General features: G+C 45.2%; 1 protein-coding gene across 1 annotated transcript; it reads right to left on the reverse strand.

Moving 5' to 3' along the window:
- Positions 1 to 15,841: 15,841 nt before the first annotated feature.
- Positions 15,842 to 29,937, reverse strand: LOC138246560 (probable G-protein coupled receptor 33). The gene is made up of 2 exons (XM_069201237.1): positions 29,704 to 29,937; positions 15,842 to 25,529 (listed from the first exon to the last, which is right to left on the reverse strand). Exon 2 carries the CDS (start codon positions 25,523 to 25,525, stop codon positions 24,071 to 24,073), a length of 1,455 nt encoding a protein of 484 aa, XP_069057338.1. The 5' UTR covers positions 25,526 to 25,529; positions 29,704 to 29,937; the 3' UTR covers positions 15,842 to 24,070.
- Positions 29,938 to 72,089: the final 42,152 nt, after the last annotated feature.

Below are 72,089 nucleotides of genomic sequence, written 5' to 3' on the forward strand. Positions count from 1 at the left end.
ACCACGAACACCAACGCCGGTGAGTACAGCCACCTAGTACACAGGTGGGGGAGGAAAAAGAGAGTGACACACACACACAACAGACACACCCCAACACCATACACATAATCAGCTGCATTACTAAAACATTTTTACCCCGTACCTCGGATGAATAATGCAAGGACAAAACGATTTTGAAAAAGTGAATGTAATTAGAGCAACACATCAAGATAAATAAGTGAGGCAAGCTAATAGATATATACATAAGTACACAAAAAGGGACACAGCCCAGTCCAAAATGTGGAGCACATGTGAGTCTCCTGTGTGAGAGCTAATTTGTGTTTTTTAACATTTTTATGGTGTGCTTTTAATGTTTTAAAATACCTCTTCCCTTTACTTACTTGGGGCATTTTATCGGTGCCTCTAGCCAGGTTACTTGCTGTAGGGACGGGTTTGTCAGACCCTGCCATTTTTTCATTAGGTAGCTGTGTAGATTCACGTTCCAGGTCAGCGTTCTAGCTGCTGCTTTTCACGTGCGCTCTTTCGTCAGCATTGGCACCCTTATTTTCGGGGGGGGGATGCGGCCGCGCAGCGAGGAGCGCATGTGAGTCTCCTGTGTGAGAGCTAATTTTCATTTATTAACCTTTTTATGGTGTGCTTTTAATGTTTTAAAATAGCCCTTCCCTTTACTTACTTGGGGCATTTTATTGGTTCCTCTGGCCAGGTTACTTGCTGTAGGGACGGGTCTGTCAGAGCCCGCCCTTTTTTCATTAGGTAGCCGTGTGGATTCACGGTCCAGGTCAGCGTTCTAGCCGCTGCCTGTCACGTGGGCTCTTTCATCAGCATTGGCACTCTTATCATTGGGGTGGATGCGGCTATGCCTAAGACAAGCCCATCTACGCCAGTCCGCAGCTGGCCGGGGACTGGGGATGCTGGTCTTCCTCAGGCGAGTCCTAGTCGCATCTGCTATTCATCCCATACCATCCACTCCTTAGATGTAACCTTGTCGTTTAAACATCCGATTCATTTGGCCACATTTAACCGTACAGAGAAGGTTTGCGAATGTTGTGGGTGGGCACCTCGGACTACTTTGGCCCACAGGCCAATGCAAGGAGTAAGTAAAGGAGCTCACTTGAATAGGGCTAATGCTAGAAACCCCTTGATTTGTGCTTTGTTGAAATCAAAGGTCCCTGCCTAAACACAAGGTGGAAATTGCTGATCTGATTGATTCTTACAAGCTGGATTGTTTATTTATTACCGAATCCTGGGCCAAGGCCGACTCTAACCCTGATTTTATTGAAGCGACACCTTTGGGAGATTCCTTTTTCAGACTGGATAGACCCTCGGGCCGAGCGGGTGGGCTTGTGATTATTTGCAGGTCTCACTTCACTTGTCAGTGGGAACCGGCAAATCCTTCATGGAAGTCCTGTGAGGGTTTGTTCTTTAAGATTCGGCAAAACAATTGTATTCTACTTGAGGGACTCTTGATCTATAGACCCCCGGGCCCGTATGCTACCTTTTTGCTGGACCGGCCTAATTTAATTGAGCCATTGGCTACTGCAACAAACTGAGATTAGTCTTAAAGACTTATGAAGATGCGTGTTTTGAGGCCAAATCAGACTATTTTACTGCTAGGATTAAAGACGCATCTAATATCCCAAGAGAATTATTTGAGGTAGTTCGGTCTCTGACCACCCTCCTTCCCCCACTGCGGTGGACAACTCTCTGGAATTTTGCGACAAAATTGACTCCATCTTTGAAACTAAAATTCCACAAATTTACTCTAACTTTCCACAATCTGCGGAGATGCTTGTTCCTCCCGATGTCCTGAACTCCACTTGTGACACTGATACTCCACGGCTTACGAATTTTCAGCCATTATTGCCTGATAGGATCACAGAACTTTTAATGGGAATCAAATCAGGCTCTCCGACTGACCCTTGTCTGTCTTATATCCTCCAGATGGTTCCTGAATTAGTTGTACCAGTACTTGTGCCGGTTTTTCAGGAGGTACTTTCCTCTGGAGTCTTCCACCCTTCCTGGAGAGAAGCCACTGTCATCCCTCTGAAAAACGAAACCGGACCTAGCCGCATCTAAGTTGAGCAACTTGCGACCCATTTTCTTACTTCCTACATTGGCAAAAATCTTTGAGAAACATCTCAACCATGAGCTTTCTGCTTTCCTTCATCATACTGGCAGTTTAGATCAGTCTCAACATGGATTCCTGAAGGCCCATAGCACTGAATCAGCGCTTATAACGACCTCTGACACTATTCGTAGTTTGTTTGATGAGGGACAAGGTGCAGTCCTGGTCCTATTGGATCTTTCAGCGGCATTTGATACCATCTTGCCACAAATCTTGGTCTCTCGACTTTATCAAGCTGGGATCAGAGATTCTGCCCTTAAGATCTTGGAGTCCTTTCTAGGTGACAGACCGATTACGGTGAGTTGGGCCAACTTTGCGGCACCTGCCTTTTGTCTGCCATGTGGGGTCCCTCAGGGCTCGGCTCTCAGTCCTACTCTGTTCAATGTTTATGTTGCTAATTTGGCCAAACTGATCTGTTCTTATGGTTTTATGCCCTCCTCCTTTGCGGATGACACTCAACTGATTATTCCAGTATCCAGTAACAACTGGGAGGTAGTAGCGGATCAGTTTTGTAACGGTATGCATGAGATCAGTCGCTGGATGGGCCAGAATAGGCTAAAGCTTAAAAATAACCAAACAGAAATTGTGCTGTTTGGCTTCAGCAATGAGGTGTGGATCTCCCACTGGTGGCCTTCGGAGTGTGGGAAGCTTCCCTCCCCTATTGCTGCTGCCAAAAACCTGGGTGTTATTTTAGATAATTGTTTATGTTTTAGGCCTCAAGTTAATGCTATGGTAAATCCAGCTATTGGATTTTTAAAATATTGAGGAAAATCCTGCCATACTTGCAGCAGCGGGAGAGAGTAACGGTCATTCTGGCTTTGGTTATGTCCAGATTGGATTACTGCAATTCTTTGCTGCTGGACCTGGATAAATTGTCACTGAGTAAACTTCAGTTGATTCAAAACAATGCAGCCCGACTGATTTTAGATCTCCCTCGCTCAGCTTCGGCCAGCAATAGTCTTAAACGCCTTCACTGGCTTCAGGTCGTGAAGCGGATTATATTTAAAACCCTATGCTTAACGTTCAAGGCCGCACATGGAGGTGGAGCAGATTATCTAGCTGCTCAACTACGATGGTACTGCCCTGGTCGTGAACTCAGATCTAAAAATGCTTATCTGCGTCATGTTTGTCGCACATGTAGAGCAAGGTGGGGAGACAAATCTTTCACTGTGGCAGCGGCTAAGTACTCGAACTTGCTTCCCTGGGATATCAGGAAGGAGGAGAACTTCCTTACTTTTAGGAGACTGGTGAAAACTTGGTTATTTCCTTGTTAACCGGTCTCGCTTTGCTTCTGACTCTCTCGTTGGCCTCTCACTGTACTTCTTCCAGCGCTTCGATTCTAAGGCCGGAATGCGCTTTAGAAATACCTATACATACATACATACATATATACATACATACATACAATGTACGTAGTCTACATAACCACAGGCCAAAGTCCAAGGCCACACATGGCACCTTCCTCAACACGGAGAGAACACTGCAGGGGCATTAGTTGGGAAATAGGCATGCACCTCAGGGGGACGGGGGACGGAGGACAGGGGGGGAACCTCAGCCAGCAGATGTAACAAGACCACTGGTTCTGGAGGGGGCAACAAGTCCTGTGCTTGGTCCTGGGGAGTGCAAGGCCACAGTCTCTTGAGTGGGTGACTTGCCCACTTGCTCTGGAGGGGGCAACATGCCCTTTGCTTGGCCCTGGGGACTGCAAGGCCACAGCCTCTGGAGTGGGTGACTTGCCCACTTGCTCTGGAGGGGCAACATGCCTTGTGCTTGGTCCTGGGGGTTTCAAGGCCACAGTCTCTCAGGTGGGTGTCTTACCCACTGGTTCTGGAGGGGGCATTGTGCCCTGTGCTCTTGATCCTGAGGAGTCTGGGGTAGGCGGGTGTCTTGCCCACTGGTTATGGAGGGGGCATCATGCCCTGTGCTCTTGATCCTAGGTAGTGCAAGGATGTGTGTCATACCCACTGGATTTGCAGCGGGCAGGACTCAGAGCAGCCCATGGAGGCAGGATTACATACTGTCCGCCAGCGGTGATGGCTGCTCACTGAAGGTGGTGGTGCTGCTGGCGGGGGAGGCTCCTGCCCATCCCCTGCAACCGCAGACGGCTGCTCACTGGAGGGGGTGGTGCTGCTGCCCGGGGGGCTCCTGCCCATCCCCTGCAACCATGGATGGCTGCTCCCTGGAGGTGGTGGTGCTGCTGCTGGGGGGGAGGCTCCTGCCCATCCCCTGCAACCTCGGATGGCTGCTCACTGGACGTGGTAGTGCTGCTGCTGGGGGGGAGGATCCTGTCCATCCCCTGCAACCTCGGTTAGCTGCTCACTGGAGGTGGTGGTGCTGCTTCTGGTGGGGGGGAGGCTCCTGCCCATCCCCTGCAACCTGAGATGGCTGCACAACCAAGGTTGGGGTTGGAGACTCTGTCACCGTTCCTGCCCCAAGCCCCTTGCTCTTCCTGTCTGCTGGTGTAGGCTCCTTGCTCTTCCTGGCAGCTGGGGCAGGCTCCTTTGTCTTCCTGGCAGCTGGGGCAGGCTCCTATCCCTTCTTAGCAGCAGCTGGAGCAGGTTCCTTTGTCTCCATGGCAGCAGCTGGGGCAGGCTCCTTTGTCTTCCTGGCAGCAACTTGGGAAGGCTCCCTGCTCTTTCCTGCAGCTGGGGCAGACTCCTTTCCCTTGAGGCTGCCTGTTGCAGGCTCCTTCACCCTCAGGACATGTGCCCTGGTTCCTTTTCCACCACAAGTGAGTGTGGTGATGACTGGGCCCTTGGACTGGGTGGCTGAGGTGCTTGGCTGGGTTCTTCCCACCCTGGTCAGAAGTGCAGGATGGGGAGAGGAGGGGTGGGGAAGAGGTCAATGGAACAGTTTTTAGGGACATTGGGGCGGGAAGAGGGAGAAGGTTTGGGAGTGGAGGAAGAGTGAGTGGTTGTTGGAGGTGTCTGTCTACTGATGTTGGGTGCAGGTGCATGGGCTGGATGCTGTTGTGAGGTGGATGGCTGTTGGGTGTCTGAGTGCTTGCGTTTGTGCACCTTAGGAGGTGGGGACAGACACAGTGGTAGAGGACACAGGGAACGTGTGTATGGCTGTTGTGCAAGTTTCTGCCAGTGAGGTGTGTGTTCTGTTTGGTGTGGTGATGATGCTGGTAGTGGATGATGATGTAGTGCATGCAGTTGTGAGTGTAGATGAAACTGGGTGGGAGGTGGAGGAGTAGGGGGACACAGTGGAAATTGTGGATGTTGGTATGTCTGCATCTGGATGGTGTTTGTGTGAGTGCCTGTGGGATGAAGTGAGGTGCTTGTGTTTGCCTGTCCCACTCTTGTGTGTTGTCTTGTCTGAATACTCGTCTGCCTGTGTGCTTGGGATAGGTTGGGGTTGAGGAGAATGCCACCACCAGGGAGCTGCCATCAGACGAGGTATCTGTGTCAGAACTGTCCCCTCCAGTCTCTGCCGTGGTGCTCCCTCGCCCTCCATCCACTGGTTACACTTATGGCCCACCATACCCTTTCACATCACCATTTACACACACATGGCCCAGCACACAACACATATGCTACCCAGAGGACATCAACCCACCCCCCTTACACGAGGCCTTCACATACACCACACCATGAATTCATACCACATGCATTGTGCCCACAGTGTATTCACCTGTTGGTCTGGAGGCCCATACTGCAGTCCGTACTGGGGTAGGACCCCATCCACCAGTCTCTCCAACTCTGCATGCAGTGTAGGTCCTCTCCTGTTGAAGATCAGGTAGCAAGTGAGGGATGAGATAGAAAATGGCGATCACATCTGCAGCGGTGCATACCGTTACCACCAGCGTAAATCACCATTGGCCACTGTAACCCAAAGGGCCCAATGTTAACCAATGAGGAGTTGCACTGCGGTTCCCGACTGCCTTCCGTCAGCGGAATTACCTCACTTCCACCTGTCTCTCCACACAGGACAGGCGTACGCCATTTCAAGGGGGGGCAGGCCCTGAATATTTGCTGCATCACTGGTGAAATTTGGACATACTGGACAATTCACACTTACCCATTACAAGTTAACAGCATGCAAAGTTTTGTTTTAGCCCCATTGTTAAGTTTGTGACTGGCTCCTCACTCTTTTGCCCCAAAGATTGCAACCGCTGCGGATGAATCAGAGATGGAGACATTCTCCCGTGTACTGACCCCTGGTGGACGTGGCAACTATGGAGGTCAGGCACATCATTCTCACCTATAGCCTGTTGTTCCTGTGGCAGGGTCTCCTGTCCACTAGAGGCAGCAGAGGTGGAGGGCTTTTCATCGGTGTGGCTTGCGTCAGGGGCCCGTTCGTGTGCCACTGCCTTCCTCATGGGGTTGGCCATGTCTGCCAGCACCCCTGCAATGGTGACCAGGGTGGTGTGGATGTCCCTCAGGTCCTCACTTATCCCCAGGTACTGTCCCACCTGCAACAGCTGGGCCTCCTGCAACTTGTACAGTATCTGGCCCATCGTCTCCCGGGAATGGTGGTATGCTCCCAGGATGTTGGTGAGTGCCTCCTGGAGAGTGGGTTCCCTGGGCCTGTTCTCTCCCTTTCGCACAGCAGTACTCCCAGCTTCCCTGTTGTCCTGTGCCTCTAACCCCTGAACCGTGTGCCCACTGCCACTGACCCCAGGTCCCTGATCATCCTGTGTTTGTGGGGTTGCCTGGGGTCCCTGTAGTGGTGGACACACTGGTAAGTGACGTGTCTTGGGGACAGTGGTATGGGCCCGCTGGGTGGGTACTGTGGTGGTGTTTCCTGAGGGGGGAGGCTCTGTGGTGGTATGGGACTGTTCCTGGGTAACCAACTGTCCGGAGGTCCCTGATGGGCCAGGTTTGTCATCCAGATCCAGGCATCCAGAGCTGCTGTCATCACTGTGGGCCTCTTCTGGGGGGGGCTGGATGTTGCTGGCACCTCCTCACCGGTGACGTTGGATCGGGGACCTGTGGGGATGTAAATGCAGTGTTATTGTTTCTGCGTGTGACATCTTGTGCATGGGTGTGTTGCCCTCTATGGTTGTTATTGCCCTGGCACCTTAGCCTTGTGTGAGTAGTTATTTGGTGGGCTTGGTGATTGTCTTTAGTGTGCATGCTTTAGTGATGGGTGTCCATGCAGGTCTGTGATGGGGGTCCGTGGATTGGTGTTTATGCAGGGCTTGGTATTGGGATGGGTGGGTTGTGATGGTGGGGTGTGTGTGAGGTGGTGGAGTGTTGGGAGTGAGGGTATGGGTGGGGGTTTGTGATGGCATGCAGGTAGGGGGGTGTTAGTAATAAAGATTTGACTTACCAGAGTCCAGTCCTCCTGCTACTCAGCTAGGCCCTCAGGATGCATGATTGCCAAGACTTGCTCCTCCCATGTTGTTAGTTGGTGGGGAGGAGGAGGGGACCCACCGCCAGTCCTCTGTACAGCTATCTGGTCTCTTCCTACCACAGAATAAACCTTCCCCGGTAGGTCGTTCCACCTCTTCCTAATGTCATCCCTTGTTCTAGGGTGCTGCCCCAAAGCGTTGACACTGTCCACGATTCTCCGCCATAACTCCATCTTCCTAGCGATGGATGTCTGCTGCACCAGGTGATCCGAATAGCTGTGGATCTACCCGGATGATTTCCTCCACCAGTGTGAGTGGTGTGTGTCAGGGTGCATGGGTGATGGTGTTATGTGGCTCTGGTTCTGTGGGTGCTCTTGGTGTCTCTCTCTCTCAGTTGTCAATTATTTGTATTGGTAAAGGGTTGTGGGTAATGTGGGTGTGTGTCTTATAGTGGTGTGGGTGTGTGGGTGTAGTGTGTGTATGTGTGTCAGGTGTGTGTAGTTTGAATTGCCTAATGTGGTGTTGTTTTGTTTGAGTGTGTGTATTTTGAGCCCTGCGGTATGTACCACCAATGGTTTACCGCGGTTTTATGTCCGCCGTGGTGATTCGTGGGTCATAATGCTGTGGGCATAGTTCTTTTGTCGTAACGGTGTAGGTTTTGGTACCGACAGTAAATCACTAACCTTTGGGCTGGTGGATTTGTGTGTGTGCCTGTATAGTGACGGATTGCTATGTGTGGGTCATAATATGGGTAGCGGTAATCCCCCGCGACAGCGGTATGTTGACGGCGGTCGGCATGACGGTGAGCAGGACTTACCACCAATGTCATAATGAGGGCCTTAATGTTTTCTAGCGCATAGAAACTAAAAGTTTCATTCTGGTCATCTGTTCGCACCTCAACCGGGGCAAAGTCAAAGTTTCAGGCCAAATGTAACAGAGCCCTGCTCGACTACAGCAAGCAGGAAGCCTCGTCAAAAGTTTACTTTCTGACTTAGTTGTTTTCTGAAGAATTTCTTCAGCGGGACGAAGTCACCAACCCGATCCGTACTCCCTGGAGCCGTCTTCGGATACATGTCACAGGAGTCCTCGTGAAGATTTCTATGTTCGGACTTAGGCGATTTCTCAGGACAAAAGTCTTCTTCCAGGCCAAAGCTGACTCCTGATCTGACATCCCTGGAGCCCTCTTCGGAAACACTGCACGGGAAGTACTGGTCAACTTTTTGGCTTCAGACGTAGTCACTTTTTTTTAGCTTTTCTCTCCGACGTCAGACGACCCTCAACAGCAAGCCGATTTCGAGTTGACATTGTCAGATTGCCTTTCCAGGAGCCCCCGGTGAAATCCTGGAAGTCTGGGGCTCTGGAACTATTCAGCGGGGCAAACCTGCAAGTCAGGCCAGGTCGCGGTTGACATAAACTGGCTTAATTCCCGATGGCGGGTCAGTCCCTTTATGGAGCTTTTTACTAAAAGCTTTCTAAACTTCTCCAAATTTTGGGATTTTCTTCCAGAAGGTCTTTGAAGATCCTTTAGGAGTCCACAGCTCACCCCAAGGTTCCAGAAGCTCTGAGTTGCTCCTTGAGGGATAGGACTCCAACTCCCAGAATGAACCTGGCTCAAACTCCAAAATAACAACCGGACAGTGGTCAGCTGGTCAGTTTCTTCGGGATTTGATGCAGGGGACTCTGGTTTGATTGTTTTCACCTGTAGCAAGCAGGGAGGCCCTTCTTGAACCAGTTGAAGCCAGGCAAAGTCCTTCTTGTGGTGAAGCCCAAGTGTGCAGCTGGTGCAGTCCCTCAGAGTGCAGTGTCCAGGTGCAGGTCAGGGGTCCAGAAGGGCAGTCCTTCTTCTTCTGATGTTCTTCCTTGTAGGGATCTGAGGTGTGGGTGAAGTGGTGCCATATTTATCCTTGCTCTCTGGATGAAAAGCAGGGGGGGCAATCACAGGCAAGCCACTTCCCCCTTGGATGACCACTTCCTGGGAAGTGTTGCAAAAATCAATCTCAGGGAGCAACATTCTTCAAAAATCCAACCTGGCTGAAACTGACTTTTGGAGGTTAGATCTGGCTAACACACTGGTGTGGCTAAAAGACCTAAACACACCCCTCTCATGCTCTTTCCCAATCTAATCAAGAGGACACCTAATTGTCTGGATTTGCAGGAAATGGGAGGGATCTTGATCTGCTCCAAATATCCTTCCCTACCTTTGAAGACCAGTTGGCTGCTCTCCCCCATCCCGTTTCACCATCTGCTGAGACAGATCTCCACCCGAGGCACATACTTTGTGTTTAGCCCAGGCCACTTCACACCTCATCAAGGCAGCCAGGATGCCAGAGGCTAACCAATCAGAGAAGGCCAATGCAGAGCTGAAGTTGGCAACTTTCATGTAGAGTTTTAAAACTCTTTACTTGAACTAGTTATATTAAATCCAACAATGACTAGTTGTGGGATTTATTATAATAATTAATTTGATACTAAACTCTGTCTCTTATCGGGACTTTGTTAATTGAAATAAAGTCTCCCCATTTTAGCCTATGGAGGCCATTCACTACAATGAGGGAAACACCCATTTGGCTATTTTATCTCACCAGGGCTTTAAAACAATTTGTATAAGGTCCCTGCTTATAGTTACATGGTACCTAACACTAAGCGCACGTAGGACACACCTTAGTGGTGACTTATATGTCAAAATAAGGTAGTTTAAGACTTTGGAAATACTTTTAATTCCAAAGTTGAATTTGCATATAACTTTAATTTAAAAGCAGCCAGCAAGGCAGGCCTGCCTTTAAAATGACACTGGGCACCTCAGCAGTACCTATGCTGGGGTCCCTAAACCTACATGCCCTAACATATACTAGGGACTTATAGGTAGGTTGATACTGTCAATTATAATTAGCCTAATATGCATTTCCACTTTACACAGAGCACTGCCCCTGGGGCTGGTAAGCAGTACCCAGGGCACAACCCAGAGTTAGTAAACTCCAGTATTTGTCCAAAAGGTTTGGAGGTGACAAGGGCAAAAAGGAGGACTTTCCTACAGACACAGAAATGGTTGCGGCAAGGTCCATGATTTTGCAGAATCATCTTGTGTTAGACATCCTTTTAGCAAAGGAAGGCGGAGTCTCAGTGCTTAATTTGTGCTTGTTGTTTCCGGTGGTGAGCACCGGCACTTATATTTGAGGGCCGGGGCTTTTTCTTATGCCTCAAGCATTTGCTGCGAGCAAAAGACACATATAGGAAAGACGGATGAAGGGAAAAATGAAAAAGCGTCACAAAGGGAGAAAGTAAAAAGCTGCAAGAGTGAGCTGAAGGGGCATGGCTTCAGGATTACGCCGCCTCAGTATTTTATGTTCACACATTTAATTACAGCAGCCTCATGTTTAAGAGGAGGGCTTTGGGCACTGGCACCTTTGTATTTATAAATTAAGCACTGCGGAGTCTACCGAGTTTTAAAGTCATAGCACTGCTGCACTTACACTCCTGGTACCAGCAGGGATAAAAGGAGATACTGGCCAGGCTGAAAAATAACTTAAATGACCTAAAAGAGACAAATGTTTGGGAGAAAATAGGAGAAGGATTCTCAAAGATAGGATCTTGGTTTGGAAACTTGGGAAATGGTTTTGTGAAAATGATTCTGAAACCTTTAGTGATTGTGAGAGCGTACAAAGAGTCCGCCTCCCCCCTAACGATCCGAAGCCACCGACATCATCTGCGGCGTATCCCAGGGCTCTTCCCTCAGTCCGACGCTGTTCAATATTTACATGGCCCCCCACGCACAAGTGGCCCGCCAACACAACCTCAACATCATCTCCTACGCCGATGACACCCAACTCATCCTCTCCCTAACCAAGGACCCGCACACCACCAAAACCAACCTCCACGAGGGAATGAAGGCCGTCGCCGACTGGATGAGAAGCAGCCGTCTGAAACTGAACTCGGACAAGACGGAGGTCCTCATCCTCGGGCCCACCCCTTCCGCCTGGGACGACTCATGGTGGCCAAACTCGCTGGGAACCCAACCGACACCGACCAACCACACACGCAACCTTGGATTCGTCCTCGACTCCTCCCTTTCCATGTCTAAGCAGGTCAACGATATCTCCTCCTCCTGCTACAACACCCTCCGCATGCTCTGCAGGATCTACAAGTGGATCCCGACTGAAACAAGAAGAACAGTGACACAGGCCCTCGTTAGCAGCAGGCTAGACTATGGTAACGCACTCTACGCAGGCATCCCGGCCAAGCACCAAAACGCACCAAGCACCAAAACGCCTCCGCCCAACTAATCCTCAACGTGCCCCTCCGCAGCCACATCACCCCCCACCTGAGAGACCTTCACTGGCTCCCCGTCGACAAGAGGATCACCTTCAAGCTTCTCACCCATGCACACAAAGCACTCCACAACGCCGGACCAGCCTACCTGAACAACAGATTGAGCTTCTACACCCCCGGCCGACAGCACCGCTCCGCAAACCTCGCCGTCGTTCCCCGCATCCAACGTAAGACCTCCGGTGGCAGATTCTTCTCCTACCTCGCCACCAAGACCTGGAACACCCTCCCAACCAGCCTACGTCAAACCCAAGACCTGCTCACCTTCAGAAGACGCCTCAAGACCTGGCTCTTCAAGCAATAGCAGCACAAATTAACCTACTTTAGAGGCCTAACTTAGAAAATAACATAAGTTGTAAAATGTGCATGTTTGATTTATGGTGGACCATGTGGCCGTAATTCGTATTAAGCACAACGTTTCAACATAAGAAGGTTTGCATCATATTGAATGAAGCACTAAAATGAATCAACGGTAAGAGTGTTATTGAAGTATTAAATGAATATGAGTTAATCTTACTTATATTGAATTAAATGACTTTTATTAATCCGAGTTACATGTGTGCAGAAAAATAAATGCACGTTTAATTCAGTTCTAACATGTTATAAATATTATGTTTGCAATTAAATATTTTAGTTTCCACATTTTTATTGAATTGTAAGGTGCGCAATAGGTTTGTTAAGGTATTAATGTGTAGCAAGGTTTCTTAGCTTGACTAGGCCTGAAAGATTAATTTTGCAGGAGTAATGGAAAATCACTTGTTTATTCTGTCCCCTCTGACCTGAATTATTTCCCTAAGGTGTTAATGTGATGTTGAATGTCCTATTGTACAGTACTGAAGCAAGAAACATGTTTTAGAATTAACAATATTGCATTATTTGTTCTACTTGTCGAACAAGACAGGAAATTCATGATTCTTAATTCAAACAGGTTTAGTTTTGTGAGCAAAAACTCTTAAATAACAAATAACTAGAGAATTTAATATTTTGTCTGAACTGTGTGAAATAATTCAAATGACAATGCATTTTATCTGAGAAAATTTAGAAGAGTTGCATATTTGATGGTGCCATCAACAGTCATTGAACATTGAATCTGACATTTGGAGTGCGCCCACCTGAAGGACCAAATGAGAGGATTGTGGTTATTTTAATTAGTGAGAGACTTTGAAACTTACAGTTAGTCTTCTCCTGCCTCGGAGATGTCCAGAACTCTGTCAGAGCCCGTCTAATTTAGTGTGTTGTTATCCTTTGTTTCTTTAAGTCCCCAGATGAGTTTTCTCATCTTAGTCTTAATTGTCCTATTTATTATGTGGTTCAGTATTAATAAACCCAACTAATCCTGAACTGCTGATCTGTCCTATTTGCAGCCCTTGTTCTGCACTGTCCTGATGTTGCTGTCAACTGAAGTCAGAAGAAAGTGACCATCCATTTAATGTTAAAACAAACAAAACAGTAAGATTGCTACTTCTATTGTTTCAGGACACACTGCGCTGATGCATGGCAATTACTCCATCAGCGGTTACTGTTTCTATGCAAGTTAAATCGTCCGGAGATATGGAGGAAAATGTGGGTGCGTATCTGCAATGCGCAGATACTAGGACCATTCTTTGCAGTGAGTGTAATCATGGCACTCAGCTATGTTATTTTTTGGGAAGAATTGTAAATATTTCTAGAGTTTTTTTTTTAAATACGTTAGGAGTATTTATAAATAATGAAGGAAGGGCAGGGGGGAGTTATAAAATGTCTGTTTTAAATGACGTAATTTCAGTGCTAAATTTGTAAATTAAGAGGTGCAGGTGCTCAAAGCCCTTCTCTTAAACACGAGGCTGCTGTAATTAAATCTGCCAACACTGAAATTCTGAAGCCATCTGGGACCTCTTCAATCCATTTACAGCCACCCCTGCCCCTTCAGCTCATCCTGCAACTTTCTACTTTCTCCCTTTATGACGCTTTTTAGTTTTTCCTTCTTCCGTCTTTCACATATGTGTCTTTTGCTCGCAGCAAATTCTTGAGGCATAAGAATAAGCCCCGGCCCTCACAAATAAGTGCTGGTGCTCAGCACCGGAAACAACAAGCACAAATTGAGCACTGCATAATTTTATGTAGTATTTATGTAACACATCTATCACCAAAGGGTATTTTGGTGCTTAGAATCTTAAAAAAGATGTTTATCAAAAAGACCTGTTGCTGCATGAAGATGCTGCCAACCACCTATGTAAGGAAATAGCCTTGGACATATTTACTTACATTTCAGCCAATGCAGGGCAGCAAACAAAGTTGCTACACTGTGTTTGGTGTAAGGAGGGAGCGGAAATGTGCCATATCTGCTAAGATATTGACCCATTCCGAGGTTGTGTATTCCCCCATGAACTGCTTTGTGTTACTTTGTATTTACCAAGCCAAGCAAAGCCACACAAGGTGGCTTTGCTTGGCTTATTAAATCTCTAAATTGATTTTGTGTCCGGCTGCACCACAAAAGTGGCACTACCCTGATGCAAAATCTTAGTAAATCTGCCTCTAGTCTTTGAAACACTGATAGCAGTGGTCTCAATGCAAGGTGACTGCCACATCATAATCAAATCACAGCGACCGAAAATGCTCTCCCAACCAGGGTGATACACCGAAATGTGGGAGCATGTGCCAAAGAAGCTTTCTCTGATCTTAAGGAATTGCCTGGCTCATATCTACTAAGTTTCTGACAGAGATGATTATTATTGTAATGTAAAATGCTTTAATGAAATGTTTCTATTGCTAAAACTGGCATGAGTCAAAGTAAAATGAACTTGAAACGTAGTATTTTGAAATAGGAAAATACACCAGATTCGATTTGCAGTTTTATTCAAGTTAAAAGTACATATAATATAAACGAGGTTGAATATATATATTTGTATCAAGAAGACAATTGTACTTTGAAAAACAGTCTTGAAGTCAGTGCCACAGCCAGCCATGGAACGGCTTTGCAACTCAAGCAGTTGTTAACAACTTTTGCACTTCTCGGAGAAGAATGAATGAGTGCTCCTGCTATAATAGGCACCTTTATCTTTAACAATATGTGGCATTTTGATGCGAGGTGTGTTAAAATACAAAACTATTGTCTTAGGCTTAAAAATACAGTTCACACAGACAGCTAAAATAATCAATTTTTTCCATGAACACATTCCTCTATGGTGGTGCTATCCGGTAGAGGTAATGCATTGTGCTTTGAAAACGCAGGTACGATTAATTTCCATGTAGGCCAGATGTTTACTAGTGAATCAGTCATATACATTCTCACTGAAACATGCACCCTACAGGCCCAAGTTTTTTGGTCTCACCTAAGACAGCATGGCAAGACATAGGGGGTCATTACGACTGCGGAGGATGGAAAAGCCCGTCCACCAAAGTCCGGACAGGTAAGTTGCCCCCAGTGCGGCTGCCTCTCTGCTGGCCCCCTTATGAATTTCCCACTGGGTCACCGGGCAGAAACAAAGTTTACACCTGTTGGCCCAACAGGAAATGGCCTACAGCATTGACGCTGGCTCGTAATAGAGGCGGCAGCGTTGCTGTAGTGCGTAGGGTGCACCAGCACCTGTCGCACATTTCACTGTCTGCAACTTTGCAGCGGGGCTGGCCAAGGGGGCCCTTGCACTGCCCATGCCCCTTGCAACCCTTCTCCGCCAGCCAGTTCATGGCAGTGCTACCGCCATGAAACCACTGGTGGAGAAGGGACTCGTAATCCCCAGTTGTCTTAAGACCACCAGGGTCCTCATGAGGGCAATAGTCTCAGCGAAATGTGGGCTTAGAACATATTCATTCCTTATTTTATTTGCCTGTAGACACTCTCATTTGCTTGCCTCTTTTTCAACAGCTTCCATGAGCTTTACTTCCTCTTCTGGTGTTTGTCCATCTCCTGGAGCCTGGGCCCATTACTTGTGTCCGATCTCTGCTTGCCTTTCAGGTGCTACTTTTTTTTTTTTTGGTTAGGCACTTTACAAGAGTGCATGTGTTTTCCAGCTGTCTCCTTTATGTACTTCATGTTCTTCCTTCCCACGCATGTGATTCTCCCCTTGCCCCCCTCCGTTGCGACTCTTGCTTTCTCCCCACCACCACCACCTTCCATTGCCATTCCCGCTTCCCCACCTGCCTCTGTTGTCCATGTGCTTCCCCATCATCACCTGTGCACCTTCCATTTTCTATTTACTTTTCCATCCTAACCTGTCCACTCTCTGCTGTCTGTGTTCTCCTGCATACTAACACACCCATCGTCTGATTTTTGTGTGCTTCTCTGCCCACCCTCACTGTCCATGTGCTTACCATCCCCACCCTCCTACATCTATGTGCTTTTCCAAGGCTTTCCCCTATCTTCATTCTTTTTACTCCCACTGTCCTGCCCTGCCTCTGTGTTGCCTGCTATCCCCCACAACCCGGTTTCCCATAAATGTGCATTGGCGCTATATGAAAAAAATTGGATTATGCCTATATAAAAAAAGTGCCAATGCAGCCTCTATGTGAAGTTTTATACTGCCATTTCCACCTCATAAAATAAAACTTTTGCTGGCCCTAAGCCTTCCTTTTTAATACATATACGTCAGCCCTAGGGTAGGCTCTAAAGATCTCATTGGGCAGGGTGCAGTGTATTTAAACAGTTGGACATGTACTTTTAACTTTTACATGTCCTGGTAGAGAAAAACTCTTAAGTTCATTTTTCACCACAGCAAGACCTACCACTCCCATTGGATAATATTGGGTTAACATATTACATTTATTAAGTGATAACATTCATTTGGGAGCAGGTGGGAATGTCAAGTTTGGTGTCTAAAGACTTGTAATTTAACCCCCTGCTTTAATGGCAAAGTCAAATTTTAAGTCACTATTCTGAAATTGTCACTTGTAGAACGTTGTCATTTTCTTCTCTCAACCATTTGGTTCCTTTATCCTGGGCCATAAGACTATGTGTAGCTGGCAGTTGGTCTTTCTATATTGGTCTCAGACAGTGAGACAAAGAGGAATAGGTGTTGACAGAATGGAGCATTTCTGACTTGGTGAGGAGAAACTGTCACCTACTACAGGTGCACAGCACAAAGACTCTGCCCAGCATACTCACAAACGGTTTTGACACTAGTCTTTTGTGTCCCTAGGCTGGCTGAGGCCACGGAAGGGAGGCAAGACATTTCAAACACCTCTGAGGGTGGATACCTCCAGAACCTTCTCCTACTTCAAAGTTGACACCAGGTGTAAATAGGAGACCCTCAGGCCCAACTCTTCAGTACACTTCAGGACCTGTGGAAGACTCAGAAAGATTGCTGTGCTGCTCTGCAAAAAGAATTGCTACTCTTCTGCAATGCTGCTCTGCTGTCTAAGTAAAAAGGACTGGACCTGCATCTTGAACCCAGGACCACAAGAGTGATTCCAAGGGCTAGTTGGCTGGCTTCCTGATCAGATCCTCATGGACAGGAAAGGCACCAAGATCCTTGAACCTACCACCTAGATTCTGTCTACTGTGAGTCTTGCCCCCAAGTGGTGCCAACCCATTCCTGGACACTTGGAAATGTGCCTGAATGGGGTCTACCAGCCCAACTGTGGCCCTGTGGGCTGACCTGACACAGCATGACACATCTTCCTGCAGCTCCACTTCAGAACTGTGGCTTCGTGTTGTATCACCAAAGCAGGACCTCACCTTGCAGCCTCCTTTAACGCCCGCTGCATGACACATACTTGACTCAGGCCTTCGCCTCACAAGCCCTTCATTGACAACATCCTCAACAAAGAGGCTTGTCATCGCATCACAGCCCCTCAGCTTCCTTGCAACCACCATGGTGCAACGCATCCTTAACACAGGATCTTGCAATGCTTCACAAACCAGGATTGAAAGTACTTTCTTGAGCATGCCTAATTTGGTCTCTGTATCCAGCACATGCTCCATTGCAGTCAGCCTGAACTTGTGACATTGTCATTGTCCCATGCAACTGGATAGCCAGTTGCTGCTTTGAGCTTTGTGCATCTAGGCACTATTTTTACATATGTTTTTAAAAGTGCATAGATTTGGTTCTATTAATTGGATTTTTGCTGTTTTGATCTCAAATAATTGATTCAATTTTACTTTATTTTTCTAAATTGCTGTGGTATTATTCTTGTATTGTGTTTTCTCTTTATTACTGTTTGAAGTGTTGCATAAATATTTTACACATTACTTCTAAATCAAGCATGACTGCTTTTGTGCCACGATACCAGAGGGTTGAACATAGGTTAATTTGGGGTTGCTTGTGACTTCACCCTGACAGAAACTGTGGTTGCTTCTTAAGCAAGGTTTCACCCCACTCACCAAGTAAACCAGTTTCCTATAGTAATGCAGGGTGTTTTGAATTGATCCCGGGCTACACTATGGCGTGATTTCAGAGATGGTGTAGCATGGTGAAACATCCACACAGGCAGATACATCTTGACAGCATAATTTAGGAGTCCTTGGTGAAATATCCATGAATATTCAATAAATGCTCTCACTCTGCATAATCCTTAGAAGTTGTGGTTCGCGCTGATTGAAAGGGGTGGGCCAGGGCAGCACACACGTGCCAGGGCGAATTAAATTAAATTAAAAAAATTAAAAATTAAAAACAAAACACTTACCTTCGCTCCCACGCCACTCCTCTGCCTCCTCCTGTCTCGCTACATGCAGGAACAGGCTCCCAGCTGCTTAGAGCAGCGTTAGGATTGGCTGGGAGTGGCCAGACTGGGAGCCTATGCAGGCTCTCTCCAGCCCAGCAACTATGTTGCTGGGTTGGAGAGAGCCCTGTGTGCATGTGTCTGGCTGGCCTGTGACGGCTGGCCAAACACACATGCGCTATGAGGGGGAGTGCTGAGCACTCCTCCTCACACTTGTCACCCCCGTGGCCCCACCCCTTTTTCCCAAAAAACAATAATAAACATAGTTTATGATCATTTTTGGGGAAAGCGGTTTGCAGCTGCTTCTGCTGGCGGCGGGCGACGCTCCTCCGCCCCTATGGAGGGGCCGCCCCTGATACCTAGTGGCCTATAAATATATGCCAAGGTGCACTTGCATGCCAGTGATGAAGGGTTTAAAACATATTATTCATAAACAGTTTTATGCACTTTTTCACCAAATTTAAGTACTCAGAGGGTTAGGGTAATGTTTCTAGCCAGTTATAATGATCTTATGTACAGCTGCGGAGATAAAAATTAAATTGAATCACATTAATTCCTCCTTGCTGTGCATTTGGGCCCTCATATTTTTAATTCCAAACTTTGATAGATACCCTTTTCTCCAGAATGAAAAATGTATTTGAAAAGCAAAAAAGCATCCTTTCCACATTGTCTAAAACAAGAATGGTTAGATTGGAACAAATGTTGCTAATTTCTTGAACGTTTCGTGTAAATTATCGTTTACAGAATTTGTTTACCAAATTGTTTGTTCCTTTTAGGCTATGAATTAAAGGAACCTTAAATTCCTGGTTTCTCTCTAGGAAACACGTTCCAATAGTTTCTTGTAATTTCGATTATATATTCCTATTATGACCTTGCTTAGCGGAGCAGGAGAGAGTATACATTTACGGTGTGTGTTGAGATCAGATTTAATGTACAGATTTTATATAGAGGTGATCCTGGTTTCTTCACCAATGACTCACCTCGCAAGTAAGAAAGACGTTGAATTGTTCTTGCATAATTAACATGGGGAAATTTAGAACACATCTAATTTACAGTGAAGTAAAAAGTCTTTCTCCTACTCTAAGATCCACTTACGTTTATAAACTCTGCTCTATTCTCGGGGCTTTATTTTCCTTTAAGTTCATAGGCAATATGTTATCGTCATGTAATGGAGTAATTCAATAACATTTCATGATCCTTATATTTTTCAAGGTATCAAAATACATATGGGAAAAGTTTATGAACCTCGATTTCTTAACGTGGAACCAGTGAAATTGACTCAAGACGTTAACCAATCACATCAAAGCATGACTAAAAATTATAAAGATTAGTAAAATCATGGATTTATTTTTAGCACATTTTGAAGCCATTGTTTCATGTTTTTCACTCTGTTGAAGTGGGCTTTAAATGTGCAGCTCTATCTCCTATGATCCATGCCCCAAATATGTGCATTCTTTTTAATCCTGGCCACCTCTGACGTAGTCAAGGCTAATGGTGAAGTTTTAGGCATCTCAGTCTGTGAAATGACAACTGCGGAAATCAGTGTTTTGAAAAATTTGCAGCTGGACATTTATTGCCATAATTACCACTGCTTGTGTCAAGGCTGCCCTGCCTGCACTCATTCATAGTCTGACATCTATAACTATGATTTTCTGCAGAATGTTTTGTTGGTCTGTGCAGGGCTCCATTCTGCATCTTTAGGACTTGGTCATCCGAACTCAGGAGTCCATGTCATTGTTTCGATGTTTTTTCTTACATTTTTGATAATTTTGCTGAACCTACAACAAATAGATCGGAAAGAACTAGACCCGACAGAGACCCAAACTCTCTCTCTCGCTATTCCACTGCATAGCATATAGTGAGGCTGACACGTCATTATTGTACCTCAGTACTGTCAGTCATATCCCAGGAAATGTTATGATGTATTGCAACAACATGAAAGAACTGTGCTGATAAATGCTTTGTTGACTGCAGAGATGTCTTTAATTGCAGGACTTGGAATAATATCATCCTCCCCATACTCCGTTCTGAGACCAAACAGATAAAGTTCGAAAGTCACCAAATCTGCTTACTTAGTTCTGGCTCAGTACTAGGGCAGCGAATCGATGTATTCTCTGTGTATAGATCCACGAAACTGTTTGAATTCCTTGGGCCCTGATTATATAGGGAAATCTAGATGTGGGGATCTTCTTACCTGTAGATTTGTGCCTACACCTGGTCAGAAGTCACCTCATGCATGGTATTCACAATTTCCAGCTAGGCATATCCTTCCAGCAATAAGGCTGCGAGTTTCTCACCAACTACATGGAGAGTGCAGATTGTTATGACTCTTAAGTTACTACGAGTAACAAGTAACTCTATGACTGACTCCTAGGTACTAAAGTTCTCTGCATGCATAGTCAATAACTCTGAATTTTAAAGAACTGGTAAATAGTATTCCTATGAGGTGAATCACATGAATCCTTCAAGCACATTCATATCCTACCAAACACCTCCTAGGTTAGGCTCTATTCTTCTTGTACTTTCTGGATGCCACACCATTTCTACATCTTACAGTGCATGGAAAGGAGCCCACCACAATCAAGAGGGACATGAACTTCATGAAATAGGAGAAAGACTGTTTAGTGTACTTTGATTTTAATCAATGGAGGGAAACACCTAGTATGTCTCCCTCGCTAGTGGAGTGGAGATTTCATCTATGTGGCAGGAGCTTAAAGCTTTGCAATTACATTTGAGCTGGAGTTACTTACCCTGGGAAACATGAAAAAATGATGCAGGGTGAGAGGTGTCAGGTAAAAAATAAGTTTACTAAGATGCAGGTTGCTAAGGGTCTTCCTGGAGGGGAACCTGAATTCTGTCTCTGTCTCACAGCTCTCGATGAGCATATCCTCTCCTCGATGCACCTTGACCTAATATATCCTGACTGATTCAGATAATCTCAAGGAAAGGCCAGGTATGAACAAAACATCATCTATATATTTCTACTGTAACATAAATCCTTCCTCATGTTATGCTCCACACACACTCCATACATCTCCCCCTCACAGAGAGGCGAGACTGGAAATCAAAATCAACTTTGGCAATAATGTTCATTCCCATCATAACCGCCTCTCTTTCTCTTTTACCTGTCCATGATGTCTCTCTCTGTAAGAAATTGAGATATTAATTGAGGGGATGAGTACCCACTTCAAATAATAACCACAACCCTTGCCAGGGTGCTCTACAAGTGTCACTAAATAAACCTGAGCTCAACCCCCTAGTAGCTATGGCAAAGAGAAGATCGGCTTAACTTAGAAGTAATGGGTAAAGTATTTATGCAGTAATAAAACAGTAATAAAGTCAAACAAAACACAAGAAGAATAAAGTAATTACTAGATAAAATGACACCAAAACAACAAAAAGCCAGTAAGGGAAAGTGGAGACGTGCATTTTTTAAGTTTAATTGTGAAACTAGCCCCAAAAAGTGTTACGGGGAACACCAGCCATCTGGTTGTGTTTGACCAGTACCTAAGCACAAGTTAAAGCTGACCATGATGGGGCATGGGTCAGATACAAAGACCGGGTTTGAACCGATTGGGATTTTTATGTTCAGACTTTAAAGGCACATTTACGGTTATTTTATGCAACGTGACACACAAGAGAACTTCTTGCGCTGCATTGCATAAGAGGGAGAGGGCAGAAATGCTCCATACTTACAAAGTTATGGAGCGTTTCTGTTCTTTCTTTGTGCTAGCCCACTGTGTGCTGCCTGGCAAAGAACGAAGCACTCTTGCACCATAGTACAAGGGTGGTTGAGTTATGGGCAGGATTGCTTTTGGGCAGGAAGGGACACCTTGCGACACAAAAAAACAGTCCTTAGTGGCATGTGATAAAAGATGCATTAGGCATAGAAAGAGGAAATGAGGAGAAAAAAAGATATTCTTCTCTTTACACCATTATATGGGTCATCAGATTTACAAAGATTTGTAAATCTGGAATTGTACGAAATCGATTGGTGGAGGCACAGAAAAGCCCGTGCTCCACCCATGGAAAGCCTCCCAGCTCAATGTGTTGTAACTCACCATAGGCAGCTGTGTATCATGACATTTCTTTACAAAGCCACGCACGGCGGCACAAACCACCCATTGTGTGGCTTTGTAATTCTGAATTGAGGAATTGTGCTGCCTTGCTTCATCATGTGTGGTGCAAGGGGAACACACCTCCTTAATAAATCTGACCCTTAGTCCCTGAAATGAAAGTCACAATTCAGGCTGCAGGCCGTCACCAAAGAGGGCTCCACATTTAATAGTGTACCTCAAAGCTTTCCTTTGGAGCAGCCAACCCTGCCCCAGTGAAAATAGCCGTTAGAGGTTTTTTTTACTGTAGGGACGTTTTACATTAAACCGTTAAATACCATGTGCTCTGTCATATGGATAGTAATGCCTACATAGGAATGACATTGATTTTCAAAAGGAAGGTTTGGGCATGTCAAATGAGGATATTTTGACAGGTCAAATTTGCAGTTTTGAAACTACACAGCCATGCTAAAGAGGGTAGGTCTGTAGGCATGTTCAAATTGTCACTGCGGTCGGTGGTACAATTGGTGTGTCAGCCCATTGGTGACATTTAACCTACAGGCCCTGGGTACACTTTCTACCATATAGGAAGGGCTTACAGGTAAGTTACATATGTCATTTAGGGGTATGCTAATTTTATCATGATGAAAAGGGGCGCATAGATACTTTACCACTATTTAGCAGGTATAAACTGATTTTCTACAGCCAACAAAACAGTCAAGGCAAAAATTGAGGGGTACACTATGCATATAGGGTAATTTCCAACACTCTCCTTCACTTATCTGTCTCTTTTTTTCCCTCGCTGATCTCTCTCTGTCTCTCGCCCCCAACACCTCTACTGTGGCTGCTGCAATTAACCTCCGGAAGCAGGAGAAAGTGACAGAATCACCTGCAACAGCCCTGAACCTTCAATTAACAGCCTCCATTAGTTATAGCCCCCCAGGGAATTACCCAGTTGACTAAATGTACAGTCCAGCCCTGCCTCACAGATAGGCAGATATCTCATATACCGTTCACACTCAGCTTTACCCTCTCTCATATAGTTTTCCTTTATATCATCACTCCAAAAACACTTTTCAAAACAAATGAAGTGGCTTTAGAGAGCAAAATAGAAATATCAAACCATTTAATTAAAAACATGATATGTTATTGTAGTTATAATCAATTCCAGTCTGAAAATCTCCACTGGAGTGAAGCATCGTAGACCAAGTAAAGACTTGCATAATTGTGATAATTAGTCACTGGTTCTCCTAAATAAGTACAGTTTATGTAACTGCTTCAACCCTTGTACAACCATTTAGGGAAGCTGTTTGAGCTCAGACTCCCATTATCATAATTTTGGTTTTATTTTCATTGACTACTGGGTTATGTGAACTTGAATATTTTGCTAATGCCAATAGCCTGATCACATTTCATCAAACTAGTAGGTCCAAATCTCAGTGAATTGATGTATAGCAGCAGAGAAACCCCGTGAGAGATAGCACAAGAAAATTACAATGTTGTTTCAGTTCACTGTTCCCTAGAACAATGTATTCTTCAGTGAAGTAGATCAGGTTTTACAGATCATGCTACATCTTATTGCTTCAGAATTGCCAGACATCTCAGTCCCATGTTATCAGAAGAAAAGACCATTCATGCAGAAGACTCTAACTGAGATAGTTTGGTCACTCGGCTTTTGTCGGAGGTTGGCAACTGATGGGAAGTCCTCTCAATTTCTAAGACATTATGTAGTGTTACTTCAGCAAACGCTTTGCTGAACAAGGAATGTATGGATGACTTGGACAGATCTCTAAATGTCTCTCCAATGAACAGGTACATGATTGGGGTGCATCCAGCATTGATGCAGCACAGCACTATGGTCAAGAACATAACGACAAGGACAAGCAACTGGCTGACAGACTCTTCATAGACGATCAAGCCACTATAGATATGGTAGGGCAACCAGCACACAAAGAAAGAGGTGACAGCAGTAGCAATCACTCTGAATGGCTTGTTAGTCTTGTTGTGGTTCCCAGCCTTGAGTGTCACAGCTAATTTCAAATAGCATGCTGTCATTACTGAAAGTGGTAAAAGGAAACCCATCACAAGCCGGAGAATGAACATTGACAAATGGACTCTTCTCCTTAGGTGTTGTATCTCAATAGTAATCCAGTCATCAGAAAGGACATAATCATTGAAGCAGGTTATTTTATTGTTGGCAGCAACATAGGTTTTTGGGAACGCCAAGTAGGGTAAACTGAATAATAAGGCCAGTATCCAAACAGAAAAGCAAACTACTGAAGCGCTTTTGAATGTTCTGTAAGATTTGGTCCAAAGCGGGTTCACCACCAACACACAACGGTCAACACTGATGACTGTGAGCAAGAACACAGATGCAAACATGCTGAGGGATACCACAAAGGTGACTAGCTTGCAGAGAGTTGTTCCAAAGATCCATTGGCAATCCATGACCAGAAAGATGGCATAGAATGGAATGACCAAGGTAAAGAGCAGGTAAGCTGAGATGAGGTGCTGGAACCAAATGGTGCTGACCGTTGGCTTCATCTTGCAAACCAATATCCACAGATAGAAGCTGTTTCCTAGAATCCCAATGATGAACGTAATAAAGAGGAACACAGCTAACAGAATGGAGAGGACGACTGGGCATTCAGAAGTGGAGGATATGTTGCTGTCCTGTGATGTCACAGATTCAAGAAGAGTGAGCAGAGTGGGGCCACCAGGAATGTTAACATCTGCAGTTGTGGAGTTCACATAATCCAACAGGGTGGAGTCCTCTGATGCGACAACAGCAATAGCTGTTGAGTTCAGGGATTCCAAAAGAGTTGCCCAACTTGAGTCTTCTGATGTAGCATGATTATTATAAGTGACGCTAAGAGATTCCAGGAGAGTGGACAGTGTGAAGTCTTTTGATGTGACCACATGGTCAGGTGTGGAGTGCACAGATTCCACCACAGTTGCCAGGGAGGATATTTCTGATGTGATAACCTCAACAGGAATCAAGTTCACAGATTCAAGGCGAGTGGTCCCGGTGGAGTCTCCAAAAACTGTAATATCACTATAAGTGGAGGTTTCGGTCCTTTCGTCCATAGGTCTGTTGGCAGAAAAAATGAAAGAGACTGCAGTGAAACCAAATATCTTGCACATACATCTTTTCTAAAGCTGGAAAATTGATTTTTGTTTGTCAATTGCCTTTTAATTGTATTTTCATGAAGTAAGGTTACTTAACTTTTAGACCCAAACTCAGAAAACCTATTTCTTCTAAAACTTGAGACAATTCATAACTTAACAGCACATATTTATCTCACATCTTACATATAGTTCATATTTTTTAGATTCATGGGCAAAAAAATACTAAACGGTCCGACCTTCAAACTGAGATATCAGCTGAAGGTTGAGATCACAATTTCTCGCATTATACTATATTGGAAAATGTAAACGCCTACCTACAAATTCAATATACGATTGATTAAACAAATAGGGGATTACAGAAAAAGATCAACGTGGATGTGTACAAAAAGTCTTACTAAACTTACAAACAAAGGACCAGATTTACAAGGCCCTACCACCCTTTAGCGCCACATTTGCAGCAAAATTTCTGCTACAAATGTGACGCTAACAGGCGACTACCATAGCGCCATATTTAAACTTGTAAAACCTTTGCGCCACATCATGCATAATGTATGTATGATGTATACAAAGGGGGTGTTCCCTTGTTAGAGGGTCGCTAAAAATGGCACAATGGAATCTACAAGATTCCATTGCATCACTTATAGCCTCATTTTTAGTGCCTGAAAGCAGGCATTAAAAAGACGCTCTCGTTGATTTAAATGGGCCTCTTAACACTATACTGGATTAGCGTCATTGTTTTACGCTAATCCAGTAAAGTGTGACAATCGCGTAAAAAATGACGCTATTGCCCATAACATGCTCAATGGTGCACTGTATTGTAAATACAACGCTACCATGGTAGCATTAGGGGACACAAGGGGGCTGCAAGAAAAGTGGCGCATCACTAGTGATGCCCCACCTTCTTGTAAATATGGCCCAAAACATCAGCCAGATTTAGAGGACGGAAATATACTTTTTGCAGTGGAATCAGTGGAGTTAACGTCCATGCTTCCACCACCATATCGCCATATTTAGGGCTGGCAGATGACGAGTGCCCTGCCAGGAGAAACTTCTATAGTCCCACCATGAGGTTTGCCAATGTGCTAAGAGATTCTAGAATGACATGATGCTGAGCAGCCAGGGAGGCTGGTCCACCAATGTGGCTGGTCGTGCTGTGTTCCTAAAAGACTGTACTGTAAAGGACGGGGTGGCAGACACTTGCGGGTAAATATAACTTCACTGACATGATAGGAGACATCTCCCAGCACATTAGGGAGTCTAGATCTGAGAACATGCACAAGGTATCTCTAATTTGGTGGCATATTTCCAGTGCATGCATTTGCTGGCTGACATTCCACCCAGAGATGGACGCTGGCTGATTTTCTACCAGAGAGTTTCTGTCTCAGACTGGCACCTTCATGGCAGATGGAGCTTTAAGGAGAAACCACTGGTCCTTCTGCAGCACCCGATGGGATAGTTCTCTTTTGTACTTTATTTACTTTTGTTTTGCTTACTTTTGTACTGATAGTTCTTGCTGCTCCCTTGGCCTGTATTATAGTGTCACCCTGCAGACACATAGAGCACTTTGAAACACATTTAAAGGGTCCTGCATGAGATCTCTATTCAACACTAGGGTTACTTCCCTTATTTGAAGCAAATTTTGAAATATAAGCCTATTCATATTGAGAAGTGACAATGATGTCCACAGAACACTTCTCAGACATGATCGGTGCTGGAAACAGAAAATAACCCAACTGCAAAACCCCAGAAATACGGAGATGGGCTTTAGCAAAAAGTTGTTCGGTTTAGGAAGTGCTACCTCTTAAAGGGAGTCAGTCACAGGCAGTCGTGGTTTGTCAGTACAAATGCATTATTTTCCCAAACTCTGCAAGCAAACAAATTGATAAGCATGGGAAGTATCGTAGGTGGTTAATGCACTTGCTGCAGAGATCGCTATGCTACCTACTGGTCGGGATCTTAATGGACATAGCATATCTTGGATGGTTACTTCGCCCCCTCAGATCAGTTTTACTGTAAACTCTTAGTCACGCGTTTGTATATTAGTAACATTTTTGGGGGAATGTATTTGTTGGAAAAAATCTTACATAACCTGCTGGTCACAAGTTCCTATAGGTAAAATAGGTTAAGATTTACGCATCTGCTGCAAAGAGATGTACATGAACTGTAAAGAACGTGCTTGAATTATTTCACATTTTGAATCTAATTTACTTTCTTCTGAAAGTTGATAGACTGGTAACCAGTAAGTAACGTAATAATTAACCTCTATTTTTAAGTGCTAAATCAGTTTAATTTATATTGTTTGTTGTATGAACGTCATCGTTCGCGTGATTACAATAGATGTACAGAGATTACAGATGTAAGGAGTTCACATAGAATCACCTACTACATTCACACAGAGATTCAAAAAGTAATCCCTTTCAAATATCTTGGATTACTTGTTAAGTAATCCCTTTCATATATCTTGGAGTACTTGTGAAGTAATCACGTTTCTTATGTCTTGGATTACTTGTGAAGTAATCCCCTTTCATATCTCTTGGAATACTTGTGAAGTAATCCCCTTTCATATCTCATGGATTACTTGTGAAGTGATCACTTTTCATATCTCATGGATTACTTCTGAAGTAATCTCCTTTATTATCTCTTGTATTACTTGTGAGGTAACAAGGCCGGTGTATGTTTGTTTCTCCTGATGGACAACTGAGTCTGGAGTGAGATTCAGATTTCCTTTGACCTTCAAAGCCTACAGCCATGACTCACTTCAGACAATTGCAATTCCTGATTGCCCTTAAAGTGAGGCATTTGGTGGCTGGGTGCACTGGTGGGGCCAACAAGAGACCCAATTACCTCCGTCTGACCTCTGGTTTCTACTTAGCATGGTTCAGCACCACTTACCATCCCGGGCTTCATTATGAGGTCTCCACTAATGCCACGCGACGCCACCTTCCCGGGTTAGCAGTCACCCCGGGGTACGAGAAGGAGGGGACGAGTTACTGGGGCCAGAGCCCAGCTCCAGCATAAGTACAGCCCTAAGGATAACCCCGTTCCCAGGGATCATTCCTCGTATGGTAGTTCCGTGGGTTAATGTTTTACTGCAGAGCTTCGTCTATCACTTTACGTCACAGAGTTGCAGGCCTGGTTACATTGCTCAGTGAGTTCGAATGTTTGATGAAAACATCTGCGTACAATCATTGCTGCATAGCTTAGAATCGCTGTACGGCTCACTCAGGGGCTCATTCTCCTGAGGTCGGCAAAACGAGTTCTATTGCGTTGGACAGCATTTGGTACCACTCGCATTTCAGTCTGTACTGTTATGCTGAGTAGACATGCTGTTTCCTTTCCTCACCTCAAGACAAGGTGCAGCCTAGTGCGGCCATTTGAATGATTCCACTGGTTTGATCAGACCATGGGCTTCACTTTTGGTTTATAAGCTCTTCAGGGAGCTAGAGACAGCCGATCACCTTCACATACCTACATCTCTCTTACCATGGCAACGGATACTGAAGACTGTGCCTGCCCACTCTTAACGACTGCTTCGGTGCACCCCACTCGGCCGGGGGTTTCACACTCGTGCTCCCATTAAAAAACCTTAATTCTGACAAGGGATAGGACTGATTTTTCTTTAGTCTGGAGCTCAGAAGAGGACTGTTTTTTTGTGCTCATATTATTTCTGCCTTTAAAGGTCAGCGCGTCTACAGTCTCGACCTAACCCGAACTCACAGTTCACCAGTCCCGACCAGTCAACCTGTGGTTCTAGCGGGTACCACGATTCCTATCAGGTTTTCCACCCAAACATCTTAAGCACCTCTGGCCAGTCCTTAGTTGCGGGGCCTTGACATGTGATAGCACACAGCACTCGGGGTGTTATCCCGAACCCAGCACCGCTAATCCGCTTCAAACTGGTCTGTTCATCCTACCTAGCTTAGAGTCAGGTGTGAAAATGGAGATGGGTCATTATCCAGTTGTCCTGCAATAACAATACCTGAGTACCTAGAAAGCAGTTGGAAAGGACATTGCCCACTGCCCAATAGCCGCTTCCTGTCCCTTGACGTCAGTTTTTAGATCGATATAACTTTAAGGTGATGCGCACATTTGGTCGCCTGCATCACTAGCTTCCCGGTGTCTGATGTTGGCCATACCTGCTGTTCTGGAGTTGGTCCTGATTTCAGCTTTGGAGGGAGAGCTGGGTCCTGGGTTGAAGTCCTGTGAGGTTGCTCAGCCAGGTCTTCGCTCCTTCTCCTGGTCCGCCAAGTATGACCATCTGATCTTCACCGACTGGGGATGCTAGGACGACGGGTTCTATTATATATCATCTCTTTTCATTGCACTGCACCGTGCAGAACAGGGAAATGACGCGGCGGAAGGGGAGCCGAAGATTGAGACATCCGTAAATGCCGTGGGAGGTCGAACGGTCGTGTCTCAATGTTTTGATGCAAGACAGTCACGAGCTCAATCCCACAATAAACATATGGGGGAGGGGAGGGCGGGGGTGGGAAGAGCTGGGGGTTGAGTGACGAGAATCCTTCTCTTTCTGGGTGGTCAGTGAATGAGCTCATTATGGAATATGTTGGTGGACACTGTTTTTTATAAGTAAATGGACACACTGTGGAGGGGTTACTTAGAGTACAGAATGTAAACACTGGCAAAGCCAATAGGTCTTTGTTGGACCTGGCCCTTTTACAGGGTCATTCCCCAGACTTTTTGCTTTTTCCCTCATTATTTTTCTGACCTTTGTTGGCTGACGTTTTGACTCTGAGCACTTTTTCACTGCTAACCAGTGCTAAAGTGCATGTGCTTTCTCTTACAAATTTGGTATGATTGGATTATACCTGATTGGCATATTTAATTTACCTATAAGTCCCTTGTAAAGTGGTATCCTTATACCCAGGGCCAGTAAATTAAATGCTACTAGTGGGCTTGCAGCGCTGCTTGCGCCACCCACTGAAGTAGCCTGTCAAACATGTCTAAGGCCTGCTAGCGCAGAGCCTGTGTGTGCAGTTTCCTGCCACAGGGACCTGGCATCTAAATTTACTTGCCAGGCCCAGAACTCCCCTTTCACTACATGTAAGTCACCCCTAAGGTACGCCCTAGCTAGCCCTTTGGGCAGGGTGCCATGTATGTAGAAGGAAGGACATGTGCCATGTAGCATGGCCTGTCCTGGTAGTGACAAACAGCCTAACTTGGTGTCTCACTGCTGTGAGTGCTGCCTCCTCATAGGATTGCATTGGAGATGCCATGCCTTATGTGTAAGGGGTATTGTCTGATTTATGAGGGGTAGCGTAGGCATGTTTGGTATGGTTGTGATAGTGCTGCTTACTGGTGTAGGTGTATTTTTTATTACTATCACAGAAATGGCACTTCTAGAAAGTGCGCATTTATCTGTGTTTATAACTGTGGTGTTTTGCAGCTTGTCTCCAATCAACGTCTGGACAGAGTGACAGTTGGGGCTTTGTGCATAGTTCTCAGACAGCCTGAATACAGGGAGGGTGGAGGTGACACAGAGGTGCATCTACATATTGTAAAGCCTTCCTGGGCTGAGAGAAGGGAGAGGCGGGGCACACCTGCATTTGTAAAGACTGTGCCCTGGCCTCACACAATAGGGTCGTTAACCCCCCACTGATGTTTGGAGCCTATGCTGAAAGGAGAGAGGGAGCACTCCCAGAACCAGTTGTAACTGGCTGGAACCTCCTCTCCCTACCATTGTAAAACACTGTAAGAACTGACTATAAGTACAGGGGAATTATCCCCACAATTTGAACATTCTTGGAACTTGAAACTGGACCCAGAACGCTGATGAATGGACTCACCAGAAAACCACCTGGACTGCTGCTGCTGTGCTGACCTGTGACCTGCCTGGTCACTAGGAGGAATTGCCACCATCTGCACCCCCTTGTGCTGGCCTGTAGCTGGGCCCACCAGCCCTGTGCTCCTTCTTGTTCTGGTTGCTCCCAGGGGCAGGGTGCTGTGGCCCCTCACCCATGCAAACCCTTGTACAACCTTTTGCCCACAGCACCTTTCCAAAGGCGTGATTGTTGTGGCTGAGGGAAAATCACAGCTGCAGCCCAGGCTGAAGAATTGGTCTCCGCGCTGTGTAAAGCGATTTATTCAGAGCCCGAATCACTGCCGCAGCTGGGTCCTCCAAATAACTTGGAGCGCGGGGATCGCACTCCACTCCTTGCCCCTAGGGCACCTACAACCTCACTGGAAGGAGCGAGCCGCTCCTACCGTGTCCCCGGGTGACGCGCCCTTTTCAGAGCGCCCCCCGGGCACACCTCAGCTCCCCTTCTGGAAAGCTGCTTCCCTCCGGAGAGGGAAGGCAGACACGCGGCTCGCGCACCGGATCGGGTGTGGCCGCCTGTGGAAAGCAGGTGCAGAGCCTCATCAGAGGCCCCTGCTTCCCCCGTTACTTCAGACGGCAGCCACACCGCGGACAAGGGCGGCTGCCTCTCCACCAAGCAGTACGAGTTCCCTTTCCCCTGGTCACTGTGCTAGGGGCATGATCGCCCCGACTACACTAAACCTTTGGCTTTTGGGCCTGAAGCCCGGGGGGCCCCCAAAGATCACCGGACCCCAGAGGGGCCCGTTTTTTTTCACGAGAGACAGGGTGCTGATAGCCAACTCCCCCACAGACACCGCATGGCCCCAGTGTTGCGCACAGGATTGCCAGGGGCCCCCGTGTTCATCTCTAGGCACTGGAAGTGCCCTTTCTACCAGAAACCAGGTACTCATTAGGAAATCTAGGCTCTGGGAGCCTAATACAGACTTGTGGATGTTTAATATTTTCTACCTGGTTACTGTTTCTACATATATGTGCTTATGTTCCTTTTATGGGCATGTCTGACTGATTTGTTTTTTATAAGACTTATGGTATATTGTCTAATGTTCCTTTTATGGGTATGTAGGAATTGTTCATGACAAGTGCATATACCTTTTACTATAATTCCTGACTACTGCTTATGTTGCAGAATCCTGAGTACTTACATGTTCTAATGTGACAACTGCATATTCCTGCAGAGTATTAGTAACTTTTGTAACATTCTGACAACTGCTAAGGTAGCAGGGTATTATTCATGTGTAATGTTGGTCTAATTATGTTTTGTGCAATACAGATTATTTTTACATAGCTCAGTGTTGTGTTTACTTTGTGGTGTACCTTTTGCGTCATGTGTGTTGTGTGTTGTGCAAACGCTTTACACATTGCCTCCAGGTTAAGCCTGACTGCTCGTGCCACGCTGCCAAGGGGGTGATCAGGGGTTATCTTGGACGTGTAACTCCCTAACCCTGACTAGAGTGGGTAAGTTCTGCCTGGCTGAGGTGCATACCCTAGCCAACCAGAAACCCCATTTCTAACAGTCTTGCATTAAAATCCAGTGAGCCTCCAATGTTTGGTGAATCTCTGTGTGTAGTGGTGTGGAGTGAGATGGTAAAATACTTAATTAACCAGTGTGGGGAGGAATAGATGCAGGAGTGCTGGGGTGAGTGGGAGAGTGCGTACAAGAGGTGTTACCGAGGTGGGGAGTGCTCTCAATATCATGGTCAAAATATCAACCTGTGAAAATCCTGAGTCCACAGCAGCGACTACGCCTACATCATCAAGGTAAGCAGAGGAGAACCATTATGAGTAATAAGTATGCACTTCCACAAAATATAGCAACCTTCAGAATAGAATGGCAGTCAAAGTGGTGGACACAATATTCTTGTAGGTCTATGTTGTAGCATAAAAAACTTGACTTAGGGCCATATATACTAAAGCATTTTCCCATAGACACAGAATGGGTAAAACCCTTTGATACACCTGGTCCTAAGAGCCTAAAGTCCTCAATAAATGAAGCGGTGCTTTAAGTGACAATCCCGACCAGTAGACTTTACATATTCTCGTTTGTATTCATGTTGATATATTTATGTGGTAATAGCATAAGAATATAGGCATCATAGTATTTGTATCCGAGTTTCAACTTTGCAGCTTATAAGAGAATACCTCATATATGTCTTGGGAGAACTACATCCACTTATGTGCATGCTCTCTACCAATTATTTGACTAAAATGAAAGGAAACAGGGAAACTAGCACAGTCAAGGGCAAACACAAACCACCTCCCGAGAGGATGTTTTGCTGTATACTGCACACATCACTCTTTCCATCACAAAGCTTGAGTGTAAAGCATTCCAGCATTTACCTTTACATATTGTACACATGTTGTATTATTCTAGGTGTGTGATCATTGCTTTCATGGCCAGACTTTCACCAGCAAAGAAGAGAACAAGTGACAAACCTGCGTGTTCACTCCAAAGTTCAAGAACTGAATTTACTCCCTGAGTGCAGAAGCGTACCAAGGGAGCTCCAGACCCTAATACAAAAAGGAAATTGCACCCCACAATGTGGTAACCAAGTAAAAAGCACACACTAAAAAGAGTGAAGTGGACTCTATTTAGTCCTGGGGCCCAGTTCCTCTGCACCTACTGAACTATTGATAACTATACACCTGCATGCTAGATGCACCTGCTTCATTTGGATGTGCCTGACCTTCAACAGTAGGTGCATCTGCCTGGTCAGGTGCCACTCCGGTCCTCAGCCTCAGCTCTGGCTGCCCCTGATTTCAATTATATTACATGGCACACATCACATGTCCCTGTTTCACTCTGCCAGGGTACATGGTTGTAGGAAATTGGGTTACGGGGGGAGGGGTGAAACCCTTTTCAAGCAGCAACAGCAATTCTTGTCAGGGTGAAGTCACAAGCAACCCAAGATTACACTGTGCTTAACCCTCTGGCATCTTGCACAAAAGCAGTCAGGCTTAATTTAGAGGCAACGTGTGATGTATTTATGTAGCCTTTCAAACAGTAATAAGGTGAAAACACAATACAAGAACAATTTAGAAAATTAGAGCAAAGTTTAATAAATTATTTGACACCAGAACAGCAAAAATCCAATTAATAAAATTAGTGATATGTAATTTTAGGTATTTAGGTGGAAATTGTGCCTAAAAGCACAAAGCACCAACTGTGGTTATCTAGCTGTGCTGGAATGGTAAAAATTCACAAGTTGAGACCGACCACAATGGATGGTAATGAACAAAAGGGCATATTTACAACAAAGTAGCGCAGCACAGTGCTGCACAAAAATTGGCAGTGTCGCGCTGCAGCACTTTGGACCTGCAGGGTTGGGCCGTATTTACAAAAATACGGCTCACCCCTCTGTGTCCCCTAGCCCTGGCACTAATTTAGCTGTCTAGCGCCAACGCAGGCATCCTTGCACCACAGTGCAAGGGTGTCTGCGTTGAAGGGAATGATTGTTTATGTGCAGGAACGTGTCCCTTCCTGCACATAAACAATCAATAATGGCGATTTGGCATTTCTATGTGTGCTGCAGATTGCAGCACACATAGAAGAAGCAAATTGTCGTTAACTAATGATTATTCTTGTGCATGAAGGCACACCTTCCTTCACATAAACACTCATTCATGGCATTTTGCTCTTTCTATGTGTGCTGCAAAGTGCAGCACACATAGAAAAAGCAAAAACGAGGAGAAATAAAAGTATTTCTCCTCCTTGCGCCATGCTAATGCCACCCCTGGGTGCTGCCACAGAATTATGAGTTCTTGTAAATCTGGGGTAGCATCAAAAGCAATGGGTGTTGCGGTGGACTGCCCACAGGAACATCCATTGCACGCACCTCTGCTGAAGAAAACTGCATCTGAGGGGCCCATATTTACATGGGGGTGTTAAGCCACAAAAAGTGGCTTAGTGCCACCTTGTAAATACGGTGAAGTGCACAGCACCACAGGAGTGTCACAAAAAGTGAAGCTCCGATGGCGCTAGGGACTTGAAAATATGCCTCTCAGTACCTTAAGTCCTGTTTGCAGAGCGTTGCGAGATCCTGTGTCAAGAATGCATCGCACAGCAGCAGTGCAGATGAGCTGGAGGCAGCAATGGAAGGTCCGATGTTGAGAATACATTGTACAGCAATGGTTCCAATAAAGCCGTTGACAAAGCTTTTGATGCATGGTCCGCCATCATCATCAAGAATACTGTCGGCGAAAGCTTGTGATGTGAAGTCCTGCGTCGGGTATGTTTTGTGCATCAGCAGTTCAGATGAGCTGCAGGCTGCATTGCATGATCCTTCAACGATGTTTGGAGTTCACGCTTCCCTGCCCTGACCCCAGGTTGGTTGGAGGCACATAATACAATGTGAAACCCTTTGTGAGTGTGCTGCGGCAGAGCCTTTGTGATGTGTAAGGGTAGTAGGTGACAGCTTCTCCCCTCATCAAGTCAGAGATGGCCCATTCGACCAACGCCAATTCCCTATTTGTCTCACTGTCTGCGCCCAATACACAAAGACCAACTGCCAGTTGCACCTAGTCAAGTGAACCGGGATACAGGCTTCAGATATCAGATGGTTGAGACAGGAAAATGCTAACTTTCCAAAAGTGGCACTTTCAGAATTGTGACTTTAAATAGACTTTACCATCAAAGAGGGTTTTAAACTACAATATTTTAGACAAAAATACTCGACATTCCAACATGTTCCCAACTAAAAGTTACCACTTATCAACTGTACTACGGTAACCAAATGTAATCATTTGGTGTATCACAAGCTGCCTGGGCAATTCTTCCAGGCCCCAGGCATCTTTGACTCCCCTCTTTGGCATAAAACACACAAAATGTGATGGGGGATACCTGCAATACTTTTAACCACTGACAATTACTCCGGGTTGCTTTCCAAACCACTGTTCTTTTGCCCACATGCCACCTCAGATTAGACCTAACTATATGAAAATCAGCCTTGACCCCTCTCCAGTAGGAACAGTCCAGTCTGAATTGCCAAGCCAGGCCCCTCAAAACCAGAATTCAAGGAACCCAAGACCTGGTTTCATCCTGATTGGGGTTCTTCAATCAGATATTGTTTGGTTCCAGTGGCACAGTGAGCAAGGGATCCACGATGAATACATGCACTGCTTAGATCCATTAATATGAGCTCCTATCAACCTCCTTCACAGAATGCCCAACAGTGAACACCTCATGACTTCTAAACATATTGACGACATGCAGAAGAGTCTACATTTATACATTAGTGAATCCCTATAAGTTCCCTTGTCCAGCTCTTTTTTGTACTTTCTTCTCATAGTAGTTCCCAGCTAGCCTGCGAATTCTTCCATCGTCTTTGCTGTCTCATGGATAAGGCAAATCATGTGGTAGTGAGCAAGAACAATCCACAAGGAGACACTTTGAGCAAGTGCATTTGAGGAGGGAGCAGTGGCTAATGGGATACTCTTATAGAGTCACCTGTTCTACTTGTTTAGTATTGTATGTACCAGGAGCCCATGCTTTCCCATTAGGGACTGTGAACACAATAAGGTGGTTTTACCATCTGGAGCAAACACAACAACAGAGGTAGTTTTTGCAACAAACAACATGAAAACATTCACTCAATGTGTCAAGAGTTGTAGATACGTTCTTACTGGAGTGACACTACGTCAGAGCAAGCAAGACAGAAAGACATAGTCCAGATTTCAGGTCACTGTGCCTCATTGAATCTTCTTTCTATGTACTGGCCACATATCCTTCTACATCACATAGTTTTGGTAAAATGATTGTAGGAAAGTCACTCTTTTTGGCATGGTTACAACCACTTTTACCTGCTTTCAGTATGTCTTGACTATTTTCACTGGGATCCTGCTAACCAGGACCCCAGTGATTGTGCTCTCCCCCTCTAAATTTGGTTGCCTAGGACTTTGCACACCCCTCAATTGGCATACTGGTGCCCCTATATAAGTCCCTAGTATATGGTACTTAGGTACCCAAGGCATTGGGGCACCCGTGGTTCCCCACAGGCTGCAGCATGTATTATGCCACCCAATGGAGCCCATGCAAAAAGTGTCTGCAGGCCTGCCATTGCAGCCTGCATGAAAAGGTGCATGCAGCTTTTCACTACAGGTAACTGCTCCAGGTCACTGTAAGTGACCCCTAGGGTAGGTCGTCCTAGCCCAAAGGGCAGGGTGCAGGTACCTATATGTGAGGGCACCCCTGCATAAGCAGAGTTGCCCCTACAAACTCCAGCTCCATTGCACTAGACTTCGTAAGTGCAGGGAAGCCATTTTACCCTTGTAGTGGATACAGATCACTTTCTGTGTATACCTACATAATTGTAACTCCGAACCTGGGCACGTTTGGTATCAAACATATTGGAATCATACCCCAATACTGTTGCTAGTATTGGTTGTATGATTCCATGCCCTCTGGGGGCTCCTTAGAGGACCCTCAGCATTGCTCCTACCAGTCTTCTGGGGTTTTCCGTTAACCCGCGCTGCTGCCACCCCTCAGACAGGTTTCTGCCCTCCTGCTGCTTGACCAGCTCAGGCAGAGGAAGGCAGAACAAAGGATTTCCTGTGGGAGAGGGAGGGAACACCCTCCCCCTTGGAAATAGGTGTTACATGGCTTGGGAGGGGTATCCTCCCCACTACTGGTATGCTTTGAAGGGCACGTTTGGTGCCCTCCTTGCATAAAACAGTTTGCACCAGTCTAGCGACCCCCAGTCCCAGCTCTGGAGCACACTGGGCAAAGGAAAGGGGAGTGGCCACTCCCCTGTCCATCACCACCCATGGGGTGGTGCCCAGAGCTCCCCAGGTGGCCACTTGATTTTGCCATCTTGAATCCAAGGTGGACAAAGGCCTCTGGCATCATATGTATGGCCACGTCAGTTAGGTGAGGTCACAGCCCTCTCCTGACAGGTGGTCACCATGCTAGGTGATCAATCCCCCTTCCTGGGCTATTTAGGGTCTCCCTCTTGAGTGGGTCCTCAGATTCAATGTGCAAGATTCCAGCAGGACTCCTCTGCATTGTTTACTTCATCTTCTGGCCACTGGGACTGCAACTAGACCCTCCAGGAACAGACAATCTGCAACTACAGCGACGACTCTGCTCTGCAACATTGTTTTTCTGACTCATTCCGGCAACTGCAACATTTCCATAGCTGTGCATCCTCTGAGAGTGGTGAGTCTTCAGCCTGTACAAGAAGTAATAAGGAATCTCCCTTAAAGTGAAGGAGTCATTCCTCTGCATCTGCAGGCACCAACTGCAACGACAACCGGCTGCGTGGATCTTCTCTCTTCCAGAGCTCCGTGGATCCTGCATCACAGGTGATGGTCTGGGGTGGTCCCCTTGGTCCTCAGTACCAGCTGTCCAACTTGGGAGATGGTAAGTACCTGCCTCCCCTTACAGAACAGTACCCTGTGCACTGCGACTCTTGCAACTACCAAGGCTTGTTTGTTCCTCCATCAAGGGATCTTCAGGCTCCATGTAGCCCCAGCCCCCAGCAGTCCTTCTTGTGAAGCACAGTCTCCTGCCTGTTGCTCCAGCGACAAAGGACACCTCCTCAAGGTGTGCTGAGTGTGCCTTACTGCGACTCCTGTGCCTGCTGCTTGTGGGTTGCCTGCAGGGGCTGTCTCCTCTTCTTGTGACTCTCCCAGCTGCTAAGTGTCACCTCGGACTTCCCTCCTTGGGTAGAGTCCCCTGGACCGTGCTGGCCTTCTTCAGCCTTGCAAACCTTCTTCTCAATCTCTTGCATTTGCCAAGGCTTGTTGGTGGTTTTCCAGCACCACTGGCTTACTGCATCTTGACCAGAGATGTGGAACATCACTTGCATCGCTTCTGGAACTACTCTTCCTCTGCACTGCTGACCTTCATCCACAGTCGGCCTGGTCCTGCATCCACAGAAGGGTGGGTAGTGGCTCCTGCCACAACCGGACACTCTAACTCGAACTGGACTTGGTCTCCTTCCTTTGCAGGTCATCTTCTGTCAGGATCCACCTTTGGGTTCTTCCGGTCTTGGTTGGGTCTTGCACAATCCTTTTCAAAAGTGTTGTGTGACTAAAATGGTTTTGCATGAGCTTTGCATGTCTCCTAGATTAGTCGTGGCTGCTCATCCACAGCTACCTATAAGATGCCCTGGCTTCCTAGACACTGCCTACACCTCACTAATAGGGAATACCTAGATCTGGTATAAGGTGATAACACCATAGGTGCTCACCACACACCAGGCCAGCTTCCTACAGTGATTATACTCTTTTTACACAGATACTTATTGTAAAGTCTTGCCTCCGTATTTTGACGCTTTATTGGAAATGCCATCCAAGAGGGCACCTTCATGTTTTGTTGGTTTTGGTGCTGGTGGATTTCTGCTCCTACCACTTTTTGATTTGAAGTGAGTCTGATTCCTTGAATTATTGTGCTTTGATAAGAATACCTAACCGCTAGATGAGATAATGCACTTGTCATCACAAAGATGCTGCTGACAGGAACAGGTGACAGCCCAGCAGAGAAGGGCTGGCTCTTCAGTCATGTATTTGAATAGCTCTCATGCATTGGTATTTTTAAATAACTTAAAGATGCAAGAATTAAAGAAGACGTCCTGCTCAGAACATCCCTTCCAGATCGGAGTGGTCCAAGTACTTTGGAACGGCATTTTGGCCCTCATTATGATCTCGGCGTTACAAACAGCAGAGATCAGTGCTGGCGGTCAACAGAAGACCGCCAGCGCGACGACCCCTGCAGGCCGTAAAATGTTTTCCCTGCTGGACCGGCAGGCGGAAACAGTGTTTCCTGCCACCGGCCCAGCAGGGAAAAGGGCCTTAACATTGACGGAGGAGCCACCACCAGTGTATGTGTGCGGTGGGTGCAGCAGCAGCAGCAGCACGCGTCGCGCAGACTGCGTGACGGGGCACTGCACAGGGGCCCCTGCACTGCCCATGTAACGTGCATGGGCAGTGCAGGGGCCCCCAGGGGGCCTAGGAGCACCCATTCCGCCACCCTTTCCCTGGTGGGTTCCCCCTCCAGGAAAAGGCTGGGGAAAACAGGGTACATTATCCGGAGGGCAGTGCTGCTTGCAGAGCTGCTCTATCGGATAATGTAATCCGCCATCGTCAGGCTGCCTGTCGGCGGCAGCCTGGTGGTGGCGGAGGACCGCCTGTGGCGGTCTTCCCTTGTTATTTATATGGCAGTCGAGACCGCCATGCTGGTGGCGGTAATTTCCGCCGCCGCCGGCGTGGTGGTCTCGACCGCCATGTACATAATGAGGGCCGTAATGCTTTTTTATATTTGATATGGTTTTAAAGCCCTCTTCCCTTAAAGAAACACAGGACAGGTGATAGAATTTCATGCATCCGCTATAAACAGAGCAAACAAATGAAGGAAAACAAAGATGCACATGTTGCTCACGCTGAGCTAGTAAGTAACAGCAGTGCAGTGAAGTATTTTTTTTTGTTCCATTTAGAATTGTTGTACTTTAAAGAGAAACTGGGACACTTTCTCTCACTCGCACAGAACATGTACATCGGGGTTGGGAGCAGGGCAAGCTTCTTGTCCCCACAGACTCTGTACAGTACACGCAGCAGCAGAAGAAGCACCCTCATACAGACGAGATGCTATTTGTGTATTGATGGACTATGTAGGAAAGTCCTCCTTTTTGCCCTGGTCACCCCCACACTTTTTGGACAGGTACTGGTGGTTACTGACTCTTGGCTGTGCCCTGGGTACTGCTTTCCAGTCCCAGGGCCAGTGCTCTGTGTAAAATGGATATGCAAATTAGGCTTATTATAATTGGCTAAGTTAACCTACCTATAAGTCCCTAATATATGGTAGGGCATGCAGGTTTAGGGACCACAGCATAGGTAGTCCACCCATAGGTGCACTGCTGAGGTGCCTAGTGCCATTTTAAAGGCAGGCCTGCCTTGCTGGCTGCTTTTAAATTAAAGTTATATGCAAATTCGACGTTGGAATTAAAAGTAGTTCCATAGTCTTAAACTACCTTATGTTTACATATAAGTCACCCCTAAGGTGTGCCCTATGTGCCCTTAGGGCTGGGTGCCATGTAACTATAAGCAGGGACTTTATAAAGATAGTTTTATATGCCCTGGTGAGTTAAAAACAGCCAAATTCGCTTTTCCCTCATTGTAGTAAATGGCCTTCATAGGCTAGAATAGGGAGACTTTATTTTAATTTTTAAAGTCTCCTTAAATGATGCGTTTACAAGAATTTGGTATCAAATTAATTGTTGTAATAAATCCCACAACTTCCAGTTGTTGGATTTAATATAACTTGTTCAGGTAAAGAGTTTTCAACTTTACCTGAAAAAGTTGCCAATTTCAGCCCTTCATTGTTTTTGCTGCTGTGCTCTGATTGACCAGCCTCTAGCAGCTTGGCCAAGCTACCTTGATGAGGTGTGAAGTTGCCTGGCTTCACACAAAGGAATGTCCCTGTGGAAGGGAATCTCCCCTCAGCAGATGGTGAGGCAGGAAGGGGGAGGGCTGCCAAACTGGTCTTCAAAGGCAGAGAAGGGCATTTGGATCAACCAGCAACACCCCCACATCCTGCAACCCCAGACAACTAGGTGCCCCCTTGATTAGATTACGAGAGGGCAGAAGAGGGGTGTGTTTATGATTTTTAGCCACACCAGTGGGTGGGTTCAGCCAGATGTAACCTCCAAAAATCAGATTCAGCCATGATGGATTTTTGGAGACTGTTGCCTCCTGGGATTGATTTTTGCCACACTTCCCAGGAAGTGGTCATCACAGGGGGAAGGACCCTGCACCTGATTGGAGAACCAGGACCCCCCTGCTTTTCACCCAGGAGCAAGGATAAAACTGGCAGACCTGCACCCACACCTCAGTACCCTACCACATCCAACAAGGAAGAACAACAGAAGAAGAAGGACTGCCCTGCTGGACCCCTGGCCTGCACCTGGAACCTGCACTCAGAAGGACTGCACCAGCTGCACACTTGGGCTTCACCACAAGAAGGACTTTTGCCTGGCTTCAACTGGTTCAGGGAGGGACTCCCTCTTTGCTACAGGTGAAAAATTGCTATCCAGAGCCCCCTGCACCAAATCCTGAAGAAAGCTACCAAGGGTTGAGCTGGGGTTAATTTACTGAGACCTAACTAGACCTTAGTGGAGGTTAGTGGCCTATTGCTAAGTGTAGGTACCTACCTGCCCTTACCAATAACCCATTTTCCAACAGACTGCGTGTACCCAGGACCACTCCTATCGTACTTTAATTATAAGCATCTTCAACCTCAGCACTGGGCGTTCTCTCTTTAGAGCGCGGAAGAAAGAACACTGAATGTCCTGGATCCCTTTCTGTGACTCCCAGTTGATGAATTCGATCCCGTGGCCCACGCGACAACACTGGCTCGGGGCTTGGGAAACCCATCCATGCGATGAGGGCGGAGCTTGCACACGGCGGCAGGAAGGGAGGTGTATCATGTTTCAAAACATGGCGGTATCAGAAATCCCAGAGATTATGAACAGCGTCTATCAGCGCTGGAAACCTTTAACTGTTCACAAAAGCAGATGTTGGACAATCTGTGGTGCGAAAAGCATCTGTTCCAGATGTGCACCTGGGCACGTGGCAAGTGTCCGTTAGAGGGGGCACGTCCCTCAGCAGGTGGCACTAAACAAAAAGTGGCATTTTAAAATATCGCTGAAACAAACTAATTCATAAGTGAAGCAATAACACTATTGTTTTAAGGAAAAAACAAATTGAAATGTATTTCTATGCAAACGCTAAATAAACAATAATGTTTTAGAATGAAATAATTCGAACAAGCTGTCTACGAGAAATGGTTGCTCTGCCTGCTTAATTTGTGCCAGTGCTCACAGGTGGTGACACCAGAACTTATTGAAGTCTGTGACTTATTTTTCACCCGACTCTCTGGACCAGAACAAGAGAGAGAGAGGCAGAAAAGAGCAAAGGGAGGAAGATAAAGCAAAACAGAGGCAAAGGGAGAAAGGAAGGATGTAAAAGAGCCTGTCACAGAAAATTAAAAACAGGAATTTCAGGTTGATGAAAGAAACAGCCTTCCTTGGAATTGGACAGCTCAATTGCAGGCTCCTAATAAAATCTGAAGGCCCTCCACTTATGTTTGTTACACATTAAGACCCAGATTTTCAAGAATGTGGTTGATGCGCTAGTTGATGTGCCAGATTTCTTGCGCACCCCCTCACAATCACCTAACAACACCATGAGTGCTCCGTATTTAAAATACTGCGCGCCATGGCGCATGTTAGGCCAATAGCGTCAACATTTTTTATTTCATTCTGGCGCTTTGCTGCACTAGCATTAAAAATTTTGATGCTAGTGCAGCAAAGTGCAAGGAGGCCTATTGATTTCAAATGGTGCGTCCTTTTTAGGCATTTAAAATGATGCCAAAAATGGCGCAATGAAATCTTGTAGATTTCATTGCACCATCTTTGCGGGCCTCCTAATGCCAGAATGCCCCCTTGCATACATTATGACTGTCACAGGCATAGTGTGGTGCAAGGGGTAACAACCTGGTGCTATGCATTGCGCCACTTTATAAATATGGTGCAGCGATTTTTGCCTCGTTGAGCCACATTTGCGTAAACAAATGATGCTAATGTGGTGCCAGGAGGCGCTAGAGCCTTGTGAATCTGGCCCTTAGTACTTGTTGTTCTCTATGTCCTGCATTGAGACAAGGCGGGATAAAAATGCAATAGCTTCTTTGCCCTTTGAAAAATTTACACACAGGGACAAGATGGTGGTAGTGATGAATGCCTGCCCTGAGCAAAAATTAAAGCAAAAGTATTGCAATAACATAGGATCAAATAAATGAGAGGACCCTCACCGTGGGCCAATTACAAGGATTATTACTTGTTAAAACAATTAGTAAGTTAAATAACAAGAACAAGGTATATTTTGCGTTACAGTTCACCTTAATAAAGAAAATATCTTCCTTATGACGAATGTTTTTCTTATATTCTTTGTTTGTTTTTTGTATTGGTCATTGTAAGAGCAGGCTATGCGAAGCAATGAGGGAGAGAAGTCTTTGTCTGGATGTAGAGCTCTGGCTGAGCTCTCCCACTGCTCAAACAGAGAAGTCAACAGAGGAAAACAGGCATCTGTAAAGATAACTCTGGCTTTACTTGGGCCACTGGGCTTCAGCCGCATTACTAAAAAAGCCAATAGACCTCATTTAAAAAAAGAAGAACATGTATTTGCCTTTCAGTTTCCTAAGACCTTTAAAATGCTGCAATTGGTTCTTTCTCTTAGGCCGCTACTACAAGTCCCTGAAATCTGAATAAATTGGGCAGTACAGGAAACGAGAACTGAATGATGTATCAGTTAGCAAGGCCCCTGGAAACTACAGGTCATTAGTGCTAACTAGTACTTAATTTGAACTGATGGTTGCAGTTGCAGCTCGCAGGAGGGAAAAGGGGAGGGTGGCGAGCTGCATGGAGGGGAGGCAGCGGTGGGGGAAACGACAAAAAAATTATAATAATTTTTAAAAAGTTACCTTCTTCGCCATGCCGCTCAGCTCTTCTGGCTCCAATACTTGCAGGCATGGGCTCCCGACCTGCCCTGCTGCCAATCCTAATGTTGCTTTCATGCTCCTGGCAGCATGAAAGCAGGATGTGGATTGGACAGAGTGCCCTGTCTAGGCATCCGAGGCAGACTGGGAGCCTCTGCCTGCTAGCTCCAACCTGGCAACACAGTGGCGGGTAGGAGAGAACTCTGAGCGCAATACATGCACACTGAGGGCTCCGTCCCTGTCATTGCCTGTGGCTCCACCCCTTTTACAATAAAACCATAATAAACATAGTTTACCATGATTTTATTGTAAAATGTTTGCAGCTGCGGCTGTTGGCAGGGGGCAACCATAGCAGAGGAGCTGCCCCCTGGATGGTTGTCAGTTGGCACCATAAGCACTTATTTTAGGGGGCAGGGACTTGTGGTCAACTTCTACACTGTAATGTTACTGGATCTGCACAGCAGTAAGACACAGCAGATGGTAGGTCCATCTTTCATTTCCACTAAGTTCATGGAAACAAAAAAAGGACTCTTAAAACAGTGATGAGTCACCACTTAAGGGTATGAAAGGGAGAGGGCAGGAATTTAGCATTATAGAGCACATTCATGCTCTCTGCCTGCACTGATGCACAAATCACTGGCTAGCGCCAACCCAGGTTCTTTTGCACCCTGGTGCAAGGGTGCATGCATTATAGGCAGGATTGTTTTTGTGGAGGAATGAGCAGCTTCTTGAATAAAAATAATCTTTAGATGCTTTTTCTTCTATGTGTGCTGCAGAATGCAGCACAAGTAGAAAGAAAAAAAAATGAGGAAAATTATGCTTACTTCTCCTTGTTATGCCTCCTTTGGGGAGGCATCACATTTTGATGCAGTCCCAGGTCTACCACAAATGGTACATCTGGGAATGTCCCAAAACCATGGGTGGATGTGTGGGAAAGCCCATGCTGTACAAATGAAACCCCTCCCTTGGACAGAGTAAGGTAAGTCAGTGACTTGTGCTGCATTACATTACTCCACATTTATCAAGCCACACAGCGCCATGCAAGGTGGCCTTGTGTGGCTTGGTAAATGTTATTCTAGGGGCTGCATTACAGAAGTTCCCTGGAGGTGCAACAGGCATTTGTGAGTCCCCAGGGCAATTTGGTATTACAGAAGGAGTGGCAGACGCTTGTGCGTCCCCTTCTGTAATACCGATAGCGCTGGCGCACGTAAAGCTCCAGCACTATCATCAGAGGGTATTCCCTCATTTTCATGGGGGCGTGGCCCCATGCAAATGATGGAATCTCTTTGCCTCTGTGCCCGCGCCGTATTGTAGAATTGGGCATAGAGGCAAAGAAGCTGTGAGGAGGCACACTGAAAAGGTGGTGCACTGACAGTGTGCCCCCTAATGGCAGCCCTCTGGAGGGGGGAAAAGGGGTCTCATGGACCCCAAAACATCCCCTTGCAGGTGGGTGCAGTCAGTCACTGCACACGCCTGCAAGGGGATAGCTAATCACCCTTCAAGGTGCAGGTGGGTTGCGGCCTGCACTGTGAAACACGGAGTGGCTTCAAAGCTGCCCCTCCATTTTTCCCATGAATGCGCTGCCCCCAGGGCAGCACAAGTTTGCGGCTGCCCTGGGGACAGCACATTAAATGTATTACGGTGCACTTTCTTTGTTTGTGGCTGGCGCTACTGTTGCCAGGCGCTCTAGGTGCAAACAGAGAAAGTTTGCCCTATGTATAATAGGGCACTACGTTTTGCACTGCCCTTGTGCCCCCTTGCATGGCGCAAGGGTGATGCAAAACCATGATAAATATACACCTCAGTATACTAGCAGCCCTTCCTCTATTTCTTTAACCATTAGTGAAAATAAAAGAAAATCTTTTTTTACAGCCAAGGACATCGGTATTCTGAGCTTAGAGTGTGGCAGGTATCAGTGGTGTTCGGGGGGCTCCAGTCGGTGGTGCTCCAACTTGTGATCATAAAGTGAGGAAGGTAAGTATAGTCTGACTAATTTTGGGGAGCAGCAGTTATTGATTTCTTTGTTTGTTTTGTCCTTTATTTATTTATTTTGCAAACTAAGCACTAGTGCTAACTCTTACTCCTTTCTTGGGGGTTGGAAATTTATCTAATCGGAAACAGGATACACTGAGAGGGATGTTAGACACTTCACAACAGGACTAATCAGAACTCTGTGAGTGTGATTTCTAATAGCACAAGTGTGAAGCAGCAGGACATTCGGCCCCTTTTCTTATGTACATGAATGGACCTGCTTTTATCTCCTAGTGGACTCTAGATCTTTGAAACCACTGGAGGCGATCCCTTCTGTCGTGGTTTCCCTGATGGTGGACTGTGGGAGGGTCTATCAACTTTGTTGTTGTAATCTGTTATAATCTGCATAGTCTATCAAAACTGGAATCCTTCGTATTCCCCAGACTGTGTGATGTGTGTATGTTATTTATTGTGAGTGTGTTATTTGGTGGGATTTTGTTAAAATCCAACCAACCCACTTCAACTTTAAGTGAGGGTTTACTGTAGGCAGGTAGATGTAAGCATACATAGATCTAAAACAAAATGTTAGAAAACATTGACTGCGGACTTGGCTGGCAGATTTTGGTGGGAGTTTGACAAGATTATTGCAACCCACTGCATCTTTAATTGAGGGTTTACTGTCGGCAGGTAGATGTAAACAAGCATACGTCTATACCAATCACAAGTAAAAAAAACACCATAAACAGATGTTTCTCCATGCTCAGCCACACTCACTCTGCCCCTGTAATCGAATGAACCCACAAAAACCCTCAAATTCCAAGATACTGTGCACAACCAACAGGGATGCATAGAGATCATACGTTCTTTGAACTACTTCATTTCAGGGGACACATTGTATGTCACACAAGATAGTTCTGCAATGTGTGGCGAGATCAACTCACTCCTGTTCATTCGATCCTATATAACTATCCCACCACATTGTACTCTAGAGATGCTAACACACTTGATTTTCATCATAATCCCTCATCCCAATCTAAAGATTTATACCTTCGGTTCATGAAATCACCACACTGTGTAGAGTGTTATTTACACGATTACAAAGCCCTGCACTGCATCCTAGGACGTGTCAAAGGCTGGTTGCTATGAAGGGTTGTCAAGTTCCTCGATTGATTTCCCAAGGATAATGTAAGTCCTCCCAGTAGCCATGATCATACCTTGCACTTAAAAGGTCACCTAAAATGTACTGAGCCTCTCCTTAAGAGATTCTCCGTTAAGAGGAAAAAGCCACAACAGGAAAACAATAGCAATATTATAACTCTTGATTAAAGAATGAAGCAGATAAGGAAGACAACAAACTCACCCTGGACAGGAAAATGGAGCCAAGCAAGGACATCCATTGATTCTTCTGGCTGCAAAGTACCAGAAACTCATGGACAAAATGGTAGCAAAAAGGGGATTAATGTGATAAAAAATACGGTCATCCACGTACAGCAACACATTGCAGCTGGTAGGGGTGAGGCTGGCTCCACTTAGGAGTAGCCATAACAATAGCACAGTATGTGTGATGCTCTCCACCCGGCTGTCATCAATTCTCTATGGGGCATGCAAGGGGAAGACAAAATGACCAGGTCCTGCCCAAAAGGATCTTTCCATTTAACAACTGACTCTGCTGATTAATTTTAATTCCCCAATCATCAACCAAATGGCAGTGCTCCTGAAAGACAAATCAGCAACCTCCTGCTAAAAAGTTGCCATATAGTTTCTAAGCGCAGCCATGTCTACATCCCTGCACACTTTGATGTCTAAGATTACACCCTCCATCACAGAAATGCACGCAATATCCTTGTACTGTCCGGTAAGGCTATAACACTTCCATTTTGTGCTAGTGGCAAACCGAGGGGAATGCAAACTTGATCCACTAGCTTCAGGATTCATTTACTGCCAAACAAAGGGGTATATTTAGGAGCCCTTAGCGCCACTAGAGTGCCACTTCACATGACCCTCCAGTGGCGCTAAACTCTGCTCCATATTTACAAGGAGGTGTAACAACACTTTTTGGATCACATTAGGAAGGTGCAATCAGGAGGAATACTTTTATTCCTCCTCGTTTTTTGCTTATTCTATGCATGCTGCATTGTGCAGCACAGGTAGAAAGAGCAAAATGCCAGAAACAGTTGTTAATATGAGGGAAGATGTCCCTTCTTGCACATAAACAATCATTTGGAAATGACGCTTTGACACTTCTGTGTGAGAAGTGCCAAAATGCCATTAGTGATTGTTTATGTGCAGGAAGGGACACCTTCCCACACATAAACAATCAACTCCCCAACGCAGACGTCCTTGCACAATGGTGCAAGGATGCCTACGTTGGAGCTGGCAGCTAAATTTAATACCAGTGCAGCAGACAACATAGGGGTGCGCCGTATTCAATTAAATAGGCCGCATCCCTGCATTGTGAAAATGACAGAGCGCAGCAATGCCAATTTTGGTGCAGTATCGCGCTCTGTCATTTTCCCATAAATACAGGCCAAAGAGTTCTGCTAGTATTCTCCATACATACAGATGCACTCGATGTACAAACAGGGATGCCAGCCCAGGGTGTGGTACATCATGTAAGGTTAGCTTCAAACAAATGGGCCTGTGGGTATTGCACTCTCACTCTGAACAGGTCAAAAGGCCTGTCCAATACTATGGATTCAAAAAGTAAATGCTGCCGCCACTGCTCACTTTACATGTCCCAAGCCATACAGAAAATCAACATACACGTTCCACAAGCAGTTGAGTTACTCAGGGCAGCAGTGCCCGTCCAAATACCATGCAGGGGACATTGCCCCTAACACCGTCTCTTTGATGCCACTGAATGTAAACGTAGATGTATACCACAAGTGAATGTGCTTTGCTTTGTTCAACGTTGTTCTCTGGGCTCCCCTCAGATTCCATTGACCTTTCACTGCATTTTGAACACACAGCTAATGATGCTTGAAAATAGGCCTCACTGTCTTTCATTATTTTTTATAAACTTTCCACAGGTCTGGCTGCCCCAGCATTTGCCACAGCCATAGTTTGAACAACAACCCCCACACCCCCACACCCAGAACTTCAAGACAGAATGCAGCATGTTGCTACCTATTATTTTTGTCCATTTTTCCATAGAAATCATTTCTCTCTCAGAGTTTGAGTGAAAACTATACTATTTTTACATCTTTGCCTCTCAGATAAGTTGCAAATTGCTGCATGGTGTCTTGTTATGTCTTTTGTTTATCTTGATTTCGCGTTATGTTTGAAAAGCGATGGTAGGTGTTTCACAACATTCACCCGTGTTCTCCCTGACTCACTGTCTGTGAGAAACCACAACAGTTTCAACACTGAGGACTCAGTTACAACTGAGCACGTAATCTCCCACGTGTGTCCTAAACTGAAATACAAGCCAGTCGCAAATCACACGGAGTGTGGGTGGCCGCCCTGCTAATTTGAAGCAGGTTAAACCCGTTGCAAATCCAGTGGTCACTTAGGGGCCGATTTATGTAAAGTGGAGCTGCACCGAGTGCAGCGCCACTTTCCCTGCGCCCCTTAGCGCCCCCCCTACCGCCACCATGTGTGCATCTTATTTAAAGTAAGGCGCACAACGGCACAGGGTAGGGGGGCAATAGCGTCATCTTTCTTGACGCTATTGATGTACTCTGCAGGAGTAGCGCCAAAATATTGACGCTACTCCTGCAGAGTATATAGGAGCCCTTCATAAAGAACGGAAGGTACCTTTTAATGCCTGCGCTTGAGCAGGCGTTAAAAGTGCTGTAAAAAATGGCGTAAGGAAATCCTATAGATTTCCTTACACCATTTTTCCGGTTCCCTTAATGGGGGAACGCCCCCTTTGCATACATTATGTCTGGCGCAGGCATAAACTAGCGCAAAGGATTACAGGGTGGAGATTTTGGCCTTGTTGGGCCACATTAACGTCAGAATAAACTACGTCAATGTGGCGCAAGGTGGCGCTAGGGGCCTATTAATATGCCCCTTAGTGCCCATTCAATTTTCCCTACTCCACAATGAGAAAAACACGGGTTATGAAAGCGATATCTCTATTTGGGGTCTGCAACTTGGTCTGTTTATCAATGCACACTCACTAATTAATAGACGACACCCCAAAGGTAATCTGCAGCTGTGACAGTGTCCTATTTGTAATTAGCCTGCTAAGATAGAAAAGATCAATGTCTTAAGTGATTGGCACCCATTAATGGCAAGGTATTCATTCTAGGAGAAAAAGTCTATTGGCGAGAAAAAATGGGCATCATTGCGTAATGTGGAATTTCATGCATGATGTTAAACTTGCAAATTTAATTTTAATTTAAATAAAATTTCACCCACGTTTCATCACAAGCCCTATTCTCAATTGGGTTAAATTAGAAAGCAAAAACTGGTAATTCTCTTTACAAGGCTTTTCGGATTGGGTGAATTGATAGACTTCGGGCTCCGGTCTCAGGGAATTATGGTACTGATCAGAATGCCTTCGTCCCAGCCCCTACAGCTTCCAATGGCCTAACACAGAGAGATGGGCCATGTGCAATGTGTTGTAGAAGAGTACAGACCTATGATTGGTGTTAGACTTTTCATCCTTGGCATGGTTTCCCCTAACTTTTTGCATCTGTTTCCCAGGTTGTTGATGTGTGTTGAACTCTGTTTTTGCTGTTTCGTGGCTTAAAATTGATGCTCGCCTACAGAGCGACTGAAAGATCGATGCACGCGGCTGGAGAAATGATGCGCAGCATCGCCGATGGAGGCTGGTGAGATCGTAACCTGCGCTGCGTGGTTTTCCGACGTAAACATCACTGGGCATGTAAAAAGGACGCACGGCCTGCCTGGACCCGAGAGTGCAGTTCGAATCGACACATCACACTCCTGCGGGGAGCTGAAACAACACACGCCAACTCAACTGAAGGAGAAATGAAGCACAGTCTTGCTCGTGAGTGATATTGATGCGTCGCAAGCCCTTTTGACGCATACTTGCCCGTGCTGGGTTATTTTTGACGCACCCAGGTACATTTCCATGCTAATAGTGTTAGCGTTGTGTCTAAAATTACATGAAGACTCTTTTTGGTTTTTAATTGATAACTTCACTTGTGTATTGTGGATTTTTGTCATTTTCATCTTCTTTTGTTTAAATAAATATTTTCTATTTTTCCAAACCTGTGTTGTGCCATTTTGTAGTGTTTTCCTTGAGTTACTGTGTGGGTTAGTACAAATACTTTACACCTAGCACTCTGAAGTTAAGCCTGCCTGCTCGTGCCATGCTACCAAGAGGGTGAGCGGGGGTTAGCTGAGGGTGATTCTCCTTTACCCTGACTAGAGTGAGGGTCCTTGCTTGGACAGGGGGCAACCTGATTGCAAACCAAAGACCCCAGTTCTAACACTTGGAGTTTCCGAGTTCCTTTCAACTGAGGTAATACCAGCATGTTAGCAAAATACTGGCTGAGAACTTGACTGAGAGATTTTGGTGGGATTTTGTCAAGAATATTGCAACCCTCTTAACAGAATTGCCTAGTCAAATCTTCTGGATTAAAGAACTCAGGAAAGATGCTCCATTTCTCCATAGGGAACCAGCACTTATGGTATGCTTAAAACTAATGCTTCTCTCTGTCTGGGTAGTAAATTCTGGCACCTCTGTAGAATACATTATTTTCAGTGCTTTGGAGTGGTGGTGTGATCAAAGTACTTTTCATTTTCCTTAAATCGTAGCACTGGAATTCAAATTAGTTTATTACATCTCTGGCATAATTCATGCAATTTTGTGAATTTTGCATTGTGTTTTACTTAAAATTATCAAAATGATACCATTATGCCACTTTGCGTAATTACACACAATTGATAGTGAACATTTACAGAGAATTACATAGTTTGCAGTGATATGCGGTAAAAATGATCCACGAATGGCGTGGATTCGCAGGAACAATTTAATGCAACCCAGTGTTGTTTGCGGTGCTCTTGTTTAAATGCATCCGCGCACCAAAAATTGATGCAGTAATACATTTTGCACTAAAACATAGCATGAAAATGATAGATTTACATTTTGCGTAAGTACACATAATTTTGCCAGATTTTTGCCTAATCACGTAAAACGAAATTTTGTTAATTTCACACACTCCTGTTCTGTGACCCACCACTACCTTCCGGAGATGCCTTGCACTACTTGTACTTGCTACCCTGAGAGTTAAGTGGAAAAGTCCCAGTTATAGGGCTATAGTTCCATGGACCCCAGGACAAGAAAGCAAACAATCCTAAACAACATGGTTGTGGTGCAATCGCCCCTGCCTATCTAGAGGCCTCCTAAATTAATCTCACTGAAGGCATTTGCTATACATTTTTGTCATGCTTGTCACTGGGTCCTATTGAGGCTGAAACAATGAGGCATGTGAAATAAACATATGTAAAAAAGGCTAAAGCTATCTGCTGTGAGGCCTAAAAATCACATAGGTATACGTCAAATAACAAGGGCCTGAACAATCTATGGTTGGTTCATGAGGTTTCTATATTATTCGATGCACGTCTTAAGACCATATGCCAAGCACAGAAAACAGTGGTCCCAGATACGAAAATGATAAAGTCAATCAATGAAAAGTGCATGGAAATCAGCAAAATATCCTTAAAATAATAAAGTGCTCACACAGTAATTTAAGAAAGCATAGTGAATTATTATTGTAAACATATAGGAAAAAGGCAAACTTTAAACCATAGATATTTAGAAACTTAGGGGCATATTTACAAGCCCCTTGTGCCATCTTAGAGTTGCTATAGCATCATTGGTTTGCACTAAAGTGGTGCTAAGGTGTCTTTTCTGTCTCAACATATTTACAAAGTGGTGCAGTGCTCACATTGCGTCACTTTGCAACCCCTTGCACCACATTATCCCTGTGTCATAATGAATGCAAGGGGGCACTCCGGCACAGCGAGGCCAGAAAAATTGTGCAGTGAAATTTACAACATTTCACTGTGCCATTTTTCCGTCATTTTTAACGCATGCCCAGAGCAGGCATTAAAAGGATGCACTCATTATATTCAATGGGCCTAGCTATGCTTTGCTGCACTAGCGTCAACATTTTTGATGCTATTGTGCTAGTGACCACCATGGTAGAGGGCGCAAGAAAAGTGGTGCATCATTGATGATGAACAACTTTCTTTTAAACATGACCCTTAGTGCTCAAATTTCTTACACAACAAAACAAATTGAATGATATGTAGTGTGTTAAAAATAAGCAGACAAAGGCATTGGGGGAGTGTTGGGAAATGGGTTATTGGTAAGGACGGGTAAGTACCTACACTTAGCAGTAGGCCACTAACCTCCAGATAGGTCCAGTTAGGTCTCAGTAAATTAAACCCAGCTCAACCCTTGGTAGCTTGTCAACGAGCGACAAGGCTTAACTTAGGAGACAAAACGAAAAGCATTCAAATATCACAAAACAGTAATTAAATAAAACACAGGAAACAGTTTAAAAATCCGAAATCAATTTATAAAAATAGATTATATTTTTATCTTTAAATTGACACCAAAACGAATAAAACCAGATAAGGGAAGCCGGAGATATACATTTTTAAAGAATTAATGCTTTCTAGCGCTTAGAAGCAACTAGCGCGCAAAGGGTTAATAAAACAAAAGTCACACTGGAAAGGAACAAAGTCCAGAGTTCAGACCACCCACGAGGTAACACTGTCACACTTATTTTCAGAAGTGTTTGATTCAGGAAAGTGGTCCACAGCACCAGCCAAGGGTTCAGAGGCTCTGGTTTGCCTCTTGGGGTCTGGGACTACAACTCGCACAATGCACCTCTTCAACTTATGGAGTTACTCCAAATGGCTCCAAACTTCTGGATCTTTTTCCAGAGGTCCTTTTCTGTCCTTGAAGTGTCCACAACTTGATCCAAGGTTCCAGAAGCTCTGAGTTGCTCCTTGGGAGTTGGGACTACAATTCCCAGAATGCACCTGGTCAGAATCCTCAAATGGCCACTGGACGCTGGTCAGCTGGGCTCTGCTTGCTTGCAGGGGACTCTGAGCAGCTCCTTTGTACCTGTAGCAAACAGGGGGTCCTTCTTGAAGCAGTAGAAAACAGGTAAGGTCATTTTAGTTGTGAAGCCCAAGTGGTGTGCAGCTGGAGCAGTCCTCCAGAGTGCATTGTCCAGGTGCAGGTCAGGGGTCCAGCAAGGAAGTCCTTCTTCTCCTGTAGTTCTTCCTTGTTGGAATCTGATAGGGATCTGAGGTGTGGGTGCAGGTCTGCCAGTTTTATCCTTGCTCCTGGGTGAAAAACAGGGGGGTCCTGGTTCTCCAATCAGGGGCAGGGTCCTTCCACTTGTGCTGACCACTTCCTGGGAAGTGTGACAAAAATCAATCCCAGGGAGAAACATTCCTCAAAAATCCATCATGGCTGAAAGTGATTTTTGGAGGTTACATCTGGCTGAGCCCACCCACTGGTGTGGCTAATAATCCTAAACACACCCCTCTCTTGCCCTCTCCTAACCTAATCAAGGGGGCACCTAGTTGTCTGGGTTTGCAGAATGTGAGGGTGTTGCTGGGTTGCTCCAAATGTCCTTCTCTGCCTCTGAAGACCAGTTTGGCAGCTCTCCCCCTTCCTGCTGAGGGGAGATCTCCTCCCCCAGGCACATCTCTTTGTGTGGAGCCAGGCCACTTCACACCTCTTCAAGGCAGCCTGGCCAGGCTGCCAGAGGCTGGCCAAAGAGAGCACAGCAGCAAAAACACTGCAGGGCTGAAGCTGGCAACCTTTCAGGTAACGTTTAAAACTCTTTACCTGAACAAGTTATATTAAATCCAACAACTGGAAGTTGGGGGATTTATTATAACAATTAATTTGATACCAAACGTCTGGTATCTGTTACTTAAGGGGACTTTTGAAATTAAAATAAAGTCTCCCCATTCTAGCCTATGGAGGCCATTCACTACAATGAGGGAAAAATGAATTTGGCTGTTTTACCTCACCAGAGCGTATAAAACTATTGTTATAAGGTCCCTGCTTATAGTTCCATGGCACCCAGCCCTTGGGACACATAGGGCACACCTTAGGGGTGACGTATATGTAAAAATAAGGTAGTTTAAGATTTTGGAACTACTTTTAATTCCTAAGTCGAATTTGCATGCAAATTTAATTTAAAAGCAGCCAGCAAGACAGGCCTGCCTTTAAAATGACACTGGGCACCACAGCAGTGCACATATGGGTGCACTACCTATACTGGGGTCCCCAAACCTACATGCCCTTCTATATACTAGGGACTTATAGGTGGGTTGACTTAGTCAATTATAATTAGCCTAATTTGCATACTGATTGTACACAGAGCACAGGCCCTGGGACTGGTTACCAGTGCCCAGGGAACCATCAGAGTCAGGAAAATACCAGCAAAACGTGGAAAATGGGGGCAAAAAGTTAGGGGACCTCTGCAATCAGTCCTGTTCTCTTACAGGGAGTGTTTTAAAATAGTCCATAAATCCAATTCCAATTGGAAATGAGAGTCTAGATCCCTTCCCAATTGCAGAGTGTCTGGTTTCTTTGAGCCGCCCCTGTTGTGGTTAACAAGCACAGAACAACAGCACTTCAACAATAAGTTTAAAACTCATCTCTCTGCTAAGAAATGCTCTATGTGCGAATTTATCTCTCACAATATTCCAGCCCACATGTAATAAGCCACACTTGTTATGAAGCTCCATTTGTTACTCTTCATAAGCTATGTCCCAATAGAAACTCTTCATAACCTATGTCCCTTTTAGTGACTGCTCACTAGGTGAAGTCCGGTGGCCATAATAAGAGGATGGAAAATTAAAGCACAATAAATCCAGTTTGTAAACGTTTCTCGGGCCTGTATTGTGGCATTACTATAGATTCTCACTCTTCTATTAAATGTTGTGGTGCCAAAAACAGGTTCTAAATAGCTTTCTGCCTGATTTTTTAGCAATACACTTCTAGACACTCTTTATTGCCCATTGTTTACACGGATGTCTAAATAACCTCAGAGTTGTTGAACCAAAGCAGTGACCAACAGCAAACATCAATGGTTACAGCAAAGCGAACAGCTAATGGGGACTGAATGGCTGACATTGCCCTGATAGGCTGACAACTAGATGTCCGAAACGATTGGCAGAGTTATATTCACGAGACATTTGAGTTTTATTGCCTCTCTTATGCTGTGGGCATGGTAGTGCAAAAGCATTTGTTGCTGGGAAACCTGAATATCAACAGGACAAAATATTGTTAAATCAATATTGAAGGACAAAATATCAAAAAGGAGGGAGGAAAGGTTATACGATTCTTAACTCCACATCTACGTATCTTGATGATGATGATGTGTGTGTGTGTGTGTGTGTGTGTATGCACATACATACTTTTCAGTGAAAAAACAAAGGTTAAAGTAACATTATAGTTAGGCGTGATAAAAAAAAATCAATTTGTGTTTAAAACAAGCCATAGACGTTCGCTGAAAAAACAAAGCTTAAAATGACGTTATAGTTAGCTGAGTATGTCAGTGACAACATTAATGTTTTGAACTAAAAAAAACACAGAACTTCACCAGTGATAGTTAGCGGAGCTAATTATATCTTGCACCCTCGCCATGAATTGCTTACGACCTGACATAATACATCACTCATGACATTCTATGACATCATTTATGACATCACTCATGACATCTCAAATGACATCATTGATTATATCACTCATGACATCATCTAAGCTTTCTTTGCACACATTACTTTATAAACAGCTTTGGCATTAGAGGCTTAGAACAATAATAATCATCATTAATGCAGTCACAGATACAACTCCCTTTGGTGCATCAAGCATGTGTTATGTGCAGAATTGACCCTCTACCATTGACTTCATGGGTAGCCTTGTTCACTTTATCAATCAACCACACATAACGTTGAGAAACCCTTACAGCACATGATGCTCAATCTGTATGCAACTGTTCAGAGAAACCCTAGTTCCTGAAGATACTCAACATCTGCTTTAAAATTAATGCCCTACTATGGACAACTTTTATCTGTATCAAACCCCTTACAGTCACTCAACCTACTTTGAGAAATGAAGTTGATATGAGTAGAAAAGTCGGTACTGTAAACAATGTTTACTCTATGGAGAGACTTTATTCTGTACCACACTGTTTGTAGACAGTGTTTGTAGACAGTGGAACACTCATGAGAAATACACCACAGAGTATTAAAAAGGATGTACTAAGAATCGTATACACTGTATGCAAAACTTGACCAAAGAGACACTATTCATTTAAAATAACCAAGGTCTGGAGGTGCTAAAATTCACACTACCTGTAGCCATCATACTAAAATGTAAACATTAGAGCTTACCCATTTTCTGAAGCAAAACAAGCACAATTACAAAGGTTAGTACCTAATGTACACAGCCTTCTTTGTTATGTAGAAACTGTCATGCTGAGATGGTTCGGTCTAAGAACTCAAGTCTGCTTACAATACTTGTAGTATGTGGAATCGCTGTCCTGTTGGAAACTTTTTCTGCAGAACCTAAAAACTTGTGTGGAACTAACTGCACACAAGTTGTCAACTGTCACCTGCAGACAGAGTTACTCTTCAATACAAAGATTTATAACCTCTTTAACACCTGTACACAGCTATGATGCATTAGAAGGACATGTATTTTGTAAACACATATCTATGAGCTGGACATTGGCTTTTAGGGGTGTCCGAAGTAGTGTAGAATGCAGACTACCATCTAAGGAACTTTAAAAGCAAAACAAATACCTGGCTAGGTTTTAAAAATATACCTCTTTTTTATGGGCAAAGGCCTCTAGAGGGCATGGTCCTGTTCCTTGTAGCCATCCATGGGCAGAGGTTTGGATTCTACCCCCCACCCCTCCAGCACCTGCACTCTTCCTGGCTTCCATCACTCCTGTACTGCCCTGACCTGATTTAGTAGTCTTCAGGTGTTATTACACTAAGGGCACACTGCCCTGATCCGCGCCATAACACACCTTCAACTACATATGTGGGTGCATTCAGGAGTAGTTATCCTTATTACTGGTAATAAGCTGTTCCTCAGGCCAACACAAACTCCTGCGGCCCTGGAGGCAGCACATTAGTTGAAGGATGGGAGAGGCTGCATGAAGCAACTGGTCTGCAATTCATAGTGCAGGAGGCGCCACTGCTTTGTGGTGCACAGCTGGTGCTCCTCCCGTTAGTCTTTTTACATTTGTGGCTGACCTGTGCCATTATGTCTCTTAAATTAGGAAATGAAGTGATGGTTATTATGCTGTATAATGTGAAAAGGTTTCACATTTAACCATTTTACACTGAAATGTATACGAGAAAGTGCACAGATGAATATAATGTGTCATGTATTCCACATTTAATCATCATTTGAAAAATGTTTGTTATAGTATTTTAAGCACTATTATTCTTTACAATCATTTTATATTCAACATATTGAAACGTACGGAAACTATTTAATTTTGAAAGTGTACTTGCACATTGTTAGAAATGGGGTCTTTGGTTGGCAGTCAGGTTACCCCCTGTCCAAGCAAGGACCCTCTCTCTAGTAAGGGTAAGTCACACACGATCCAAAATATCCTGTGCCCACCCTCTGGTAGCTTGTCACTAAGCAGGCAGGCTTAACTTAGAAGGTAATGTGTAAAGTATTTGTGCAATAAATCATGAAATAACACAGTATAAACACCACAAAAGTACACCACACAGGTGTAGAAAAATATACAATATTTATCTGAGTAGGTTAAGGTCAAAACGATCATGATTTGATAAATACAAGTTGAAATATCACTTTTGTAATAATAACTAGAGTCTTTAGTTCTTAAGAAGCAATAAGTGCCTCTTGCAAGCACAAAGTACCTGCTTTGCATCTAAATTATCTGCACCGAACCGCAGAAGAGAAAATTCGTGGAAAACGAGGAGGTGTGTGTCGGTTTCTCTCTGCGCACAGACGATGCATTCCACGCAGCAAGGGCTTTGCGTCGATTTCCGGCGTGCAGACTTAGATCCTTTTTGGGTTGCGGGGTATTTGGACGCCCCGGGGACGATGGAGAGAAATCCTGGGCGTGCAGGATGAAGTCACAGGAGCTGCGTCAGTCCGGTGGGCGATGCGGGGAAATTTCTGTAGCGCAGCAGGCGCTGCATTGATTCCTCTTGCAGGAAGTCGGGCTGCAACGATGCGTCGATCCAGAGGACTGTGCATTGAAATTCTGGTCAACACTGGTGCTGCACCGATCTCCACTCCGGGAGTCAGGCTGCGTCGTTCCGGTTCGACGATTTTCTCACCACAGGGCAGGCTCTGCATCGATTCCTGCAGGCTGTGTATCAATGTTCACTGTCTTTTTGACCCTGAGACTTCTGGCAATAAGGGACAAGTTCAATCCAAGCCCTTGGAGAGCACTTCAGAGCCAGAGGGCAGCAAGGCAGCAGGGCAACAGCAAGGCAGCAGTCCTTCACAGCAAAGTAGTCAGGTGAGTCCTTTGGGGAGTCATGCAGCTTCTCTTAGCAGGTTGCAGGTCCTGGTTCAGAGTTTCTTTCCCAGTAGGTATCTTGTCAAGAAGTGTCTGAGTTGGTAGGGACAGGGACCCAGTTGATATACCCAAACATGCCTTTGAAGTGGGGAGACTTCAAAGAGTGGCTTAGAAGTGCACAAATTCCCCTTTCAGTACAATCCTGTCTGTCAGGGTCCCAGTAGGGGGTTTGTCAGCCCATTGTGTGAGGGCAGGCCTCTGCCCTTTGAAATGTAAGTGTCAGGCACTCCACCCTTCCAGCCGAGGAAGACCCATTCAATATGCAGATGTGTGCAGGTGTAAATGAGCATCCTGTGTTTTTGGTTATCTGGGTGAAATGCGCAAGGGAGCTGTCAACCAGCCCAGCCCAGATGTGGATTGTAAGTCCCAGAAGGTTTTAAGTGCAGAGAAATGCTGACTTTCTAAAAGAGGCATTTCTAAAATAGTAATATAAAATCCAACTTCACCAGTCAGTAGGCTTTTACCATTCTGGCCATACTAAATATGACCTGTCTACCCTTTTCTAATCAGAATCTATCACTCAAAAAGTTTATGAGGGTAGCCTTAGTGGTAGTCTATGAAAGGAGCAGGCTTCACAGCAGTGGAAAACGAATTTAGGAGTTTTACATTACCAGGACATATAGAACACATATGCTCACGTCCTGCCTTTTACTTACTTACATAGCACCCTGCCCTATGGCCTCCCTAATGCCTACCTTAGGGGTGACTTATATGTAGAAAAAGGGGAGTTTAAGGCTTGGCAAGTTCTTTTAAATGCCAAGTAGAATTGGCTGTGAAACTGCACACACAGGCCTTGCAATGGCAGGCCTTAGATATGGTTAAGGGGCTACTTATGTGGGGGTCACAATCAGTGCTGCAGGCCCACTAGTAGCATTTAATCTACAGGCCCTGGGCACATCTAGTGCACTTTACTAGGGACTTATAAGTAAATTAAATAATCCAATTGGGTATGAGCCAATGTCACTATCTTTTAAGGGAGACAGCATATGTACATTAGCACTGGTTAGAAGTGGTCAAGTGATCAGAGTCCTGAAACCAGCAAAAACAGTGGAGGGAGGCAGGCACAAAGTTGAGGGTGACCACCCTAAGGCTGTCAGGTGTAACACGCATATTAGCTTGGCTGGAGTGAAGGTCGACATTTTTCCTATGTTTTAATTTTCAGTGTGAAGTTTGCTTTTTCCATGTTTACCTAAAGCTGCAGGTGCTGAATCTAATAAGGAGCCTATCGGTTTGTGAGGGATATGAGTGTCTGAGAGAAGTTACAAGGATGGAAGGAGTATCCTGAACTGGCAATTATAATTTTTTAATTCCCAAGCACGAGGCTGCACCAAGGCCATATAGAAGAAACTTAAAGGAGATATTTTTTTCAATTATCTGTTTGATTTATGATTTAGTTTTTTCAGAGGAAGAGTTTTAAAATGATGTGGATTTTAGAAGGGTTGAGATTTTAAGTCTGGTTTTGTTAGTGAAAGGTTCAGACCCCTTTATTGCTTTGAGTAGAGCGGACCTCTTTGAGGTATAAACCTCAAATTACTATATAATTCAGCAGCTTTATGCTGCACACACCTCTCTCGAGGGAATCTTCTACAGAGGTTCTGTTATGCTGAGCTTTTTCATTGAAATTCTTTTAAAAATTAGAATACTTAGGAATCCTGATTCAAAGTTTAGGCAGGAGAATTTGATTTGGGATTTTAAACACAACTTTTCATGATTTCCTGCATTGTCGCTATTCAAATATTGGTATTTCATATGCTAATCCGATTCAATATCGTTCAGTGGTTTCTCTCTCCTTTAGTGATTCTGGGCCTCATTGCAACCTTGGCGGTCTTTCAAAAAGACCGCCGACGCTGCGGGAGCCAGAATACCGCCATTGCCGACGGTATTCCTGGCTCCCTATTATGACTTTTCCGCTGGGCCAGCGGACGGTGACAGTGTTACCGTCCGCTGGCCCAGCGGAAAAGTCACATCAACATTGCTGCCGGCTCATAATAGAGCCGGCGGCAATGCTGTTGTGCCGCGGGTGCAGTAGCACCCGTTGCGCATTTCACTGCCCGAAATTCGTGCAGTGAAATGCGCGACGGGGCTATGCCTGGGGGCCCCTGCACTGCCCATGCCAAGTGCATGGGCAGTGCAGGGGCCCCAAGGGGCACCCCAAGTCCCCTTACCGCCAGCCTTTCCATGGCAGTGTTTACCGCCACGGACAGGCTGGCAGTCGGGGACTCATAATCCCCAGGCCACCGCTGCCCTGGGGATTATGACCGCCAGGCGGAAGCCTGGCAGTATAGTGGAGGGGCCGGCGGTATGGCGTGGGCTATTGCGCCACGGTCATAATAGCTGGCGGAACACCTCCAGCCTGTTGGCCGTGTTACCGCCAGCTTACCGCCGGCTGCCAGGGTCGTAATGACCCCCTTTGTCTTTTTACATCATGATTTTGAGACTCATTGTAATTTAAATGATTTGATGTGTTTCTTCTCACCCCTCGGAGCAGAGGAGGAAAGATACGTCGTAGTCCACAATTGAAGATATAGTCCAAGCTGGGTCATGTCCATGTCCAGCTTAAGTTGTGGGTTACGAGGAAAAATGTACCCTCATTTGCATGGGGTGACATCCTCATGCAAATGAAGGAAGCCCTCTTGAGATAGCATTGGTGATGTATATGTGCACCGGTGAGATCAGTGTTACAGAGGGGGTCGAAAAGCATCAGTAGCCCCTTTGTTAATACAACAGTTCCCTGGTGACTGAGAAAATGGGCACATATGTACTTTGTGCACTCAGGACACAGCCTGTAATACGACCCTCAATGTCCTGGTTGGAGACTACTCAGTTAATATCACATGTGCTTAACCAATATAGGCGCATTGGCTAGTGGGACAAATCTTATACAGCTCTACATAAGATACTTAACTCATGAGCTGTGGTCTATTAAATTGGGGAACCAAACAATGCAGTTTTTTAGGCATGAACCAATAATGTGTTAGGCTGGCCACTATAGCCACTGAACTCCTTTGACTCCCATACACTCAACCAAGGACAACAAAAAATAAAGCTAGAGGAAAGGACATTTCGATTTCCTAGCAAGCAAAACAAGTCTAAGACTATTGTTTCAACTCAATGAGTTTTTCACGCACCCAAGTAGAGGCATGCTATGGTAGTCAAATATTAGTATTCATAGAGCTTTTAGGACTCAACTATAACAAAATGCAGAATCTCTTTCACAACAACATAATGTGTATATTTGTAAGGTGCACACTCACCCCTTGGGCAGTGCTTAATTTGGAAAAGAAAAAGTGCCAGGGCCTAAACTTTTACTCGGAAGCCTGTGGCTGAAACTGTAGAATGTCGGGGTTCCTACCACGCCCTTTAATTGTTGATTCCACCTCATGCTTCTTTAATCCACCACCATGCACTCCCTGTCTCTTGCTATTGCATGTTATTTTGTATCCCTGTTCCTTTCTTTGTCACTAATTATCCATCTTTCACTTTCTCCTTCTTTCTCACTTTTGTGTTTTTTTCACGCTCGACCTGGGTCAAAGCTTGTTGAGGGACAAATATGTGAAACTCCACAAAAATGAGTGCTGATTGCCCACACCTGTAACCTCAGGCTCAGATTAAGTATGAGCACCAGCTTACATTACACAAGGTCAACTTCTTTTTTTAAGACACAGGAAGATTAAGGCCCTCATTATGACTTTGGCAGTCTCAAATAGAGGTCTTCCGCCCCCCATAGTATGGTTACTGACAGATTTTGCCACATTTAGGGTGGATATCTGGCAGTAGCCATGCTGGCAGTCGTGGAGGCTCTGGGTGGTGCTACCACCTGCACCACCTCGCCAGTAGGACGCCACCAGCCGTATTTTGACCATAAAGATGGCCAGGCGGTATCCTGCTGGCGGGGAGCTGCTGGTGGCAGCAGCGCCCCTTCCCGTTCACTGCCGGGCGACCTCCTCGCTGGACAAGGTAAGTTGGGCATCAGACGGGGGGATGCGAGGGTGTTGTGTGTGAGTGTGTGGCGTCTGCGTGTGTGTATGAATGTGTGTGTGTGTGTGTATGCGTCTGTGAGTGTTGTTGTGTATGAGTGATTGTAGGCATGTTAGTGAATGCGTGCATGAATGTTACATTGAGTGCATGTCTGCATGTTAGTGTGGATGCGTGTATGTGTGAGTGAATGCGTGTATGGATGAGTCTGAGTGAATGCGTGTATGGAAGTGGAGGTGAATGGGTGTATGAGTGGTGCGTGTGGGTGTGTGTGGCCATGATTGCGGGGATGGGGTAGGTAGGTGGAAGGGTCAGGTGATTGCTGGGGGGTTTGGTGGAGCTGTCTACTGGTGACAGGAAGGAATTCCCTGTCGCCAGTAGCCCTACTGCCATGGTTTTCGTGGCGGTGCTACCGTGGCGGTAGGCCAGCTCATTATACCGCTGGTGGTCTTGTGCGGACCGCCGGGTCAGAGATGCACATCTCCGGCCCAGCGGTTCTACTGCCATGGCGGTATGAGTTGAGATGTGGCGGGTTGGCAGGGGCCAACCCGCCACACTCATATGTGGCTGTATACACCGCCAGCCTGTTGGCGGTGATACCGCCACATTGACCACCAGGGTCAAAATGAGGGCCTAAATGATTTGCCCAGAATCACTGGATGTTGAGTGGACGCTTGACTGGTTGCCCAGTTCACAACTTGCCATCTCTGGCTGCAAGGCAACTTTCTTTCTAGCACTAATGATTCCATAGCTAAATTGGCAGTTAGCTGAGTGCTTAATTTGAAGCAGTGGTTTTCAGTGCTCATCATCAGCACCAAGTTGCCAATGCAGGCACTTATGACAGTCTGCCACATGGTGGTTCTGTTTATCTAATTAAGACCTCCTGTGGGCCTTTGGGCATCTTGGATCTGAGTAAAAGACATTTATATTTATTGTTATGCAGATTATTTGAGTTTATTTAGACTTCAGAACGATAAAAGGCTGAGTCGACCATGAGTGGACCATGAGGTCAAACACAGACTCTTGCAGTGGTTGAATTAGTCCACTGAATCACCACACCAGACAAGTCCATATTTTATAGACAAACATCAAACTCCGTGACAGCTGAGTGGAACTCATAAAACTCATAATCATCCACTGAAACAATGGCAAGCCACAGATTTTACTGAGCTAGTCCAAAACACCTTGAGCAAAAGCAGTGATCCTGATGCCAAACACTGGCTTGAGTTTCATGATTTAATGAAAGAAGGTTATGCCCAGTATTAGAGTGAGACAAAGCCCTTGAGTTTAACTGACACTTCTATTCTGCTCACCTGCCATCATCTGCCAAATCACAAAACCCTTTTGAAGAATTGAACTAGAGGCAGTGGAAGAACGATCATTCACCATGAGGCAATAACCTGCTCAGAAATCGGATATTCAAGGCAAAATTCATGAAAGCCTGCAAGTCATGTATAAAAGCATATCTCTGAATTGCTTATTACAGTCAAATTGAGATGTCTCTAGTCACCTATAATAATGAAATTACATGACTGCTCCTTTTCTTAATAAGGTTCATTAGAGCTGTCTCTGTTCACTTGTCATTATGAAGTGATATATCTGCTCTGTAGGACTGTAGAAACCCTGCATTTTTTGCATTTTCACTTTGGATTTTTTTGTCTTTTGCAGGACCCTCTATTTTTGCTGGCTGTGGAACTCGGTGCATTTTATTCCTGCTAACTAGTGATAAAGTACTTGAGCTTCTCCTTTCAACATAGTGAAATTGAGACAACACTAATTGGCATATTTAATTTACATATAAGTCCCTAGCATGTGGTACAAAGTGTGCCCAGGCCTGTAAGTTAAATGTCACAAGCTGACTGGGTACCAATTGTGCCATCCAATATAGTGGCAGTGTAAATATGACTGCAGATCTACCTTCTGCAGCCTGACGGTGGAGTTTTAAAATGCAAATTCAACCAGTTAAAAAAGTAACCTTTTGACGGGCTTAAATCTGCCTTTTAAATATGTTTGTCATCCCAAAGAAGATCTTATTGCCCATATTGCTGGGTGCATTGTGTTTAAAATGAAGACGTTTAAAAGTTCAAAGTTACATATGTCCTTAGAGAGAAAAGACCCCAAAAGCTATTGTCTCTGTAGCAAGGCTGGCTGTTCCAGAGGAAAACACTGGAGTGCAATACTGAATACTAATGCTGTATCCTGGGAATGGGAGTAATTAGAAAAATAATTCCACAACTATTTTTAATAGTTCTTAAAAATCCAATTCAACTGTGAAGTTGGATTTTTGAATAAATATTAAGGTAAAATAACTTTATGAATTTTACCTTTTCTCTGCATAAGGTTCCTGGATGTTAATTTTCATTTTGCTCTCCCACTTATGGCAGTCATTAATGAGCATCTGAATAGCTCCTTGATGAGGAATAAACTTGCTCTCAGCGTTGAGACAAATGCATTGGGTATGAGCAGGAGTTGTTCTGACCTTGACAGGATGACATGTGGGCTGGGCCCAGAAACCTTATTAACTTTAAAGAAGCCTACCCTGTCACCAGCACCCCCCCCCTTCCATTCTTCCCCTGCCAAGTAGGCCCAATAACATTGTGCCTCCTGGAGTGTCAAAGCCTGCTTGACACGTCTGCTAGGATTTTTCAAATAACACTTGAGGTCCAGTAGTAAACTGAAGAGTGGGTCTGAGAGACCCATTTTTATATCCTGGTGCCCTGCTCCATGGAACATGGGAGAAAGTTTCCAGAAGGATTCTCTCAAGAGCCACGGATTTCCTGCCTCCCCTGCCTTGGCTCCTAGCTGGCTGCACTGACAATAGAGGGTTGTTAAGATAATTGGGTGGTGGCAGAGCCCAGCCTATTCAGCTGCAAGATGAGCTGTGCTTAGCTCCGTCCCTCCCAATCAAGCCAGTTAATGGCTCATTCAGGCTCTACTAATCCCACTATTGTGTGACTGTCTATGGTGAATTCACAAATTCGCAACTGTCAATTACACCCAGTCATGTGACCTAAGGCAGGCTGCAGACACAGAGGGCTAAGGGCACGAAAATGGCAACTTTCTAAAAGTGGGCATTTTCAAACTTGTAATGATAAATTCACATTTAACATGAAATAGGGTTTATCGTTACCAGTTCATAGATCCCAAACATGATATATCCACCACCTCTGCTTTCGTGATTACCACTACTGGACCTATTAAAAATAGTAAGGAATCCTCCGTTTTATTCTATGGAAGAGGTAGGCTTCACAGTAGCGAAAAAACAAATTTGGGAGTTTTTCACTAACAGGACATGTAAAAGTAAAAGGTACATGCCCTTCGTTTTAATTACACAGCACCTATGCGATATCTAAGGCCTACCTCAGGGGTGACGTATATGTAAAAAATAGGGAATTTAAGGCTTGGCAAAGGGTTTTAAATGCCAAGTCGACATGGGAGTGGGACACTGCCCTCGGGTTGCAATAGCAGGCCTGGTATATGTTTTAAAGTGCTACTTAAGTGGGTGGCACAATAAATGCTGCAGGCCCACTGTTAGCATTTCATTTACAGGCCCTTGGTATATGGTATACCACTCTAGAAGGGACTTACATGTAAATTAAATATACCAATCAGATTTATGCCAATCAAATCATGTTTTAGGGAGAAAGCACAAGCACCTTAGCACCGGTTAGCAGTAGTAAAATGCACAGAGTCCTAAGGCCAACCATCAAACATCCACCAAAAAGTAGGAGGAGGAAGGAAAAATGTTTGGGGTGACAGGGACATTTCCAACACATCAAACAAAGAGAGGGACTGGGAGGTTACTGGTCCAGTGTACAGTCTCCCCACGCGAGTCCATCTTTTATATTCACAGCCCTACCCAGTTCCAGCAACGTGGGACCAACGCGGACAGCACTTCTGTATACAGACGCAGGCGATCGCGTCTTGGCATCTTTGTATATTAAGAGCCCCGACGCGCGTAGTCAGTGTTTCCAGGCGCGCGGCTGAGGGCAGGTCGACTATAGCACCAGGGACAGGATAAAGTGAGTCCCCCCCTTTTTTTACATACTATTTCCATTATAATATATTGGCTTGGTTCAGCAGGATGTCTGATTTTATCAAAAATCCTACAGACCTTTCCTTTGATTTTACACCCGATCATCAGGTGTTGTAGATGTTTTGATCAGGATGATTTTCTTGTAAACTCTACGGACCATTTTCTTTGAATTCATAACCGACTATTGTTTGTTAAAGATTGGGGTTTGGTAGTGATCAGCCCCCCGCTAAGGGTTATGATCGGACAGTGTTTTTACCTCTCTTACTGACATTTTGGTTTACATCTGAGCAGCCATATGACATATCAAGAATGTACAAATGTGTTTTTTTCGCCAGAGCATTTCCAGGTGGTAACCTGGCAATGTATATGCAATTCTTGTATTACCATGCTGTTTTTGTACCAAGTAATTCTCTGGTTTGAGGCTTGCGTGTTCCTATGATGCCTATTCTCTACTATGGGATGGTAAGCCTATTTTTGTCACTTCCATATGTGCCACACTTGGGACCTGGGTTTCTATTGATTTTATCACCCTTTGTGTTCCACACTACCTTTCACTTATATATTTTTCCTACATTCTCACTTTCAAGCAGGGCAACTGGTTGACCTATCGACGTTGACAGACAGTCCGGATTCAGTAAGTGACCATCTAGCACTTATTGTTGTACATTAGAATAGGAGAAGTAGTAGTTACGGTCCTGAAGAAGCGTCACGGGATCATTCTTGACCATCTAGACGCGAAACATATTGACCACATTTTTCTAGGACTAGGTACACTACCTTTTTCCTTTGTGTGGAGTGCAGTGGGACAATATCCCCGTTTTCACTCCCCCTGTTTTTCTTTTAATCTTGGCCTGAACCTTTCCCTGACTCATTAAAAGTGATGTTTAAGGCTCAGAGCCAATTTTAACTCTTTCTATCTCTCCTATATTTTTTCCAACAGTCAGTATCTGTTTCAGACCCAACCAAATTCGGTATACAGTCTCTGGTACAGTACCACTTCCATAACAGGAGTGGTCCGCCAGACATTGCAGCACCGGTCTGACGAGGAGATTGCCCAGTGATGAAGCTTGACATCCTACAAGGTGTTTGAGGGCTCTCCTGAAAATACTGACTTTTCCCAACCCTGCATGTTTTCAGTCTTTGGAACGGTGTACTATTTCGATTTATATGTTTATTTCCAACACATGCCTCCATGGGGTTAAGCCTTGTGTAGAAGCTGTGATGTCCTTATGTGTCTATGCAATCCTCACTGCGAGCCAGGTTTGTGGTCCGATGTTTAACGATGTGCATGAATATGCTGGGGCCGTGATGCCTATTGCCCCCTGCGGTTTTATTATCATTATGGGTTAGAGTTTGTGACCCTGTTTGTTGTTTGTATTCATAAACAAAATAAAATTATTTAAAAAATGGAAAATGCATCTCATTGGTTATCGCTTCTCAAGGGGAAATTGCCACCCACTAGCTCACACCAGGCATACATGTGACATCTTCAGACACCCATTCAGAACACTCCTGGACAGGTGGGAAATCAGCAGAGGACTGAACCTACTGTCTGTGATCTGAGAAGAGCATAGGAGATGAACCTGCTCTCCATCTAGTACCCAGGACTAAGAAGTGGACTCCACAGGGACACAGCAAGCTACAAGCGGCCTTTTTCTGCAACTGCCCAGCTTACCAGTGGCAAATGGACCTGGACTGGAACCTCCTGTGGGCCTCTGCTTGCCACACTGTGAGTTTCCAAGTGCTTTTCCTGATGTGCAGGTGAGGGGGGGCTTTACACGTGTCCTTTTGTGGGGAACTGGGGCTTAAAGAAATAAAATCACAACGTAAACTGTTTAACCAGGATGAACGTGGTTAGTGTATCCAACCTAAATTCCATTGCGGTCAGCGTCAAATTACACCTACGTCTTGTTCTACAATGATCATTGAATATTACTGGAACTTTGTGTTTCTTGGTGCTATTTCTACTTAAAAATCTAAAAAATCATATATCTGGTTACCCTTATTGGATTTTGTTTTGTTGTTTTTGTGTCATTGTGTTTCTTACATTTTATTCTATGTTACTAATTCATTTTGGGATTTATGTTGTTTTGCATTTCAACTTTATTACTGTTTTAGTACTTTATAAAAACTTTACACATAGTCTCTAAAATTAAGCGTGTCTGCTCTGTGCGATAACTCCCAGTAATCCATCAGGCTGACGGCTCCTGTGTTTGTGTTGTAACCTGAATGATTTTAAATCTACAATGGATAACTACTTCCCTCAAACTTCCTTATGAAATCTTTTCTTTGAGTTGTGCATCCTTCTCTAAGAAAGCTGGTTGAAAGTAAGACTGAAATATCCCAATTAATTCTTGCAGAGCATCCTTCCCTTTTGGGCCAGACACTGCAAGACAACTCCACCATGGTGTAGTGTTGGAAAATGGGTTTTTGATAGGGCAGGTAGGTACCTACACCTAGCAACAAGCCACAAACCTCCACATAGGTACAGTTAGGTCTCAGTAAATTAATCCCAGCTCTACCCTTGGTAGCTTGGCATTGAGCGTCAAGGCTTAACTTAGGAGACAAAGTGTAAAGCATTCAAATATCACAAAACAGTAATTAAATAAAACACAGGAAACAGTTTAAAAATCCAAAACCAATTTATAAAAATAGCTTATATTTTTATCTTTAAAATGACACAAAAACGATTAAAATCGGTTCAGGGGAACCGGAGATATGAATTTTTTAAGTATTATTATTTTCTAGCGCTTAGAAACAAAAAGCGCCAATCGGGTCATCTGGTTGCACCAGGACCGGGGCAAAGTCAAACTTTCAGGCCGACCGCGATGGAGCCCTGCTCGGCTACAAGTCGCGGGAGGCCTCGGTTAAAAAGTTACCTTCTGACTTAGTCTCTTTTTTGATGTTTTTCTTCCCCGGGACGAACCTGCCAGTTGGATCCGACCTCCTGGAGCCCTTGTCCGGATACGCGAAGTCGGTTTCCTCGGTGGTGATTTTTACCTTCGGACTTAGTTGTTTTTTCGAGATGAAAATCCTTCGACCGGGGTAAACCTGGATCTTGATCCGACGTCCGTGGAGCCCTTCTCGGATACGATGGCTGGAAGGTCCCGGTCAACTTTTTACGTTCGGACTTAGTCTCTTTTTGGGATGTTTTTCTTTACCGGGACGAACCACGAAGTCAGGCCGGGTCGCGGTTGAGGCAAGCCGGCTAGAATTTCCGCGTCGGGTCGGTCACTTTATGGAGCTTTTTTTCAAAAATTCTCCAATCTTTTCCAAACTTCTGGGGCTTCACCCAGATGTTCTTTTAAGGTTCTTTTGGGGTCCACAGCTCACCCCAAGGGTCCAGAAGTTCTGTGATGGTCCTTGGGGGGTGCGGACTTCAACTCCCAGAATACACCTGGCGCAAACTCCTATTTGGCCACTGGACAGTGGTCAGCTGGTCGCTTTCTTCAGGAGTTGGTGCAGGGGACTCTGGTTTAGCAATTTTTCAATTGTAGCAAACAGGGAGTCCCTCCTTGAACCAGTTGAAGCCAGGCAAAGTCCTTCTTGTGGTGAAGCCCAAGTGTGCAGCTGGTGCAGTCCTTCTGAGTGCAGGGTCCAGGTGCAGGCCAGGGGTCCAGCAGGGCAGTCCTTCTTCTTCTTTAGTTCCTTTCTTGTTGAATTCTGGAGGGGATCTGAGGCGTGGG

Source organism: Pleurodeles waltl, chromosome 7, assembly GCF_031143425.1.
Source record: "Pleurodeles waltl isolate 20211129_DDA chromosome 7, aPleWal1.hap1.20221129, whole genome shotgun sequence".
Taxonomy (NCBI): domain Eukaryota; kingdom Metazoa; phylum Chordata; class Amphibia; order Caudata; family Salamandridae; genus Pleurodeles; species Pleurodeles waltl.

What these genes read in the sequence shown, in the direction of transcription:
- LOC138246560 (XM_069201237.1), bottom strand. Translation starts at nt 25,525, where the DNA reads ATGGACGAAAGGACCGAAACCTCCACTTATAGTGATATTACAGTTTTT.